Below are 59,472 nucleotides of genomic sequence, written 5' to 3' on the forward strand. Positions count from 1 at the left end.
GGCAGCAGGCAGCAGGCAGCAGGCAGCAGGCAGCAGGCAGCAGGCAGGCAGGCAGACAGCAGGCAGGCAGGCAGGCAGGCAGCAGGCAGGCAGACAGCAGGCAGGCAGCAGGCAGGCAGACAGGCAGACAGCAGGCAGGCAGGCAGGCAGGCAGGCAGCAGGCAGGCAGACAGCAGGCAGGCAGCAGGCAGCAGGCAGGCAGGCACTGAAGCAGCAGCTGAGAGCTTGCATCTGATCTGGAAGATAGAGACAGAGATTGGGCCTGGCATGGGTTTTTTAAACCTCAGACCCCATCGGCTGTGATGCCCCTCCTCCAACAAGGCCACACTTCCTCCAATAAGGCCACCCCTCCTTCAACAAAGCCACACCCCTCCAACAAGGCCACACCTCCTCCAAGACCACACCCACTTCCTATATCCCTTTTAAACAATTTCATTAAGTGCACACCAAACATTTATCAACAAGCCTATGGGGGTCATTCTTATTCAAACCACATTCACATTCAAACCAGTTCACATTTCACCATGCCTGTCCTATAAGCGGACAAAGAATCTTCTAGAGTTTAGCTTTTACATTGTTTTTTTTTTTTAAAGACACAATTTTTCTTTCAGGTTTTATGTATGAAACTCTGTGGAAATCCAAAATACCACCAAGCACTCCATTATGGAACAGTGGCGCCACAGGATGGTAAGGTTGATTTTTTTTGTCCCGTCTTTGGCTTATGGGCTTGTTTGCTGGTTTCCATTCTTCCAAATACAGTGGGAGATGCAGTCTTGAGTGGAACAGACTCTGCCCACCTCACATGCTGGTTGTGTTCTGTTTCTTGCCATTCTCTTAGTATACCATCGCCAGTGATACTTTTTGACAAACTTTATCCAATAACCAGAGAAACTGAAGATAACATCAGTTAAAGATGAGTCAGTTTCTGCCCTAAAGATCTGAACTCTTTGCCTGTGAAGACATTGAACAGATAATTATGATGCAGAGAAGCTAATACAAGCTGCTGTGGGATGGCAGGCCTGCGGCGTATGTAATGGCAAACTATAGCACAGTGCAGATACCATATCACACAAATTTTATAGGAATTCCAGGATTTATGAGTTCCATGTATAAGCATAAACATTCCTTTATGTTACCTCCTAAAGGGGGTGGGAGGGCAATGCTTCTCCCAGACACCATAGGCTATCAATCAAAAAGCCCAGTGCTGGGCATGAGCTACTTTGTTCTGAGTTGTTGGTCAGTAGTGTGCATAGGATACACACCCCTGACACACACACACCTTCTAGAACTTGATGGTGAGACACCCCCACACATACTGCTGGAGGTAACCACACATTCAAGTCACAGAACATAAAGAAATTAACCTGGAATAACCACACTGCAAACTTCATCTCTACTGACTGGCTTTCATAGTGCTAGAAGGTTCTGTTTATAGATAGGAGAGAGCAAAGTTCTCAACACTCTTACTCAGTTGTGAACCCTCCAAACTATAATAACCATCAGCCTGGCAGTCTGTGCCCAGAGGTACAAGTGTAGCAAGACTGTCCTGGGAGTAACTGTCACTTTTGGATTGAATGTAAAGCCCGCTCCGAAGCCTGTGACCTTGCCTGCCATTTTGTTTTATTTTATTTTGGTTTGGTTTGGTTTTTGTTATCACTTTGTTTTGAGACAAGGTCTCATTGTGTAGCCTTGGCTGTCCTGAATCCCACTCTATAGATAGGGCTGGCCTAGAATTCATTACAATCCAACATGCCTCTTCCTCCCCAGGACAAAGATGAAAGGTATGCTCCACCATGCCCAACAATGGCGGGTTTAAAAAAAGGAGGAGGGCAAATTAAATTGGAGGCTGAAGAGTGCATGGTGGGGAGAATGGGGGACAACAGGAGGGAAAGAATGGTGGATGAGTTTGATCCAAACACAATACATGCACACATGAAATGCTCAGTAAAATGCACAAATTACTGCATTTTACTTTATCTCATTTAAAATATTTGTTTTATGTGTATATGTGTTTGCCTGAGTGTATATACATGTACCATGTTCATGAAGGAGCCCACAGAGACCTAAAGAGTCATTGGATCCCCTGGAACTGAGGTTATAGACCATGTGAGCTTTATGAGGGTGCTGGGAACCAAACCTGGGTCCTCTGCAGAAGCAACCAGTATTTTTAACCACTGAGCCATCTCTTCAGCCCTAGTAAATTCTTGTATTTTAATGATTTAGGGCTATATCCTTCATGTTTATATTTTACTGTATTTTTCTTGGTCTTAACAGAAATAACAGTTACTTATAGACATGGTCTTCCCTTGGTAACCCTCACTCTGCCATCCAGAAAAGAGCGCTGCCAGTTTATAGTCAAGCCAATGTTGTCAACAGTAGGCTCATTCCTTCAGGACTTACAGGATGAAGATAAAGGCATCAAAACTGCAGCCATCACCACGGCAGGTGTGTATCTGTGCACCAGAGGACTATACCTTTAGGCTTCTTTCTCTTTGGCTCTTTGCTTTCTTAGAAATAATTTCATTATATAATAAATTATGTCATTCGTTATATTATAAATTATATGATTCATTGTATAATCAGTTATATAGCCATTATGGAGTCCTTCTATTTTATGTCCCAGCACTATTGAAATAACAAGTCAAAGCCAGCACAGTGGTGCATGCTCATGATCCTAGTAGCCGGGAGGCTGAGACGGGAAGGTTGAAAGTTCAAAGCTAGTCTGGGCTATGTAGCAAGACAGTGTCTCAACATAAAATGAAGTAAACTAAAAGAATGTCCCAACTCAAATGAAAGAAAATGAAATAAGCTTAGTGTTAATTTCAGTTATTTATTTTATAAACAGCCAGAGACATTTTCCTATGAGAGAATTTAAGCAGAAGGGCATTAGTGTGTAATTTTCAACAAAATGTGAATAATGGGGAATAAGGTGTATTTTATACAATTAAAGTAGCCAGTAGAAAATCCACACGTAGTGAATTAATCTTTGTTATAGCGCAATTACACTTGTTTCTGTAGAATTAGTCTTTAGGAAAATATACATTTTAGTATCAGGAGAGGGAGCTGATCACTTATGTATTTAAATATATGATATAGACTTTATATTCTCATTGCATGAAATAGTTTAAGACCAACTGCCCCTAAAATTGAAAAAGGAATTATTTATATCAATTCAATATTTAAAGGTCACTGGTACATAAACATCAATAAATTATCATTGTTCTTTTTATGAATTAAAAATTCAATGGAAGCTTATTTAAAAGTTAATGATCACTGTTGTCATTTTGAAAGGAAACAAACACGGGGTGGGGAGGTGAGTCAGCAATGAAAAGTGGGGTTCCAACACCCACTCCTAGAGGCAGTCAGGTCCCTGTAACTCCATCTCCAAGGCATCTACCGCCCTCTCTTGGCCACCATAGGTATTGCATGCATGTGCACAAACCCACACATGAACACATATGCACATAATTAAAAATGAAAAGTCTAAACAAGAAGGAAAAATGAACATTTTTTCCACTAACCAAGTTAAGAACAAATTAAGGGATAGATATAGATGTTGTAAACATAGAGATTAAAAAATTTATTCAGCTGGGCGGTGGTGGTGCATGCCTTTAATCCCAGCACTTGGGAGGCAGAGACAGGCGGATTTCTGAGTTCGAGGCCAGCCTGGTCTACAGAGTGAGTTCCAGGACAGCCAGAGCTATACAGAGAAACCCTGTCTCAAAAAAACAAAACAAAAAAATTTATTCACTCAACAAATATTTGTTGAGCATCTAACATATATCAGGCCTTGTAGATGGTAGGGTCAAAGCTAAGAGCTGCAGAGATAAAAACTCCTGCTCTTAACAGAACTTACATTTTAGGAGGAAAAAGTGAACAAGATAAAGCACTAATTATGCAGAATATTAATTAGTAGACCTTAATGGAGAAAGAGTAAGGAACACAGAATTGTGATGGCTAAGTCTATGGGGTCAGAGCTGAGTAAGTCTAGATAAGAAAAGAAGAACCTGGAGGAGATTAGGAGTACCTGGAAGAGATGAGGGCCACCTGTAGGAGATGAGGGCCACCTGGAGGAGATGAGGGGCACCTGGAGGAGATGAGGGGCACCTGGAGGAGATAAGGGACACCTGGAGGAGATGAGGGCACCTGGAGGAGATGAGGGGCACCTGGAGGAGATAAGGGACACCTGGAGGAGATGAGGGCACCTGGAGGAGATGAGGGCACCTGGAGGAGATAAGGGCCACCTGGAGGAGATGAGGGCACCTGGAGGAGATGAGGGACACGTGGAGGAGATGAGGGATGCCTGGAGGAGATGAGGGGTGCCTGGAGGAGATGAGGGACACCAGGAGGAGATGAGGGGCGCCTGGAGGAGATGACAGGGGCTTGCAGTTCACAGGAACTCTAGATGCAGAGGCCTTGTGCTGGGCATAGACTCCCAAAGGAAGCAGCAAGGGAGGAAATCTCAGAGGTGAGGGGAGCAGGTTGGAAAAGACTAGTAAGTTATTGTAAGGACATGGAGGTGAGCTTTCTTTTTATCTATGGCCACAATGGGTTTCTAAGTACCTCAGACACAGGAGCCATGGGAATCTAGGACTTTCCTGCCTGACCTGGGAATTGGCAACAGATGCATACACAGAGCTCAGATAAGGTCAAAACGAGCAGTGCCTTCGCATAAAAATCCAGTAAATGAGTGAAGAAAAGTGGACAAGATTGATGCATAAACATGGCTGATGTTTCCTCAAATAACTTTGAAAGCACAGCACAAGGAAGACAGAACATCAGCAACTTTTCTCTAAGTTCCATGGGACTCTAAGTTGAGTTGAAAATACTTTATTGAAGCTTTTAGTTGAAGTCATCTAAATGTATTTTTTTTTTAATGACACTTGGGAAGTCAGATAAAAAAATCATTGTGTTGCTGGCTGTTTGTTTGTTTCATGGTTTGTTTGTTGTTTTTAAGAAAACAGGACATGGGTAGAGTTTGCCTGTGTTTAGTTTGCCCTTAAAAAGTGTGTTCTGAACCTGCCGTAGATGTGCCCTTTTTTTCCCCCAATTCCTGGGAACATGATCTCACCCAATTGTTCAGGAGCCCAAACAGCCAGATTCTAGCAACAGCCCCAGCTGCAGATATGACTAACTGCCTCCTGGAACGGTAGAGCCATGGAGCTAGCCAGCCAGGAGGGAGGCAGCCAGGCTCTTCTCCATTGTGAGAACAGCCTTCCCTGGGCACACTGGTTACTGTGATTGAAACAGCTTTGGCTGAATATATGAACAGACACCTGGACAGAAGAAAATACACTTCCAGAATTTTCCTAGAGTATATTTCATGTAATTATGTGTGGGCTGTTCTGGAGAACAGAGAGAACTTCCTGCCCAGCACTAGTTTCCCACACACTGCCCAGTCAGTTTGCTTTCTTAACACCTGGCCTACATTAAAGCTTTGTCGGTTTTGTTTTTTAAATAGGCTGTGTAAGACACAGTGCAAAGCACCTTAAGGCTAAAACTTTCCGGGAGACTTCCTTCTCCCCTGATGATCCACATACACCTGAAACATTCCTAAGTGCTAAATTGAAATGGGGAGGGGGGTGGAAGATATGTATATGTGTATGCATATATGTATATGTGATATATTTGACGTATATGATATCATATATGAAACACATGCAGACACACACATATATATATCAATATATATCTCTATATCTATCTATCTACCTATCTATCTACCTATCTATCTATCTATCTATCTATCTATCTATCTATCTATCTATCTCAAATAGTATAATTGTGAGCTTGAAAAAGCACCAAGTCTTGGGACAAGTTTCTACAAATACTAGCCACAAAGCTAGACGGCAACTGGGAAATGCCTGTTGGACCTAGAACTAATAGCATCGTCATGATGAGAAGCTGGAAAGTGTAACTTTGAGCCTTCGTTGGCTACAGAGGAAGCGGTACCATGGAATGGTGCTGGTAGTGAGCCAAATGGAGTTAAGTCAAGGGTTAGTGAACATGCAAGAATGTGAGCATCGTCTGGTAGCTTTATTACTGGTGGGTTAAGGGTGAGGCGGTCTGAGAGACACAGAGACGAGTTTAAGACCTCTACCCTGTGTTTCTAGAACCTTAATCTTCAGAGTAAGAATTCAGAGATGAGACAAGGTTAGGGATGAGGAAGTTTCGTTTCAAGGAGCCCACACTCAGGAGGGACTTCCCAAGAGAGTTACACCTTATAGCCTTTAGACATCTGGGGAATGTGGTACAAAGGTTTAATCCTTGTGGTGATTTAACAAAGAGCACTTTGTCGTGTCTGGATGCAAGAGAGAAGTTCAGTCATGGTGTCTGCAGTTGAAGCTATTTTTCTTTTAATGATAAAGCCAAGTTTGATGGTTATTGATTTTACATTTAGATACTATGTGATTTATGGCCCTAAAGTTTTTGTTTTAAAACAATTTATTGTTGTTGTCTTACTTACACCCCTTCGTGTATCCTGACCAGTCCCTATTTCAGTTTTACCTACAGCTGTTGACTGACTGACTTTATTTCCTGTCCCCTTGAACAGCTCTTATAATTAAATCTTTTATTTCTGAGACATTTGAAAATGCTATTAAATTCTTTTCTCGGTCTCTATTCATTCTCATAAGTCACAAAAATGCAATTTAATTTTTAGACGTAGTCATGTCTATTTATTTTCCCTTCCACGCAGTTTCCTTGTAGTTTTACCTCTTTTCCATGCTAAAAAGGCTATGAGCCAGTGTGGTGGTTGACACTTTTTGGTGCTGTTGGGATACTAAGGTTTTGTTTCGTTTAAGTGGAGGTCTCACTGTGTGGCCTTTGGATGGCCTGAGACTCACAATATGGACCAGGCTTGCCTTGAACTCACAGATCTGCCTGCTTCTTCCTCCTGACTACTGAGACTAAATATGTGTGCTTCCCTGCCCATTTGTGCTACTAAGTTTTGAACTAAGACCAGTAAGTCACCTCCAATAATTAAAAACAAGTAATTAAAAATGTCACTGCCTGCATCTCTATTTATATCTATCTATGTATCTATGTATCTATGTATCTATCTATCTATCTATCTATCTATCTATCTATCTACCTACCTACCTATCCGTCATGGCCTCGGTTGTAAGCAGCAGTAATGAACTTTAGCTAATCAGAAGAGTGTGTTACTAGGTTCTCTAATTGGAAGTGGCAGAAGTCCAGGCTCAGATACAGGCAGCATCAAGGAGAGGCAAAAGAAGACTAGTCAGCCCAGGTCTGCCTACTGGGCTCCGCTACTAACACCTTGTTCCAAAGGCTGTCTCAGGGTATGAGAGGTGACTCAAGACTAAAGAAGAATAAAGACAGAGTCAGGACTGCACAGGTATGATTTATGGGTGGTGCATTTGTGTGCACACTAATGTTACGGGTAGACTCCCAGTTGGGGATCCCTCCAGATGTAGTGGTGCATCACCTGAAAGCAGGCGGACCAGGAGTTCAAGGTCATCTGCTACATTGTGAATTTGAGGCTAGATCAGGTTGTATGAGACCCTGTGCTGGTTAGAATTTCTTGTTGTTATTTTTTGTTTGTTTGTTTGTTTTTGTTTGTCAATTTGATACATGAATGAGGAACTCTCAACTGAAGAACTGCCTTACTCAAATTGGCCTTTGGGAGTGTGGTTGGAATGAGAATGCCCCCTCTGCCAGGTTCACATATTTGAATGACTGAGCCCTAGTTAATGGAACCCTTTGGGAAGGATTAGGAGGTGTGAATTGTATGTCTTTGGGGGGGTGGGTTTTGAGGTTTCAAAAGTCCATGCTGAGCCCAGTGTGTCTCTGCTTGGAACCTGTGGATCTGATATGAGTTCTCGGCTAGGGCTCCAGAACCCTGCCTGCTTGCAAGCCACCCACTCCCTGCCATGATGATCATGGACTCACACACCCCCACCCCCAAACTGTAAGCAAGTCCCCCAATTCAATGCTTTCTTTTAAAAGTTTCCTTGGTCACAGCATTTCCTCGCAGCAATAGAACAGTAACTAAGACAGAATATCTGTGGACATTTTCTCCATTAATGATTGGTGTGGACGGGCCCAGCCCACTTAGATGGTGCCGTCCCAGCCACATGGTTCTGGATTGTACCAGGAAGTAAAGGGAAGAAGCCATGGAGAACAAGTCAGCAGGCAGTGTTCCTCTGTGATCTCTGCTTCCGTTCCTATCCTGAGGTCACACCTCAGCTTCCTTCAATGATGGACTGTAACCTACAGGCCAAATAAACGCTTTCCTCCAAAAGTTGGTTTTGGTCTGGTGGCTTTTCACAGCAACTGAAACATAACTAGGACATGCCCTATCTCAAAGAAGAAGGAAAAGAAAGAAAAAAAGAAAAGAAAAGAAAAGAAAAGAAAAGGAGAAATTTTTCTTAATAAGTCCAAAGGAAACCAGAGTAGGCCTAGTTTATCTCAGACAAATCTCAAGGATTCCAGGCATAATTCCTGGCTCTGACCACTGCCAGGGCTCAGACTCCAGCAGTCCACCTTACAGGCTCGTGATGGTTTTCTCTGCTTGAAGTACATTGTGCAACAACACAGGGAAGCAGAGCAGGCCTTTTAAGGGCCCTCCTGAAGGCTGCAGGTCAGGATAGTGTAAAGTCAACCTAGATACCGCTGCCTCCACAGGCCTAGCCCTTCTGTGCAGTCCATCTGATGGAGTGGGAGAGGAATGCCTGCCTGTTCCCTGTGATCCAGTGGAATGGAAGGCAATGAAGCCATCGCAGAAGATTCCCTCAGTAAGAAAGGGGAGCTACCTGAAAGGCGAATGCCCACACCTGTATTATAAAATGCAGAGTCTTAGTTTTTACCCATTGGGATGAGGCACCCACTGCTTCAAAGCAGGCTTAGTTCTGTATCGTTTCTTTCAGATGGCAGTGAGATTCCAGCTTCAACGTTGATGGACACTTTGCTAACGAAAGAGTTCAAGCTCATCATCAACAAAGTATCGTATGACATTCGGTGTCACAAGAAAGGTAAACAAAGGCCCTCAGCCACCTTAACTTGGAGCTTTAGTGGGAAGCTTTTACAGAGAGCAAAGCAACCTTGCTGAAAATAGAGTTTTCTGAGGTATTACAGAACGGCCATTTTCCTTCTGCCAGAAGCAAGGGGTAGATTTCCCCCAACTTTTATCATGAAAACTGGGTAGAGTATGGTATGACCCTCCCTCCTGAACTCCCAAGCACAGGTCAATTGCAATTCTCAGCCCCTCTGCTCAACACTGATTGCTGCACTTTGCCCTGTGACCTCAGGTCTTCCATCTGAGTACTAACCAGGACTGACCCTGCTTAGCTTCCAAGATCAGACCAAACTGCCCACGGTCAAGGTAGTGTGGCCTGAGCTCGCCTCTCACAGCTCTCAGGAGAGTGCTGACTGTTGGTTTGTTTCCCTTTTTAGTTGCTGTTAAGGAAGGAAGACTTCCAGGCTCATTTACATGCCAAATATGAAACTAGAAGTCTCAACTCTTTCAAGTCTTCCTTTTAATTTCAAAACTCTATGTTGAACAAGCCTAATCTGAAGATAGGAAAATCTAAAACTTTCTGAATGTTGGTATAACACAAATGGAAAATTCTACTACTTATAAGAGTCCTTGGGATGGACTGCAGTCAGAAGGCAGATACATAGAAGGTAGATTATACCTCAGGGACAGAGTGTTTGCTTAGCATAATATATATGCATGTATTACATATATATAAACAATCACTGTCAATATACATATGGTATTTTAGTTAGGGTTTTACTGCTGTGAACAGACACCATGACCAAGACAGTTCTTAGAAGGACAACTTTTAATTGGGGCTGGCTTACAGGTTCAGAGGTTCAGTCCATTATCATCAAGGCAGGAACATGGCAGCATCCAGGCAGGCATGGTGCAGGCAGAGCTGAGAGTTCTACATCTTCACCTGAAGGCTGCTAGCAGAATACTGGCAGCTAGGATGAAAGGCTGAAAGCCCACACCCACAGTGACACACCTACTCCCACAGGACCACACCTCCTAATAGTGCCACTCCCTGGGCCAAGCATATACAAACCATCACACATGGTATATATAAAATGTAAATGTTGCCGGGCGGTGGTGGCACACGCCTTCAATCCCATCACTTGGGAGGCAGAGGCAGGCAGATTTCTGAGTTTGAAGCTAGCCTGGTCTACAGAGTGAGTTCCAGGACAGCCCGGCCTATACAGAGAAACCCTGTCTCTGTGGCATGTGCCCGGCGTTGCTCTGACATTTCTATTATCACAACTCCACCTACTGCCTCTGCTCTAATCTTTCTTTCCCCATGGTGCGCCCGACATATAGACATTGCCTTTTGTGGCTGCATCCTACAGGATTTAGGTATTCTCTTAGTGTTCCCCTCTCGTCTTTCTCTTTAATTTTCAGCCTTGGGGGTTTCTCTAGATGGATCTTCAAGCTCACTGATCCTTGCCTCCCAGGTGCGTAGTCACCAATGGAGCCCATGGAGAGAGTTGTCATTCTCTGTGGTGGCTTTTATTTTTAGTGCTCCTTTGTTCTTCCGTATCGTTCCCATCTCTCTATTCACTCCATGTTCTTGGATGCTGCATCCATTAGAGGCTTAATGGCATTAATCAGTTGTTTTCATAGTGCACTAGTCGAGTTTTGCCAACATGATGCAAAGAAGAAAAATCAAGGTCATCAATGAAGAGGGAACCTCAACTGTGAAAAATGCCCCTATCAAGTCTGTGGGGCATCTTCTTAACAATGTATGTGGAAGGGTCCACGATACTGTGGGTGGAGCATCCCTGGGTTAGTGGTTCTGGATGGTACAAGAAAGGAAATCGACTCTTCACTGGCTCACACAGAAGCAGGCTCTGGTCACAATGTTATCTGAAAGTTCCATCTTAATTCTGTTAGGCCCTAAACTGGGACAGGCTTCCCTTTTAGTGTCTTCTTCAGTGTTAGTTTTCACTGTAGGGGGCTTTGTTTCCCTTCCTGTTGGATCTTGATACCTCCCTCCTTCATTCTCTCTTCTTCCTTTCTCTCCTTCCCTGTCTCTGGACCATTTTCCTGATTCTTTCTCTGTATGTTCATTACTGCTTTATAGAAAACCTCCTGGTCCCTTGCTGAAAGCGTTCATCAGATCTAAGAGATTTCTTCCTTTCCTATTTGTAGTCTGGATTTCCTTCCCTTGCCAAGAACTCACATACACTATTGATTTAAGACTGGCGGGAATGAAACCCGTTCTCATTTGATCTCCATTATTTTTCTTCAGTATGATGTTAGCGATCTGTCACACAGAGCTATGATGCTCAGACATGAACCCTCTGTCCCTAGTTTGTTCAAGGCTTTTATCATGAAGAGATGTTGAAGTTTTTAAAGTCCTTTCTCTGCAGCTATTGAGAGAGTCACATGATTTTTGTCCTTGATTGGACTTGTGTGCTTTATTATGCTTATTGATTACTGTTTGTTGTTGTATCTTCCTTGTATGTCTGAAATAAAATCAACCTGACTATGATGTATGATCTTCACCATGTATTGTTGAATTTGGCTTCTAACTATTTTATTGATAACTTTGCATTTATATTAGATTTTTTGATTAGATAATTAGATTAGATGTTAGATTTTTTTTGTTAAGTCTTTATCCTGGGTTTTTTTGGTATTAGAACAATATTGGTGATATAGAATAAATTTAGAAACATTACTGCCCTATTTCATGGACTAGTTTAAAAATCGTTGGTGTAATGTCTTTGAAAGTATAGTAGAACTCAGCAGTAGACCCAGCCAGCCCTGACCTTTCCTTTGTTGGAGACTACTGTTGATTCTATCTTACTACTCACTTTAAACCAGTTTATTTGTATCTTCAATAATGGTAGGTCATATATGTCTTGAAAGTTATCAGTTTCTTCTAAACTTTCCAATTTGTTAGTGATGTTTTGAAAGTATTCCTCAATGACTCTCTAGATATCATTTCTATTGTAATATACCTTGTTTTGTGGGTTTTCTTTGTGATTAATTTGGTTGAAGGCTTGTTCAGTCTTGCTTTCTTTTGTGAGGACCAACTTGTCTTTCCAACCCACGGTTGTGTTCGCGTGTCTTGTGAATCCCACCTTAATCCTTATTTCTTCCCATCTAATAATTTTGGGTTTATCTTGCTTCTGTTTTTTCTAAGACCCAATGGATAAATTACAAGACACATATGACCTGCCAATATTGAAACGAGCAGCTATCAGTAACCTAAAAAGCAGGTCTGTAATGAGCAATAAGACTGGGTTGTTTGAGATCTAACTTTTTAAAGTAGTACTCAGTTATGAACTACTCTGGCAGCACTCTAGTCTCAGTGCTGAGAAGCAGTGATCACATTTTCACTTGAGTTGAGGAGATTTCCATTTCCTCCCTGATTTCCAATGACCAGTTCAATTATTCAAACATCTCTAGTTCAGTCTCCAGGTTTGTATAGCGTGTGGTTCTTACTACTGATTTCTAGTCTTATTCTATTATAATCATTTTGATCTGGTAAGCTGTAAGGAACTCTTTCTTTTTCCTTTCTTGTATTTGTAAACTCTTTCTCATTAGAATATGTGGTCTGTTTTAGAGAAAACTCTTTTCTCCATGGGCTGGCAAAAAAATAAAATAAAATAAAATAAAATAAAATAAAAGGTATAGCCCATAGATTTTTGATATAATATTCTATGGTAGAGTTTAACTCTACCATATGGTTGACGTGTCTACTGATTTTTTTAATCTGGATGGATTACATATATTACACATACCCATAAACACTACACTACACACACATACAATGTGTGTGTATGCATGGTGAGGTTGTAAAAATTATATTATATATACATTTTTTGAGGCATGTTCTCATTTTGTGGCCAAGACTGGAGCTATGTAACCTGGCCTGGCCTTGAAGTCATGGTAATGCTCCTGTGTTAATTGTTGTATCTGGACTGATCTGTCCCTTTTTGTCCAATGGTGTTTATGAAACTGGGTGCAATGGTCCGTATATATACTTATATAAATATACAAATGTACTTATACATCTTCTTGAGGAATTGTCCCCTTATTGCTATGTAATGATTTCCTCTGTTCTTCCTAATTTGGTTTGAAGCATGCTTTGTCCTGTCTCACACTGCCATGTCAGATCCCACAGCTCAGAGGCTGCTCTTTTGCGTCTGTTCATGTTCTCTCCATGTATATCGTTGCTGTTGAAGTTTCTTGAAGATGGCACAGATTCTTATTAACCCATTCAGCCAGTCTCTATCCTAAGACCATACCCATTTCTCTCTCTCTCTCTCTCTCTCTCTCTCTCTTTTTTTTTTTTGAGACAGGGTTTCTCTGTATAGCCCTGGCTGTCCTGGAACTCACTCTGTAGACCAGGCTGGCCTTGAACTCAGAAATCCGCCTGCCTCTGCCTCCCAAGTGCTGGGATTAATGACATGCGCCACCACTGCCCGGCCATATGTATCTTTCTTAAAGCAACAGTGAAGTCACATTACAAAAGGATGCAGGAACATCTGGTTTCCCAAAATTGAATCTTAAACCCATTCTCTGGTGATAAGTGATAAGTTTATCACTACAGATTGACTTTGTACGAGACTGGTGATCAACTAAATCCTGGCGTACTAAGGCTCAGACGGCCAGGCCTAGGGACTCAGATTTCATTGCCTGGACTTACCTAAACGAAAACCACATAGTAAACGCCTACTATGTCTCTCTTTTCTCAGAAAAGCCAATTGAAGAGCACATGACTGAGATGGACAACATGAAGTCCTTGGTTCACAGACTATTTACAATCCTGCATTTTGAAGAGTTCCAGAAGAGACGAGAGCGCCATCTGATGGCAAAGATCGACGACCTGAAGGAACAGCTACGGCCCTTGGAGCAGGTGGGAAGGCTTCCCAGCCTGTCGGTGTGGAAGTGATGCCTTTTGTTAATGACTGCCTGTCACAGGAGCATTTGGGTGTTCTGTGTGTGCTTATTTTCTCCTTCAGTCTGAAAAATGGGCTGTGAGCTTCGACCTGTGAGCTGAGTTCTATCTTCCTGGTTTTGAGATGAGGACACTAGGCCACCAAGGTGTACAGTGAATGTGTGGCAGGTGATCTGACCCCAGAGCTGGCATCTTCTGCTTCCTCAGCATCAGCCAGGTGTCTCTGGATAGCAGACAGTTCAATGGGATATTGTAGAGTGCTATATCTCAGGTCTCATTTCCGCCTAAGAGAACTGTCATGTTAGTAATGGCTCATAACCTATGGTTCCTTTCTCCAAACTATGGAGGAAAAAAAAAAACCAAAACAACTGATTGTGTGTGTGTGTGTGTGTGTGTGTGTGTGTGTGTACAGGGATGTGGTAGTCAAGTTTAAAGAGGAAACTTGAATTCTTTAAGCTGTAATTGCCCTTGTAATTTAAAAAGAGATGAAGTGGATGGGGGATGGGGTAGGGGGGACTGTGGAGGGGGAACCAAGAGGGGGACTATGAAATGTAAATAAATAAAATAAATAATAATCATTGTGTATGATTAGAAATTCTAGAAATGTAGTAATTATCTCCAAGGGCATTAGAAGAATGGTAGAGAAGCACTTTCTAAAAAAAAAATTTTTTTTTCTGGATTATTTACCCACATTTTGCTTCAAGAAACAATATTCTGGGTACGGTGGTGCCCGCCTTCACCCAGCAGTTGGGAGGCAGAGGAAGGCAGATCTCTGATTCCCAAACCAGCCTGGTCTGCATAGCAAGTCCAGAGAAGACAGCTCCGTCTCCAGGGAGTCCTGCATCATTTCACAGAACAGAACGCATCTCTGGAGGCACGCATGGGCATAAGGTGCCTGAGAGATGAGTCACAGAGGGGCCTTGGAGAGACAAAGACAACAGGCCTGGGATTTCACACGGGTTTCAGAACAGGCTTGTGGACTTCTAAGTGTAAACCTTCTATAGTGTTCATGGATTTTGCCTTTTTTTTTTGAGACAGGGTCTCTCTGTGGTCCTGGCTGTTCTGGAATTAACTCTATGTTTACCAGGCTGTCCTCAGACTCACAGAGATCCTCCTGCCTCTGACTTCTGAGTGCTGGAATTAAAAGTGTGTGACACTATGCCTGGCTAGTTTGTTTTCACTGAGAAGATATTACCTTTATAACTTGAAAATTATTAATGAACTGATTTGGAAATAAGCAGTTGGTACATACTTCATTTTTTTTGTTTTTTTTTTCATGGTACATACTTCATAATGCCATTTTTCTACATATATGACCTCTTCAAAGTGATGCAAAATGTTCACCAGTTCAACTGTTTTTTTTTTTTTTCCCTCCTTAAGCTAGCAAACTCATAAACCAAATGGTTTTCCTTTCCTCCAGGTCAAAGCTGCAATAGAAGCTCATTCGGAAACCAAAACCAGCGGTCTCCTGTGGGCCGGCTTAGCTCTGCTCTCTGTGCAGGGTGGGGCACTGGCCTGGCTTACTTGGTGGGTGTACTCCTGGGATATCATGGAGCCAGTTACGTTCTTCCTTACGTTTGCGAATTCCATGGTCTTTTTTGCGTACTTCATCATAACTCGGCAGGTGGGTAGCTAGGAAAATGGTAAGTCAGAACATCCATCTAAAACAGTAGTTCTCAACCTGTGGGCCATGACCCCAAAAGACCCTTTCATGGGTCGCAGCATTAGGAAGGTTGAGAACCTATTGGTCTAAAGATTCCTCATCAAGGCAAGCAGTGTCTTGGTTAGAGTTCCTATTTCTGTGATGAAAAACCATGACCAAAAGCACCTAGGGGGAGCAAAGGGTTTGTTTACTTGACTTACATATCCTAAATCCCAGTCCTCTGAGGGAAACCAAGGTAGGATCTCAAACTGGGCAGAGGCCATGAGGGAATGCTGGTTACTGGTTTGCTCAGTCTGCTCTCTTACAGGACCTAGGACCACCAGCCCAGGGATGGTGTTGCCCACAGCTGAGCCTGGCCCTCCCATATCACTAGTTAAGAAAATGCCCTACAGGCTTGCTGATAGCCTGATCTAGTTCTCCAGTAAGGCTCATTTCTCAGATGACCGTAGTTTGTGTCAAGCTGACATAAAACTAGTTTGTACAAGCAGCCAAATTATTTCATTTCCTGAGTCTTTTGAAGTTTTTCACAAGGTTGGATGGAGTCTTCACAGCATCAAAAAAATTTTAATTCCTATAGATGAAGGAGCATAAATACATGAACTCCTCCATGGGGACAAAGGAGTGTTAATTTGTCATTAATCAATGACATCAAACTTGTGCTACAAAAATTAGTTATTCCCAGTAACTAGCTTCGTGTCAAGGTTGCCAAATCTTTCCACTTTTCTTTCTCAAAATGTATATTTTCTCGTCCCAGTTAGCCCACCTGTAAGAGGTACTCTCAACTCCCATCATGCCCTGCTTCTGCGGGCTGTCTGCTCTGACGGCCGCTGCAGATACCTACGCCCCTTCATCTCCCCTTGGTGTTGCTGAGTTAGCATCTTCATTTAAATGATGTTCCGCTGTCTCCTCTCTCCTTCAGAACTACACTTATGTATCCCTCCGGAGCAGGCAGTTTCTTCAGTTCTTCCACAAGAAATCACAGCAGCAGTGTTTTGATGTGGAACAATACAACAAGCTAAAAGAAGACCTTGCTGAGGTATCTTACAGCGAGTACATATCTGAGCTGGTTTTGTTTGGAAGACAGGGAAATACATGCAAGGCTGAGATATTCCATGGATTGTTTAGCAAAACTTTGGAAGGATTTTTTTTGTTAAGAATATGAATTGGTACAGAGTGAGTTCCAGGACAGCCAGGGCTACACAGAGAAACCCTGTCTCAAAAAAAACCAAAAAAAAAAAAAAAGAATATGAATTGGGGCAGAAATCATGAAAGGGATTACCTGGTAGTTTTCTTTTCAGAGTACCTGGAAATGAAGGCATACATTCATCTCTTTAAAAAGGATTCATAAAGCTGGGCATAGTGGCTTATACCTTTGATGCATCCCAGCACCAGGGAGGCAGGTAGTTCTTTGTGAGTTCAAGGCCAACCTGTCTACATATTGAGTTTCAGGACGACCAGAGGTATACAATGAGATCTGTCTCAAAAGAAACAATCAAACAAACAAAAACATCAAAAGATTCCAACAAGGCATTTACCTCAGTAATTTCAATGTTTTCTTGTCCCAAGGAGATACTGAGTTTGTACAACTCCCCTCAAACATCAGTTCTGATATTTATTTTCTCTGATCTCAAGTTTTTTTCCCCCATGACAGGCTACAGCATCCCTGGAAAGCGTGCGTCACTCCCTCCACTTGCGAATTCAAGGACAGGAAGTCAGTGGGAAGAACTAATCTCACGCTTTAAACATCAGCAGGCTGTGCACTGGTTTTATAGCTTACCAACTGGACGTTTTTAAGGTCATGTTCATTTCCACTTGACATTTTCAGATACAATTTGGTTAATAAATTTGTGGGAAACAGAAGTATTCATTGACAATTCCACTCCAGCTGGTCTGTGTGCACTGATGCTTCAAATGGCCTGTGTGCCCTGGCAAAGCTGCCACACTCCTCCTCAGCTGCCTCCACGTGGGGGTAAAATGGTCAGCGTTTGGCCTTCATTCACTTTGGTTCTTGTTGTTAACGTGAGTGAACTTTATCTCTTGTGACAGGGTAGCTCACACTGTGGCTCAAACTTGCACTCCAAACAATCCTCTTGCCTCAGTTTCCTGGGAGCTATAATTACAGGTCTGAGCCATAATGCCCAGTTTCTTTTTGTCTTTTACTGTGCAATAGTTGTATGACCATAACACTGTATCAACAGTACAAATGCCCCACCAGCCATCCTGGTACCTCCTCAACTGCAGCTGAAGCAAGGCACCTGAGGCGATGCCTTTATACCAGCAACTTAGGTGTTTCTATTCTCACAGCCCCAATAGAACACTTAACCAGCAGGTTACTAACAAAACATTAAGATTCAAAAATGTGTATGCTAATAAGAACCTTAAAGGAAAACTAATTATATTGTTAATTCAACAGTCTGCTAAAAATGTCAAGATCTTCAGTCTTAAGTTCCTGTAGCATCCCATCTTGGTAGAGGTTTTGAATCTATAGTGGTCAGCATTGCCTGCATGCTGGACTACAGTGGCTAGGTGTCTCACTTCATGTGTGTCTTTATCAGGTAGGTATTACTGCATGTGTCCCTATAGGGGTTCATGTACCTACAGTGGCTAAGTATTATCACTAAACATGTGCCTATATGTGGTTACATGTCACCACAAACTACATTTCATCCTCAGAGTGCCATAAAACAATTCTGAAAGGTTTATTATTTCTAAAATGGGAATTAAATCCACACATAAAATACCCTGATTACAGGTAAACAAGATAATAAATGAATACATGACCAAGTAAAATAGGCCCACTATAAATTACATAAGCATATGAATTAGAAAATTTAATGAGTTTTAGACATTTTATTAAGTGAAAAAAATCTCATTCTTGAGTTTCAAAACTCTGTAAAAACATTATACAATAAACTTGTATAAATAGTGTCACAAAAGGTAAGGCAAAGTAGTTGGTATTTTTGAGTAATATTGCAGTTTACTAAAAATGTAATAAATGTAGTAGACATTTATGCACAGTAATTTCCTGAGGATTTTTTTTTAGCCCTTTCACCATGTCCAACATGATTGAAAAATAACAAAGATAAAACATTACTTTTCTATGGCATCTAAAAAAATTGAAACAGTTTACATTGATGGGTGAAAATCTTGGACCAGCTGGCCTCTGTATGAAAGGGAAATGTGTGTGAAACATATGTAGCAAGACAGATGGCCCTACTTACTAGGTTTGGGACAGAAATGCAGCTTTTTGGTCAGCATTGAGGCAAAGCAGGGAACCTGTTTCTTGCCGATCGCACTGGGGTCTTTGCAGAAGTCCACACGGCGCTGAGAGACCTTTCTGTTCACCAGCGTGAGCAGCTCCGTGAACTCGAGGGAACTGCCATACCTTGCCAGCAACTCACACAAATCCTGAATGTACCAGGAGCCATTCACAGTTTCTCGGTGAGAGTAATATCCTAAAACATGAGAGGGGGGCGGAGCTTCACGGTCACAGAAAGACACTTATGATAGAGTCAGTTACAGAAATGGAAGCTCCCTAAGTCCCTGGAAAGAATAAGACACGCTGCTCATCACGTGGCTATGATTTTTTTTTTCCATTGCTTAATCTAATGTAGGAAAACATATTAATTCTATGGTTTTTACATACAAAAGATTAATGAAATTTGACAGAAGCCATCTAGGAAAGGCTATGGTCCACTGTTTCCATGGCTGCATTGGGTGCACTCTGGAGAGGCACAGCCCCAGAGACATCATCCCAGGATTGCTTCTCACTGCTGAGAAGCTTTTCCTGTCACTATTACATAGCCTGATGACTCCTGGGTATCAGCTCACTATTGGGCAAATTTCCTGCAGATCAACAGAAGGTGACTGTCATGAATTAATGCTGTTAAGATGAATTAATGACTTTATAGCATTCCTGATTTGGTTCAAATCATTTTAGGAAAAAAGTTTAAGGAGAGAGAGCTACCCTCCCAACACCCAATTCCTACCCTAATGGGCTGCTATCAGCATGACCCCAATTGCCAAAGCCATACTCCTTTTTGCTGTCTGCTTCAGTTTACCCTGAGAAGCCAAAGAAGGCTTTTGACAGAAATTTTCTCTACTTTCTGCAAAAGCAAACTAGAACAAAATAATACCCAATGAATTTGAGGCCAGAGATTTAAACAGTACTAGTTTGAAAGCAAAGAATTTAGCAAAATGTTTTTTAGCAAGGCTTTCCACAAATATATCAGAGGGGTGCTGCCATGCTATCCCCAAATGACAGCAAGCTGCTAACACCCAATACAACTACACAGCTGCTGTTGTTACTGTATTATAATGTAGTTATACAGGAATATTGTTATTGTGTAAGGTATTTCACATTTCATTTATCAATCAGAAAGGACTTCTTCAATGTGATAACGCCTGTGGCTTTTTAATAGAACACAGTGATTTAATTGTGAAGGACCACTCCAATTCAAAGGTGACACAGGCTTAAGCTCAAAGTACAGGTCACTGGCTTCAACCAGCATCTGTTCGCTCACCTTCTGCGACAGAGTAACACATGAGGAAGTCTGCCCCGGCAGGCAGAGTGTACACAGAGGCAGCATCCACCTGGGTCACGTTGTCCAGCTTGTCTGTCTTATGATCCACCACATCCAGAGGAACCACGGGCACGTCATGCTGGTTGCCCCGACAGGCCTACAAAAGAGAGGAAAGAACACTTTCTCTGCCTGGCATTTTGGTACCGATGCTTCATGTGCAGCGAGAATGTAATTCAGCATCCCTCCCATTAGGAACAGAAGCCATGTAAGCAGTTCAAAAACGACACCTTCAGGCTCCGAGAGACAAAAAGCTAACAGAGCTGCTTTCTCAATGTTTCCTTTTAGACAGTGTTTATAAAGCCTGGTCCCAACCCACCCCACAAATAAACACCAAGATATACTGAATGGTACACCCTTCATTTAAAAAACTATCTCCCTTACCTGAATGTTTTTATTCAATCAGGTAGTTACTTCCAAACGACGTTTTGATGGCCTAGTTGAGGTCACAATGTGTCACTAGTTGAAACAGCACTGACTCAAGAGGCCATCTATCCAGGTGCCTTCACTTCTGTTCCCACTGTATTTCTTTAATTATATTTAAAAAGTATGTATCTACGCGTATATCTGTGGATGTGTCTGTGCACACGTGAGTGCAGGTGTCCCCCAGGGTTCAGGAGAGGGTGTGGGGTCCCTTGGAGAAGAGACTGGAAAGCAGATCCTCTGCAAGAGCAGCCTTTCATCACAGCGTGCTCACGTGTGCTCTCGCTCTCCCTCTCCCTCTCTCCCTATATCCCTCTCTCCCTGTCCCTCTCCTCCCCAACCCCTGTTCCCACTTCAAACTGAGTTCTAAATTCATATCTATTCATTTCGATTCAGAAGCTAGCATTGACAGCTTTTGTTTTCTGGTTTGAGGGCCTCACGCTTGCTCGTCCAGTGCTCTGCCACTGAGCTACACTCTGCTCCTCAGTGTTACTGGCTAAACCAGGCTTCCGCTTTAAATTTTCATGGTGGAGCCTCTAATACCAGATTTGTCATGCTCCAAACATTCTTTCTTGGGGAAGTGTAAAGGGATGAGGCAGGTGAAGATAAGCCTGCTTCGTCCCACATCCCCTGCCCTGGCTTGCATGCACATCAGCTCCCACAGACCCAAGCCCAGTGTAGCCAGGCTGCCTTCCAGGGTCCTGAGCAATCAATGTCCAGTGGCTCCTCCTCTAAACCCAGTTTAGCCACACAGCGGCACAGCGGTGACTATCTGTCATACCAAATGTTAATCACTTTTTTTTTTTTCAAGACAAGGTGGCACTGGGTGGCCTAGAACGCACTCTGTAGACCAGGCTATCTGGCCTCCAGCTCATAAGCATGGGGATTAAAGGTGTGCTCCATGCTCGCCCAGCTCCAAACACTCCTCTAATAAAGAAACATCAACAACTCCAAGTACAACTCTGTGTGACAAGGACCCAAAAGGGGCCTTTCTAATCACTGGAGGAACTTACTTTAGAAGTCGACTTTCTAACCTTTTTAATCCACACACTGAGTTGTATAGCGGAGGTGACGGTAAGATCAGTCTTACCTGAATGATAAATATCTTGGGTTTTCCAACCAGGCTCTGACACTTGTCTCCTTTGAACAAGCCAGTCAATGTCTGAATTTCAATTTTGGCGTCGTAGGCATAAATGTGGTTGCCTTCTCCGTGGCTCAGGAAGACACACAGGAAGCAATCGGCATCTACGTGGCTTGAAGTTGACACTACAGATGTCCCCAAAATGCATGCAGAGGTGAAAAATCAGAGTTTGTTATCCACATGTGGAGCTTCTAGTTACAGGAGTTACAGGTACCAGAACGAAAATACACTTACGGAGCGGCAGGAGAGGGCCTGCTTCAAAAAACACAAACTTCCTGTAGTAACATACACCTTTATCTTTTCTTCCTCTTTAATACTGGGTAGCCAGGCTGGCCCTAAAGTGTTTCTTTCCCCTAAACTGTTTTAAATGTTGGTTGTTTCAGACAGGGACTGACACGGTTGCCTATGAATGCTGGCCTGAATATCTGGTAATCCTCCAGCCCCGCCTCCTGATGCTGGGGTTACAGGTGTGTCCTACCATGGCTGGCTTAAAAAACAATTATTAAAGTTTAAAGCAATTTCATTAAAAAAAATATTAGCTTTTCTCAAGTACGGAAAAATGGAGGGAAAAATGGAGACACTCCTTTAAGATCCAAGTTACTTAAAGATACAACAACAAAAACATCATAGCCCAACATAACATCTCCAAGACCATGGATATAGAAATTCTCAGTAAAATGCTTGCAAGCAGAATTCAACAATACATTAAAAAGCCATACACCATGACCAAGTTAGCTTAACTGCAGGATTATAATGGCTCATCATATGCAAATCAGTGACTATAATACAGGATACAGGACTCAAACACGGAAGTACGTTATCATCTTGAGAGATGCAGGAAAAGATGTTGACAAAGTTCAACATCTCCTCGTGGAAGCCCTGAAGAAACCGGGACCAGAAGGAAGACAATTCAATACCACACAAGCTGTACACGACTGACCTATAGCAACTTTACACTAACAGCAAAAGCAAAACATTTCCTCAAAAGACAAGAGCCTCTCCATGTTTACTCAATATGGTGCTTTAAGTATTAGCTAGCACAGTATGGCAAGAGGAAGAGCAAAGAGGAGACACAAACGGGAAAGGCAGAAGTAAATTATCCCCGTTTGTAGATCCTATACTTAAAAAGACACTAACCAGCTGGAGAGACGGCTCAGCAGGTAAGAGCGCAGGTTGCTCTCTCTGTTCAGTTCCCAGTACCCACATGTCAGCTCACAACTATCTGTTACTTTAGACTTTAATGCTCTCAGTTCCCTTCTGAAGGCACCAGGCAGCTAACATACACAAACCATGCAGACAAAACACTCAAACACATAAAGTTTTAAAAATTAAAAATAAAAAGCACTAAATACTCCAATAGAAAATTCAGATCTGATTAACAGTTTCAGCCAAAAAGCAGGACCCAAAATCAAAAGCTTTCTTATATGCTATTCACTGAGAAAGAAAACAAAGACAGAATCCTATTTGCAAAAGCATTAAGAAATAAACAAGCCGGACAGTGGTGGCGCGCGCCTTTAATCCCAGCACTTGGGAGGCAGAGACAGGCGGATTTCCGAGTTCGAGGCCAGCATGGTCTACAGAGTGAGTTCCAGGACAGCCAGGGCTATACAGAGAAACCTTGTGTCAAAAAACCAAAAAAGAAATAAACAGGAATAAACTAAGGCGGTGAAAGGCCTCCAGCTCATGGGTCAACAATATTGGGAAAATGGCTACCATACAAAAGCTACCTATGGGCTCTCATGACAATTCTTCACAGAATTAGAAAACATCTTGAGTTGGACACCGAAGCAGAAGGGACCCCCAACAGCCAGGGCAATCCTGAGCAAATAGAACAAAGCTGGGGTTATCGCCACACTGATTTCAAGTTAAGCAAGGGAGTTAGTAACAAAACCAGAGTGGTGCCAGCACAGACACATCGACCAATGGGATCGAGGATCTGATGTAAACCCACATAGCTCCCGACGCCTAATTTTTGGAAAAGGTATCAAAACATACATGAGAGAAAAGACAAAAGACAATCTCTTTAACAAACTGTGAGGGAAAACTGGACATCCATAGAAGTAACTTTAAGACCTGAAATGACTATAAACATTTCAAGATACAGGCATAAGCAGGATGCTGGGATGGTTGACAGGTAAAGGTGGTTGAGGCCAAGACTGAGGGAGTCCCAGAATCCACACAGTAGAAGACTCCCTCCCAAAGCTGGCCCCTGACATGCTGTGGCACGCGAACAAGCTCACACCCCCGCAGACACAAAATAATACATGGGTAAGAAAAAACAAATGATATAGGCAAAGCCTTTCTGTAAAGGACTCCAATAGCTCAGGAAATACAAGGACTACCAAATGGGATCACATGAAAAATTAAATGAACTTCCCAGCCAAAGAGACAATTCCCAGAGTGGGGATATAGCCTCCAGAATGGAAGGAAATCTGTTTTTGGCTATAAATCTGAAGAGACTGGGTTAGTATCTAGACTATATAAAGAATGATGGGGGAGAGGAAAACCTACTAGAAAGCCAAATATTCCAATCAGAAAATAATAAATGAAACACAGGGATGCTTTTCCAAATATTAAGTACCAAGCCAGGCGGTAGTGGCACATGCCTTTAATCCCAGCATTTCAGAGGGCGAGGCAAGTGGATCTCTGAGAGTTTTAGACCAGCCTTGATCTACACAAAGAGTTTCAGGACAGCCAGGGCTATACATAGAAACTGTGTTTTGGAAAAAAAAAAAAAGAAAAAAGAAAAATATGAAATACCAAATGTCAGTAGTGAGGTGACAGAATGTCCATCAACCTCAGCCATCAGAGAAATACAAATCAGGAAATCAGGAATACCTTGAGATCATTTCCTCTCAGTCAGAATGGCTCTCGTTTAAAAAAAAAAAAAAAACAGCAAAAAAAAAACAGCAAAAAAAAACAAACCAGTGCTGGTGAGGGTGGGAAGTGGGAAGCAGACAGCTGAGTTGGGTTGTGGATTAGGGAGATGGGGAAGTGTGCTGGGGAGGAGGGAAGTGGTTTGGGGAGGAGGGAAGTTGGCAAGTTGGCTGGGGAGGATGGAGCCTTTGTACAGTTCAGGATAGAGTGTAAGCAACCATAGGCACCATGGAAATCAATCCATTGCTTCCTGAAAAAACAAAGCACAGCTCCCAGCTGTAGCACCCCTGGGAACACACCCACGGGGATCCAGGACAGCTCCTGGAGATGCCCGCTCACCCGTGTTTACTGCAGCACTGCTCACAACAGACAAACCATAGCATCAGCTTAGTCCTTCAACTCATAACAAGTAGAGAAATGTGGTACATCCACACAACGGAGTCCTACTCAGCCATAAACAACCAAATATGTCATCTGCAGAAAAATGCGTGGAACTGGAGACCATCACCCTAAGCAAAACAGGGCAGATCCAGGAAGAGAAGATTCACATTCTCTCCCTGAAAGTGCAATCTTCAGCTTCACACAATTCCCTCCCCTGTCATACTCATGTGACATGAACATAGAAGGCAGACTATCTGGGAAGAGGAGGGGGACCAGTTGGAGCGGAGAGGAGAGAACAGAAGATAAAGAGTAAACATGGTCAAAAATGTCCGACGCACTTGGAATATGAATGTTACTGAGAAACCTACTTTACATGGTGACTACTTGGTAATTTAAAAATTATTTTTTAAGACTCACATGACTTTGGTAATAATACACTAAAAGTTTCTTTGAAGGAGCAGACTTTCCCACAGTAGACTGAAAACCTAGAAGCAACCACTCAGCAGCTGCCTCTCAGGCTGCACCCTGTGCCATCCCTAACTCTCAGAGCTTCCGGGAGAGTTGAGACCCCATGAGCTATGAGCAAAGCAGAAAACCTAGTAAGCAGTTAGTTTCAATTATAACTATTTTCAATTGAATTAAAGGAAAGCGCTGGAGAAAGCACAAAATGATAATGCCAATAGCAGTAACAACCCATCAGCAAATGATCCGAAGGCTTGAAGCATGCAGTGAGGACTCACTCTGAGCTGCATCCGAATTAGAGGACCTACTGCACAGTAATGCAACAGTTACAGACACAGGTAATCAGATCTAGAGAGAGCACCCAATCCCAACAGACCTTAAATAACAAAGACTACCTACCCTCGTGAATTTTGAGCAGGACTTCTTCTGCTCTGAGGTCGTTAAAACATTTCACTTCAAATCCTAGTTCTGAAAACCTGGTGACACAATGAACTCAGAATTAGCTTGTGAGTATTTCCAGACCATCCAATACCCTTATTTCCTTGAGGAATTCCATGCCTATTTTTATGACATACTAAAAAAAAAAAAAAAAAAAAAAAAACTGACCATGGCAATTCCCTTGATCATCTGCCCTGTGAAAAGGCTTAACAGTGACAAGAACCAAATTCAATGACAACTATCACCACCTACTGCACAGACGTTAGTGACAAGGCAACCCTAGGGGTTCCTTTGTGGAGCCTCATGCGTGCTAAGCACACGCTGGGTCCCTGAGAGGCTCTCAATCCATCATCAGTGCTAAATTACCATTAGCTATCACTTAGGTGTATCATCCCAGAGAAAACTACCTTCGAGTCAGGTTGTCCCTGTCTGCACTGGTGCCACGTCTCTCTGGGAGGGTCAAGTGCCAAAAGAACCTCTCGTGATTGAAGATTAGGGCAATTCCTCTCCTCTTGTGGTCCATCTTGTACTGCTCTGCTGGATCAAACACCTCCCTACTAATGAAGAGTAAACAAACAAACAATCACTCCAGGCCCTTTAACCCCGAGGTTCTCCACTTGCCTAATGCAATTCCTGCATTGTGGTGACCCCTAATCACCCATAAAATTGTATTTGTTGCTACTTTGTAACTATAATTTTGCTACTGTTATGTAATGCAAATATTTGCCCTTTCCAAAGGCCTTAGGTGACCCCTGTGAAAGTTGACCCACAGGTGAGAACTACTACTTTAACCAAACCCACATCTCAGCTCCCCAAATGCTAACCATCACCGAGCCTAACAACTGCATTCTTCCGTTCCTTCCTGTAAGACGGCTGTGACCAAGAACGGAAAGGCTTTTATAAGACAAGAAGATCTTTACCTTTTGTAGAAGCCATCGATTTCTGTCATGTTTTACTTTCACCTATTTGGAAAACAAAGTTGTTAATTTTTTTTTGAGACAAGATTTTATTATGTAGCCCTGGATGGTCTGGAACACTCTAGGTAAACCTGGATGGCCTCTAACTCACAGAAATCGCCTGTGTTGGTCTTCTGGGGGCTGAGATTAAAGGTGCATGCCATCACACCTTCCTCATTTATTTTACTTTCAGCTAAAGTACAGCAAAGGTGCTCCGCCCCTCAGACCCCGGACCTCTAAGACTCCTGGAAATGAAGGGAAGTTATTCGATGAATAAATCAGTTATAGCCACGCTCTGCTTCTCTGGCCTTCCAAGTAACACATGACACGCAGAAATGGAGAAGACCTTATCCAAACACATGTGCCTTGGCTTAAACAATTCTGTGGTTACAGAGTGCGAAGGAAATACACAGTTGCTTTGGTGTACAGAGCAGAAGCTGAATCATACAGGGGAACTGAGTCCACTCTGTGGTTTACAGTGTTTCCAGTACACCAAATCCACTTAACTGGAGGAGGGCAACGCCTGCATTGCAAGGCTCAGATTTTGGTTTTCTGAGTCACCTATCTCCAGTAAGAACACTGTTAAGGGACCTCACTACTGAGGATACCTCACAGCCCTCCGAGTAACCCTTCACTGCATCCTTCCCTACTCTGGGGAGCTGTGTGACAGGCCTCTCCATGCTGATCCAATCGCTCAATGAATGCAACGAAGTGTGTTGGTCACTAGCCACCTGTGGCTACTGTGCAGCCGAGATGTAGCAAGTACAATAGAGCAGCTCAACTCTACTGTCCCATTCTGTTGTTCAGGGAGGCCTCACAGTCCTGGGCGCAATGCGTTTGTTGCTCCTGGCTCAGCATCTGGAGTAGCTCAGGCAAGACACCACCTGGCCCAGCTTCCAGTGAAGTTAAATGGAAAGAGGCACATTCAGCAGATGGTATCTGTACTGTAATTAGCTCAATCATCTGTTTTCTTTCGGTTAGTTAACAGATTAAAGGGAGGGGAGGGCTATGAGCAAAGAGGAAAGTGAACAGGATGCATCTTTTGGCAGGGGTCTTTGAGGCAGAATTGATTATTTTTCCCTCTGTTCTTAGACAGTCTTCCCCCGGCATCTGATTGTCCCAACATCATGTCAATAAAACAAAACCATGACCACCCTGGCAGTGTGGGTGAGTGGAGTTTACCCAGGCAGCACTATTTCTCAATGAAGACTCCAGTGGGGCATTTCCTTGTCCAATAGGTGCTAAGTAGGTTTCCTCCATCTGCCTCAAAATTGCTGGTGTTAGGAGGCCGACTCCAGGGTCTTGGTGGCACCTGAGACCGACAGAACCAGAATCCAGGAAGGGACTGCCAGTCTGCCTTTGTAACCAGGCACCTGACAGCTGCCATGGCAAAAGTGCTAGTCACAGCTTGACATGTCCCTTGAAAGCCCAGGAGACCAACTCTGCTCTTCCCATCCAATGAGAAGCTTCAGTGTGGGTTGTCACCCAGATCTCCCTCAGCCTAGTCAGGGCCCAGAGACTTTGCCCTAAGTTGTTGCTCAAGAAAGTCTATTAAAATACCATCCACTTTCAAGGCTGTCAAACTCATACCCTCAGGAAGGGTTTGTTTAATGTAAAGTTGGGGTCTATTAATAAAGTTCTGACATGTATTTGTGTATGTATGGGGGCTGGCAGGCACATGCCACAGCTCTGTGGAAGTCTGATGATAACTTTCAGGAGTAGGTTCCTCCTTCCATAATATGGTCCCAGGGCCCAGGCTTAGTGGCAAGTGCCTTTACCTGCTAAGCTAGCTTGCCAGCACCGAACAGTTTTAATATATACTTAAGTACAGGCATTAGGGGAAAGAAGAGGTATGCTTAGGAAAATTAGAATAGATACCCAAGATATCTGTCTTAGTTGGGGTTCTTATTGATGTAATGAAACATCATGATGAAAAAGCATGTTCTTAATTGAGGCTCCTTCCGCTCAGATGACTTCAGTTTGTGTCAAAGTTGACATAAAACTACCCTGCACAACATGGGTGCAGGCTTCTCAAGAGTCTCGCCTTAGCAAGGGTTTAAAGCAGTGTACCCCAGGCTGGCCTCAAATTCACATTCCTTTGCCTTAGCCTTCAGAGACTGGGTTAGAGCAAAGCATATTCAAAGCACATAGCCAAGCATTCTCCCAAGATGTGTTCTATGTTATCTAGGCTGACCTTGAACCTGAGACTTTCCTACCTTAGCCTCTTTTGTCTCTGGGATTCAGATACTCTATATGAGAGTCACCTCTGTTCTGGTTATCACAAATGTCTACAGCATTAAACATAAGTCTAGGCCACGTCTCACGTCTACTTTTCGGTTCCACCCTAAAGTACACATTGCCTCCTAGTTCCTTAATTTGTGTAAAATCACTTTATGGTAATTTCCAGATAAAGCTATCAGCCACTGTAGGTGATTTTGTGGCACTGTAGATACTTTATCTTACTACTTCCAAAGCTCAAGAATACAGAACCTGGGCCAGACCTGCCTAAGGTCAGCCCTGAGAAGTTGGAACTGAAAGCCTGGCGCTGGTGGATTACAACGTCTGTACTCCCAGGCGTTCCACTGGAGGCCACTTTCCAAACGAGCTTTCATGACAATCTACCCATATTCCCTGTCACCCATCTATTTAATAACCTGTAAGAAATAACCTTCCTAGAACATACACTGGAAAGGGCATGAAGAAGAGGACAGGGGAGAAAAGGAATCAAACAAAAAGGGAAGGGGGTTGGTATCCCCCAACCTGGCTTCCCACCCGTCACCACTCATCCTTAAACTGGAAATGGACACTAGACCCTGTGTGTCCAACAAGGCGGCTCCCTGAAGGACCATGGGGACTTTCCCAGTTTTCCTCTGGAGTAAGGACAGAAGCTCTGAAATAAAGGCCCTCTCTGATAGACCTTAAAGACTTTTCAGCCTTGAAGTTTCTAACTTTAACCAGTGCTGGTTTTGATAGGCGACAGGAAGCCTGTTATGAAGCAAGCACTAGCAGTTTATCACTGTGTGAAGAAAAGTTATTTGGGGCTAACCCGTGGACAGCAACAGGTTTGCAGACTGCAGGAGGCACTGTGGCGGAGGTGCCCGCCCAGGTCTGGCCTTGGTCAGGGGTCTTGAGCAGGCCTGTGCCCGGAGCCTGATCCGCCTCTTCTTCCTACTTTTCAGGCAGACGCGAACAACAAACAGGATTCAACTTGCAAAGCCAAGTTCTCTACCACACAGCGCAAGCGCCGCCCTTTAAAGTTTAAACAGCCCGGACGCAGCGGACGTGAGGACAAAAGCGCTCGGCGGGGTTAGCCTGGGCAAATACCACTGCTGTGTCCTCCACTGCACAGCGCCGCAAGCTCACTTCTGCCAGCCCCAGCAGTCGCAGCAGTCCCGGGAAGCCGCCCGCCCTGCTCTGCCCGGGGCTCCAGACTCGGACCCGTACTTACCTGCCCGCGAGCTCTGGCGTCCTAGCCCTGAGGCCTCCGCTCGGCAGGCTCCGTTTCCTGCCAGCCCCGCCCGGCCTCCTGCCCCGCCCCAGGATCCGCCTCTGCCTCCCCCAGCTACTGGGCCCTTCGTCACCCAGGCAACGCCAGGACGCTACTGCGTCTTCCTCCAGCACAGAGCCCGGCTGTGTGTATAAGTGTGTGTATGTGTGAGTGTTGGGGAGAGGGCACTGCCCGGGGGAGCAAGTGAGGCAACTTCACGTCCAGGGTGCAGGGTGGTGAACTCAAGGGTTGGCGTCCCCGCCAGCCATTCGCTCTTAGACACTACATCTAGTGCTCAGTTTAGTGTAGAGAGCTTACTCTTACTGTCAGTTAGAGGGCTTGTTTCTCATGTTTTTTTGTCTAGACAGGAGTTTTGGGCCAAACAAAACGGAGGCAACTAACTCCTGGGCTTTCTTCTCACTTTCTTCTCACCCTCCTCTCTCCTCCTTCCTTCCTTCCCTGAGTCTCCTGTAGCTGAGGACATGACCTTGAAGCCCCTGCCTCCACACTCTGTGCTTGATAACTGTCTTGTGCCACCACACCCAGGATTCTTGCACGCTAGCCCAGCACTCTACCAATTCCTTGATGTTTGAGTCTGGCTTATAAAAGTAGAGGTAATTTGCCAGTGTGTGCAGAAATTCTAAGAACCATGAGGGTGATATAGGCCATGGTTTTTCCTTTGTCAGATTGTGCCTACTGTGTGCCACCTTGTCATTTAAAAAGCAACTACAGATGATAAAAATTATGTTAAGGTGCTACCAGTTGGCTGAGGGTTCTTTTATTATACTACGTAATTATATGTATATATGTAGGAAGTGTGTGTGTGTGTGTCTGTGTGTGTTCTTTAACATGGCAGGCTCACATATGTGTTGTCTCATGTCTGCTGTAGCAGGCTCTGGGCATCCACAGGTATCTTTGCACAGCCTCTGTCATTCACTAGTCTTAAAGTCACTATTTCTATTAAAATAAAATAGCAAAAGTCTTTCAGGACGACAGTCTACTGCATCTTGTTTAATGAATAAACCTTTTTCCTTGACCTGACATTCATTGGCCCTCTTTTGATGGCAAGTAAAGACAGTTGGGCTTAGTATTATTTACTTGTCTTAATAATTTTCTGCCACAACAACACAGCATATCAAACTCTTCCTCCAGTGGTGGTTGTGACGAGTTAAACCTGTGCCCAGAACCACTCAGAACCATTCCTTTCAGGGGGAAGCTCAGGGAAAATAGGTGTGAGTTGTACTCCCTTCTCTTGTTCAGTGAAACAGTGTGGCCTATTTTTATTTTTTACTTATTTAGGTCTCATCATTCCCAGCCCGGCTGCCTAGACCTAGCACAGAGTGAGCTTCAGAGTTTCAACATTTGCACTCAGGACCAAACTTCCCGGTTTGAATGGCTTGTGTGACTCCCAAGACTGCCGATGCTTTGGAAGTGACTTTCATCATTTATCTGAGTCCTGACAAACGCACATATATCTCAGGATCCCAGACTGGCTGGCCTTCCACTTATTTGAAAGGAGCAGATAAAAGGGACTGGTTTTCTGGCTACGCACCTTCTTATCTCAAGACACTATGTTCCCCTTTTGAAACATGATCTTTGTATATAACTCACACTGGTCTTGAACTTGTGATTATCCTGCCTCCCCTTCCAAGTACTAGGATTAAATATAGCCACAATTGTAGCCACCCGAGCTGCCTCACGTTCGGGGACCCACTTTGTAACGGTCCGTTCTGTTGTTCCGGTCCAAGGGTCAGGGCCTAGCAAGAGAGAGAGTGGGGACGGAGATGCGAAGAATGGAGACAAGACAGGGAGTCTGATCAAGTCTCTTCAAGCCTCTTCTTTCAGAGTTACCATGGACCTCAATAGGATGAGTAATCCCATCTTCACTTTTTCCTAATCTTTTCCCTGGAGAAAATCCAGAGTTTATCATTTGAGCCGTGATTACTTCATTAGGGCTGCACATAATCAATCCCAACTGGGATAATAGATCTCTGCCCCAGAGATTAATGGGAAGGCCCAGGATGGCATAGGGTTGTATAGTCCCTGTATTTTCTTCTTTATCTTTCCATGTCAGCACCTTAAGGCTTTGTTGTGGATTTTGGCTTTGGCCAATACCCTTTAAATTGGTTAAGGTTGGGGTCAGAGGCCAGGTGGCAGGCCAATCACTTTGTTTGATAATCGTCACATCAGCTCCTGTATCAACTAAACCTTGGAATGCCTTCCCATCAAGCAATATTGTCATCATAGGTTTTTTGTTTAACGATAGGCTGTACCCAGTATGCATCAGAGGAATCAAAGCCTTGATCCCCTCTCTTAGTACTCTTATATTTGTGATTAGTAGGAATCACTGGAAGTAACAATAGTTGAGCTATCCTCCTTCCTATAGGAATGGTGACTATATTCTGTATTGCCTTGGCCATTACCTTAATCTCACCTTGATAATCACTGTCTATAACTCCAGGAAAAATTTGTAGTCCCTGCATAGTAGCACTGCTTCTTCTCACTATCAGGCCAAACACATTTGGATAGAGTGGTCCAAACACTCCAGTGGGTAAGGCCTGAGGTCCCATTTCTGGGGTTAATACTGTGTGGGTGGCAGAACTGAGGTCCAGTCCTGCGCTTCCTGGTGTTGTTCGACTAAGTTCAGAAAGGGGTTGTTGTTTGCTGGTATGAAACTGACTGTCCCATAAGCCTGTTATGGCTTGTGTTGGTTCGGGGCCTGGGGCTGGCCCCTGTTCCCGTTTCCATGATTATGGGAAAGGGTGTTTCCTTGTCCATCTGTCTTGGACCTATATTCACTAGCCCAATGCCTTCCACGTTTGCAACGTGGGCATAGGCCAGGCTGTTTTCTAGGCTGTCTCTGGGTTAACTCATTTTCTGCCTTGCAATCTTTTCCAAAGTGTCTAGGCTTGCCACATTTAAAACAGGCCTTTTTTTCTCTGCTTGCCAAAAAATCTCTTACTGATTGTCCTTGCATGGCAGCTGTCATAGCTAAGCCCTGTTGGTAAGAGGGCCATATGTCAGAACAGAGTCTGATATACCCAGTAAGGTCTGTCTTTTTCCTACAGGGTCTAATGGCTGCTTGGCAGGCAGGATTGACATTTTCATATGTAAGCTGTTTCACATAATCTACACCTGCCTCTGCATTACCAAAAATCCTTCCTGCTGTTGTCATTAATCGATGAACAAAATCAGAAAATTGTTCGTCAGGCCCTTGTCTGACTGAGGTCAAAGATGCACCAGGGTCTCCCTTTACCGGGAGTTTGCGCCAAGCCTTCATGGCTGCATTTTGAATTTGAGCAAATAAGCCTGGGTCACATTGCATCTGATTATCACTAGAAGCAAATTGCCCTTCTCCTACTAAGGTTTCAAAGGACCAACCATTACCTGCCTGAATATTTCTCCTAGCTGTCTCTTTACAATTCTCATGATACTTTGATTTCCAAATAAGATAGTCACCACTGCTAAGAACTGCTCTCACTAGAGTATTCCAATCACCAGGAGTCAGCCACTCCTCTGCAATAGATTCTAAGATTGCAAGAGTAAAGGGAGCAGTGGCACTGTATTGTGCCACCAAATTTTTTTAATTCTTTAATAATTTGAAAATTAAACCCTGTGTGATGTCTCCACGCAACCCCTTGAGGGTCTCTAGTCTCTGATACAGGGAAAGCCTCAGCCTTTCCCTCCTCTGGCTGATCTGTGGCTGAACTAAAAACCAGAGGACAGGGGCTGCCTTTGGACACCAGGTTGAGGAACTCGAGGACCTGGGGGATTTCCCTTGCCCTCTCGAGACCTCTTCCCTGTCTTTAATTTTGGTAGCTGATTAATTAAGTCCTGATACTCTTTTTCTAGCTCTATTTGTTTTTTAAGAAGAGAAATTTGTTGTTTAAGAAGAGAAATTTTATCCTGTAACTCCTTTAGGTGATCTACAACCACCATCCTCAGAGAGGGAGCATCTGGAGGTAGAGGATCATAGGGAGGGGGTCTTCAGGAAGAGGGCCATTCAGGGTCGTAATATTTGGCTGCCTCTTCCTCTAGGTCAGCACAATCTGGCTCTGACAAATCGATTACTTCAACCTTTGGTCGTATTTTGGATTCTATGCTTTTCTTTTTCTTTTGAACATGAAAGACAGCATTTAAACAGCGAAACAAAAGCAGACAATTGACACACGTAAACAGCAAACAACAAAACAAAAACAGAGAGTTGAGTTCATGCTGACTTATTTCTTGCCCCATTATCATTACTATGACCTACTGGTCTCCACCTGGCAGTTTCTTGCTGCAATCACCTCTGTTTCACTTCTGAATTTTCAGTCAACCCTTCTTCTGGTAACGTCCCTCACTGGGCCTCTCGTTCTTGTTGCCCCACATTGGGCGCCACTTTGTAGCCGCCCGAGCTGTCTCACATTGGGGGGGCCACTTTGTAACGGCCCGTTCTGCTGTTCCGGTCCACAGGTCAGGGCCTAGCAAGAGAGAGAGACTTGAACGAGACTTGATCAGACTCCCTGTCTTGTCTCCATTCTTCGCGTCTCCGTCCCCTCTGTCTCTCTTGCTAGGCCCTGACCCGTGGACCGGAGCAGCAGAACAGGCCGTTACAAAGTGGCCCCCTTAACATGAGACAGCTCGGGCAGCTACACACAATCACACCTGCTGTACTGTTACACACACGCGCATGTACACACCTGTATGAGTATTTGTGCACATGTTTATGTGTGCCCCATAGCATCCTGAAGAATAGGATCCTAAAACAGGAGTTAGAGGTGGCTGTGAGCTGTCTAATCACACCCTCTGAAAGAACAGCATGCATATTTAACTTCTGAGCCATCTCTCCAGTCTCCATTACTTTTATATTGTATGTAATTAAAGGGATTTCATCATTTTGTGGTGTTCTAATTATTTTGAGATAGGTTCTCCCTTTGTAGCCCAGACTGGCCTCAAACCCATTATTTTGCCTCAGCCTCCAGAGAGGGGGAGGTATAGTGTACACATCTAAGTGTAATTATGGATTTTGAAGTAACGCTTCATCTAACTTGACATTCAATAAATTTTGTATTGGTTTGCAGCCTATTCCTATAACAAATGCCTGAGAGAAATCAACCTGAAGGAGAAAAATGTTTACAATAAAGTTCGGCTTCAGAGGCTTCAGTCTGTGGTGGTTTGAATAGGCATGAATGAGGCATGGCCTCATGAGGTTTGAATGGCCTCATGAGGTTTGAATGAGGCATGGCCTCATGAGGTTTGAATGCTTGAAGGAGATGCACCATTGGGAGGTGCAAGGCAGTCCCAACTAAATGTTTTTCTTTATAACAGTTGCCCTGATAGTGGGGTGTGGTAGCCCACACCTTTAATCCAGCAGAGGCAGGCAGATCTCTGTGAGTTCAAGGCCAGCCTGGTTTACAAAGCAAGCCCAGAATAGCACAAGAAACCTAGAGAAACCCTGTCTTGAAAAACAAACAAACAAGAAGCGTTGCCATGGTCATGGTGTCTCTTCACAGCAATGAAACCCAAACTAAGTCCAATTGGGTGGCGCAGCACTCTGAGGGCTGAGGCAAAGCAGCACGGCATGGTATGGGTACATGACAGAGGAGGCTCACGTCACAGCAAGCCCCGGTGTCCTCTTCAAGTCCAAGACCTTCGATAGTGGCCTGGAGTGGGGGACCAATCCCTGAATACCTGGGCCTTTGGGGACATTACAGATCCAAAGCAGAAGCAGGCCTGGGGTATAGTGCTAAAGGCTCAGCCTCCGGTCAGTGACTCACTTCCTCCAGTTCTAGCCCCACCCTCTAAAGATCCCACAACCCCAGACAGCACCTCTAGCTGCCGACCAAGTTCTCAAATATAGCCGTGTTTTCTACCCAAGCTGCAATAACTTATTTACACATGAAAGATGCATCATTTTAGATTTTTAAAGTAAGCACTGTCAACTCTAAGTGGCTGAGGTCCACTTCTGTGAGTCTGATGCACATTCCTACCAGACAGCCACTAGTTGGAACCCTAGCAAACTCCCTCCCCTGTAGCTGGAAGGAAGAAGACAAAAAAGCAAAAAACAGTAAGCCACGCCAGATCCAACAGAGACCAAAAGTTGGCTGACAGGAGGGACTGGCCCCATACCTGACTACTACTCACTTTTATGGAATTCTCTATCCCAAGAGCTTTGTCTGTCACCTATGCTAGGAATGAAACGCAGGGAATATATTCTAAATAACTGGGAAACCATACTTTGCTCAATTTCCAGTGCTAACTCTGCCAACTCTCTAATTTGTTTTCCGCATAGAAATCACATAAACACTAAATTTCTAGGATTCTGACTCTTCCACTTAAGAAAGTGTGTGCTACAGTTGGAACCAGTCTGTTCCTCACCTGCTGGTACAGCTAAGGGGTATCACTGAATCATGAGGGTGCCAATGGCATGAATACATCAAAACAGTGGACAGTTCACAGCTGGATAAATTGCTGGGATTTGATGGAAAACTGTCCAAGGTGGAGTACCCCCCCGGGGGTGTGTCTTGTCCTCAGCCCTTCCCTGTCTCTCCTCTGTGATCGATAAACCCTCTACCTTCGTCTCACCAAGCCCAGTAACAGTGGGTAGTGACCAGGGATAAAATCTTTTCCTCTTTTGGATTTTCTCAGAACTCTGGCACAGGGAGAGAAGCCTGAGAGTCAATGAAGTAAAGTTATCAACAAGGTTTTGAAAGACACTACAGATATGAAATAAAAAAAAAAATCTAGAGGCTGGAGAGATGGCTCAGTGGTTAAGAGCAGCAGATAATCTTCCAGAAGATCCCAGGATCAATTCCCAACACCCATATTGCCACCCACCATCAGCTATACTCCAGTTCCAGGAATACTGCCGCCCTCTTCTGTCCTCTACAGACACCAGGCATACACATGATGTGAACATCCATGGAGACCAAACACCCATACATATAAATGAATGAATGAATTTTAGGAAAGAAAAGAAGAAAGAAGTAATGCAAAATCATTAAGAACAGTACCACTGGGCTGGAGAGATGGCTCAGTGGTTAAGAGCACTGACTGCCTTTCCAGAGGTCCTGAGTTCAATTCACAGCAACCACATGGTGGTTCACAACCATCTGTAATGGGATCTGACGCCCTCTTCTGGCATGTCTGAAGGTTGAACAGTGTACTCATAGACATTAAACACATAAATTTGTTTAAAAAAAAAAAAAGAGTATCACTGTAGCTGGCACACGAAAGTGAGGCAGACTGTTACATCTCACATTCGGCACAAATGACCAAACATATATAACATGTCAAAGTGGACTTGGCCACCAGGTTCTCCCAGCATCCTCTAGTCCGTACCTATTACAGAGCATGGCTGGCATCCCCCAACCCATACCCTAAACTTCTCCAGCCCAGGGGTTGGGCTGCCCTTCCCTATATAATCCAGCCAGTTTGGCTGCCTGATCCTTTCACCACCCTTGACTCCTGGCTCTCCCCTCTCCTGCTTCTCACTTGGCCTGGCTGGGAGTTATGCTTACTCTGGACTCTCCCAGATGTTCCGGCCTCTGGCTCTATTCTCTCTGTTATCTACAGTAACCCTCTTTCTCCCCCACACTTTGACACCAGCATGTCCCTCATTATTTTCATTCACTGATAGTTTTACTGTTAGAATCTATTACTTCTAAATTTTTATTTAAGACAAACATTCAGATTTATTTTATGTGTATGAGAGTGTTGTACCACTTGCATTGCCTAGTGCTTACAGAAGTCAGAAGGGCTGATTACCTGGAATTGGAGTTTACAGATGCCTGTGGGTAGTGAAAACAACCTGGATCTTCTGCAAGATTAGTGAGTGCTCTTAACTGCTGAGCCACCTATCCAACCATATATATATTTCTGCATCTTTTATACAACGTAATGCAGTATGTTAGGAAGATATGTTTTGCCTGTTTCATTCCCCTCCAGAAAGTATCAGTTAAGGGTCCCATGCATTTTTAGGTAGCCACCAGGCACATCCTTGTTCTTGACTAATGGAGACACGTATGTTATTAAGGTGGCTGCCTTCATCTCAGCTTTGAAAGAAGAGATTCAGTTGGACCTAGCGATTCATATTAAAGACCAAAAACACAAACCCTTTCCTCAGAATGTGCTTCCTTCTGCCCGGTGCCACCTGTAATGACTTACAAAGAGCCACTTACCTTTGTCTTCTTTTCTGACATTCCAGGCAGCGGCTTACCTTGTATTTCTAGCTACGTGTTACTGCAAGGATAAACCTAGTTTAGTGTCTGGGATAGGGAAATCAGCAGTCAGTGGCCAGTATAGCCGAACATCCTGAGGCCATTAAAACATTTCCAATATTCATTGACATTTTAAGAGACTTCCTCAGCTTTCTGGGATTTGTTTTGACACCGGATAATTCTCACTGTAAGCGAGAGATCCACAAAAGATGGGTTTTTCTACTTTACCTTTCGCATCTTCTTTGATTCCACATAGTCTTGAAAACACTCTCAGGAGATAATCAAGAAGAAAATATTATTATCAAGAATAGCTTTTATTAAGACCTCCATTAGAAAACGTCAGACTTTTAACAATACTCCAGAACATTAGATGAGGAACAGGGATAACTCGGCAGCATATAGTGCATGGATTTGGCTCATTAAACCCGTCATTCCTAGAATTCATAGCAAAAGATGACGTTTGCTATAAGCACTTAGTGAAACAGGAGTGCTGGGATTCTAAATGTTGTACACATCACAATACTCGGATGTCCTGGGTATCTCAGATGTCTCTCGGGAGACGTACCAACCAGTGACTCCAACTGTATAAGAGATTCACACTTAGAAACCTTGTGACTGTGAGTAACATATTTATATCCACCTTAGTAAGCTCCAGAGAAACAATACATTGTGTATAATTAAAATGGAGAAATAATAGTTTCTCCAGGTATAAATGTATATTTGAAATTTCAAAATAAGTAATACTTCTAAGGGAAGACTGTCCTCTATCCCAAAATAAAATAATGCTGAAAAGTCCTTACAATGAATTTTACAGTTGCTTTCATTTTTATTGTTAAGTACAGCTATGAAAACCAAGTCACATGAGCTTGAGGCTTTTCTTCCCAGTTTGGGGGAGCCACTGAGACAGTGAGGCCCAGGAAGGCGTGCTCTTAGATGTCCTGCTCGATCCCAAGCATGCTCTCCCCTCTGCTTCCTCCTGGCCCCCACCCTTTTCACTTTGAGGTTTTAAAATCAAGAGACAGCCTAGTAAGGTCTCAAAATGACCCATCACAAAAAACAAAAGAAACAAAAACAAAAAACTAAGGCAGCGTTAGGCTGTGGAAGCATCAGATCTTTGGCAAGGATTGTCCTCCGTTCTCGCCTGCTCGCCAGCTGTCAGGGGCTTCTTTATAGATCTGTTTTCTCCTCATAACGACACCAGCATGCAGCCCGCTGGCTGTCCAGGTATGGCTTGCAGCCTAAATGGATGACGCTGTCAAACAGGAGCTCCACCGTTGTCTCACAAGCTGCAGAGTACAGATGTGTTGTCACCGCTGGGCAGGTGTCAGGCATCACTCATCCCCAGCTCAGTCCCCTTCTCTATAACCTGCTGAGCACACGGCCACACATGGCAGCAGGCACACAAACATGTAGCAGGCCAAAGTCAGCCCAGCCCTCACATCAGCAGTATACCCTGCAGATTCCATTTTAGTTTCTTTTCCATGAGATGTGCGGGTGTGTGTGTGTGTGTGTGGGTGGGTGCGTGCATGTGTGTTGTGCATACTTGGTTTCGAATGTTCAGATAATTTTTGTAGACAAATCTTTATGAAACACAAAACAGGTTGTCAGTGTTAGTTTCCTTTTAGCTGAAAGATGTAACCATAATAAAGATGTCTGACAACCAGACACACGCTAGTGGTCTAAGTGGTGAATTCAGGCTCGTCTGAGGCAGAGAGCTCCTTTCTGGACTTCCTGGGACTTCAGAGTCAGAGCTCCAGCATGAGACTGACTAGCTGGAGCAGTCAACAGACACAGCACAGGCTTCACAGTGAGAGAGTCAACTTGACACAAGTTCCTGTCCCCACTTTCCTTCCCTGAAAGATACTGGAATCCCACCTTTTGTGAGCACCAAAAGAAAACTACATTATCTAGCACAATATTTTAAGGAAAATGCATAAAAAATGTTACTTTTCTTTCCTGGCTTTATCTTTGCCACTTATCTTCTGACTTTAGTGTATATTCTTTGCTTCATAGAAGGAAAAGTCTTATAAATACTTGTACTGAAATATTTCCACAGAGATTTCAGTTCACCTTATGACAAGGTTGACTGGCAGTTGGGACTCCAGCGACTTAGCTTTCGGGAGTCATCACCTACTCTAGGGTGGGACTTTCAATAGAACTGGTGCTTTACATCCATCCTCCATGTCCCTGTGAGATGCACCTATAAACTTACAGGTTCACCAAGTTGGCCCTGGATGGAACCATTTCTATTGCTGTTGCTCTTGTCACATGCCATAACCGGATAGTGAGTCCCTATTGCTGGGGTTATAGGACATGATGAAATCAGGCTGACAGCAATCTAGAAGCTTCTTCCCCATTCGCTGACATTTGTAGTGCCAGAAGATGATAGCTTGCTGGGGAACTATTGTCACTGACTTTTCCGCTTGGCTATGGCCCTTGGTGTTAATGCCATCAACATGACATGCAAGGTGTGCCCATGGTGCACTATGGTATGCACTTGTTATGGGTAAAGCCCACTACTTTCTGATCAGACTTAAAGCCTGTCACATACGAGGGAACTAATGCATGGTATTTAAGACAGGCAAAGCCCTGGGGAAACTGCAGGCTGTACTTGGGAGAGTATTGCTACTGTTTTGTTACATTGCCAATTAAATGTTCATTCTTGTTTATGTCCACATATTTTTGCTGTTGTCTGCTTCAGTCATGGAGAAAGGCTTATTTTTACAGTGAGTACTGCTTACTGTTGAGTCTCATAACTGGCCAAATATGGAGGGTAAGTCTCTACTGTCATGGCAAAGAGATTCATTGCTCAGAAAACAATCAGGTGTGTGTACATACACCTGCAAACACACTCACATTCACCTCTCCAAGGCTCAGGAGATATCACAATACATACATACATACGTATATCACAATATATACATACACACATACAATACACATATACATACATATATCACAATACATACATACGTACGTACATACATACATACATACATACATTCATACATGGGAGAAAGAACAGAAAGAATGTGAAAGGCTGAAGTCCTCTGGACCTGACCTGACCGTCATCATGGAGAGAGGCCACTGTGGTGACCCACAGAATGCCTTGGCATTAAAGTCATGACTGTAAATAATCAAAACAATATAGTGTTAGCCAGGTAACAGGAGAGAAGTTGTTAGTATTCCCTCCCTGAGGCTCCAGCCACCTTTCCCACATACATCCCAGCTCTTCTTGCCCTTAAGGATATAAGTGTACACAGGTGGGTGGGAGGTTGGGGCTTGGCCCAGAGAGTGGCAGGATACGGAGGTGTGGCCTTCTTGGAGAAAGTGTGTCACTGTGGGGTGGGCGTTGGGACCCTCCTCCTGGCTGCCTGGTAGTCAATCTTCTCTTGTTTACCTTCAGAATAAGATGTAGAAGAACTCGTCTCCTCTAGCACCATGTTGGCCTGGACACTACCATGCTTCCTGCTAAGATGACAATGGACTGAATCTCTGAACCTGTAAGCTGGCCCCTATTAAATGTTGTCTGTTTTAAGAGTTTCCTTGGTCATGGAGTCTCTTCACAGCAGTGGAAACCCTAACTAAGTCAGGGCTCTAATGAAGCAACCTTCCCAAGTCCTCGTCACCCATGCTAGAGTGCAACTTGAGGTGATGTAGCTGTTTCTGAGTTACTTGAGCTCCCGTAGGTACTATCGGTGAACTCACTGCTTTAGAAGCTGGACTCTGATGTGATTGTTTCTTTGGTCTGCTATTGGTGCTCTATCTAGTATAAACATCGCTCTTTACACATCCCCAGGAAAAGCCAAGCCACATGCAGCCTCCTGATCTGGGGTCACAGGCACATGAGCCATCAATCTAAGAGCTGTACTACACGCGAAACTTCACTGGTGCTGTGCCTGTCTGTCTATATGAATATCTATGTTCCTCTAAGAATTATCTGTTGAAGATAACCTAACCTCTGAGGTAAAGAAATTAGGGTAGGAAGGACTCTGGGAAGTGACTGGGTCATCGGGGTAGTACCCTCATGAACGGGATAAGTCACATTAAAAATGATTAACTTTCAGACATAGCTCAGCAGTGGGGGGCTTGCCTAACACTCAAGACACTCAGTGTAATCCCCAGTACTGCAACAGAGCAGAAGTGCAGACAAACAAAATGGAATCCCAGAGAGCCGCCTAGTCCTTTCCCCATGTCTCATGAGACAACTCGAAGGTGTGGTCTACAAACCAAGCAGAGAAACTTGCAGATGCTGACACTCGTGCCTTCATCATGTAATCCCTAGCCTCCTGCATGATTTCTGTTGTGTATAACCAACCTCAGCTTATTACACCTTATTACAGCATCCCAAGTGGACTATGGCAACTTGCTTCAGGCTTCAGCATTTAGTTTCTGAATGATTAGATCTACGAATCTAAGAGAGATGAATTCTTCCCTTCTCTGCCTCCGATATTCCTTCAGAACACTTTGCTTTTGTGGCTGTGTGTAATTTTAGATTACAAAAATGATCAGCTAGCTCCTCACTGCAGGCAAACGGGGCAGCTGTACCATGTGAGCCAACGCATATGAGAAGGCTCCATCGGCACGCTTCTCTTGTGATCATGTGTTTGCTGCACTATGAGGAACTCTCCAAGCCCAGCCAGCAGGCCACCCTTACCCTGGACGTTCTGAGCTAGTCCGAGTGTCTTCTGCACATCTCTGCAGATCTTAGAAAGGCAGTATTGGAACTCCTCGTCACAGTCGTTCTTGCCTTTCCCACACGTCTCATAGCACCTGTCGTGCTGGTTGCAGCACTTGGTCAGGGAAGGGATGCCGATGTTCAGCTGTGAGATGCATTGGATAGACTGTTGTCAGGAAGATGCGAAGCTCCCGGCAAAAGTGACACGTTCAAATGGACTCCATAGAAGTAAAGGACAACTGCTATAGACAATCCCCAAACCCACATCTGCCTATAAATGTTTCCTGTGTTGGAATCTCCCCGCTCTCCTTACCCGTTCCCAGCCATGTAACTGTGTCAGCCACACCCACTCCTCTAGTCTGCAGTTAGCTAACTGTCAGTAATTTTCACAACTTTTAACTATCTGAAACACAATGCTCAACTGACTGACTTTCTTTTTAGCTTTATTTATTTATTCATTTGGGGGAGTTGGCGGGGCACAGGAGGGTAGCCAGAGGAGGGTGTCTTCTTCTATTGCTGCCTGCCTCACTACCCTGAGACAATTTCTCACTGAGCTACTGAAGACCACTGTTTTGACTACACCGATTATCCAGAGAGAGCTCTGAGGCTCTGCCTGTCTCCATCCCCCCACACTAGACACATGCAGCCATGCCTGGCATGTATGTGGACGTCGGGGACTCACTCAAGGGCTCATGCCTGCACAAAAGCACCTTACCACTGAGCCATCCCTTTAGCCCCCAAAGCATAGCTTTACAAATAACAAGTCTAAGAACATTCAAAGAAATCTCGAGGGCTTTTATGATCTTCGGATTTTCAAAGTATTTTGTGACCCTTCCTCCAAATAAATGTACTTTCTGTGAAATGTTGCAGGAAACTCTTAAACGCCTATAATTCAAATGGTGGTTTGTTTGTTTTTTTAACTGTAGGTATTTTTTCATTTTCAAGAGATAGCATTACTTTGAATCTGTAACTTAGCTCTAGTTATTTTAATTGACTGACACAGCCCTGGTGGGCAGGAACTGTTGTTATGAACCTCCCTCCACTATCCATTGGTGACTCCTGGCTTGTGGAGTCTCCCCAAGAACAACTGCTGCACTCACTATGCTGTGCCTCACTTGGCCTTGTTCTATACAGAAAACAAGCCTCATCCGCTTTCCCCTCCCTAACCAATATTACTTTGCACTTTACAATTTCATGTTATGTTTGTGATAATTAGAAACTATCATTTATGTGATACTTATACAAAATAAAAATTAAATCATTATTTTAAATACATTTGATATTGTTTAGCTGTTAAATGTGTTTTATCAGAAAACAATAATACATGCAATCGTTCCATAAACAATGTTATTAGAGCCTGAGGAAACACTTATGTCTCGGATTACTAAAAATATTAGACTAACAGTCACAAAGCTTATCAAAGGGAAAAAAAAAAAAACTACTTACATGAACACCAAACAATGGAGAGCCACACCCATTTGGTGGTGATGGTTTATATCCGTAGCGTGGAACAGGCTTTGATCCTATATAAAATACAAATGATGTCATATTTAGTTTAAAATATGAAAGAAGTAAAATACATATTTGTAAAGGCATACAACGTGCTTGACTAGCCGTGAAGATGTCTAGTACTCACTTTGACCAAACATGAAGAATGATGTATTTATTCCGATGAGTTCTAGAATGCTTGATCATGGGAATATTTTTAGTTCGTGAAGAACACAGAACCTATGCAAATGTGCAGGACATCCACAGATGTGAAGCATTCATGAAGGTCATTACTATTTATAAGTACACACTGTCAAAGCATGCCAAAGCTTATGCTGGACCACAGGAGACTTCAAAGGTGCGCACGATACTGCATCACACAAATCAAAGATCTACACTGTCTTCCTGCACATCTAATGCTTGAGTTTCATGGATGAAACCTGCTAGGCATGCACTGTATGCTTTTATTCGATAATGTTCCATCCCACAAAAAGCTCAATACCCATCAACTGGAAGGTGTTTAACTAAAGCCTAATCTAAGATAGACAAGGCTATGCAATGGCAATCTAATACTTTTAGTATTAGTATGGGCATGATAGAACCATAGATTCGGCCTCCACTCCCTGCAGCCAACTCTTTCATGAATGCAGCTAATAAAGTCTATTCATAGCGCACCTAGATCATGGCATTCTGTGAGAGTGACCCACGCAGGAAAACATTCATATTCCAGCAAGGCTTTTCCTGGTGATACTTCTGACTGGTATGGTTTCTAACACACCATGCCATTAATCTGCCTACTTCCTTTACTATTTGGTTCTCCATACTGAAATGTAAAATGAGATAGGCCTCTCTCTGTTGTACATGCCTCGTGCCTAGCATAGCTTCTACATGTAGTTAAGTTTCCAATGAATGCCGCTGACAGATGGTCAGATCAATGGGCACTGGGCAGATGAAGGCTAATCCCTATGACATCTGTCACATTTGTTACATGTAAGCACTATCGCTGTTTACTCTTCAGTCTTTTGAGTTTCCTGGGCCTTCATTTACTGGCCTACAAACACTGACTGCTTCTAGCTTGTTACATTGCTTTAAAATGTGGCAGTCAGGGGCCCTCACGATGGCTTAGCTGGTAAAGTATCTGTTACCAAGCTTAACTACCTGAGTTCAACCCCACCCCCAACCCACATGATAAAGAGAATCGGTTCCCACTAGTTGTCCTCTTGACTTCCACACGCACACTGTGGGATGCATATACCCATACACCTACATCATACATACATGAAATAAATAAACTGTAAAACTTAATCATTACATATGATGATTGAGGTAACAGAATATTCATTTTAACACAGCTCATGGAAGCTGTATCTCAGGGCTAAACTATCAAATGGCAGCAATAAAAAAAAAAGTACTTCCTAAAACTGAGCTTTTAAAATATCTACTCCTAGCTGGGCGTGGTGGTGCAGGCCTTTAATCTCAGCACTCAGGAGCCAGAGGCAGACAGATCTGAGCTCAAGGCCAGCCTGCCTCATCTACATAGTACATTCCAGGACATCAGGGCTACATACAAAGACCCTGTCTCAAAAAAAAAAAAACTCAAAATATAAATAAATAAATACCTACTTGTAGAATTTCAGCATTCCTGTTATTAAGTTTTTAGACCTGTTACAGGATTGTTGAACTCTATTTCGTTGGATTTACTTCACTATCTGCCATTGTTTGATAAGCTTTACATCTACAGCCATCTGCCCAGTATGACCTGGAGTTGTAAACTTGAGCCATAGATATTAATCTGAACTGAGGCAAGCATCATCTTACTGAGATGAGTCCTCTCTAGCAACAGTTATGATGTTAATCCAGCCCTCTGAGGGACCACTCAGCCAGTTGTGACTCTGCTCCCACGGGACTATCATGAGAGACCACACATTTTTATCTATGATTTAAAGCCCTGTGCAAGAAGGCAGATACCTTATTTATTTATTTATTTATTTATTTATTTATTTATTTATTTATTTATGGTGCTGGGGACTGACTGAATTGAACTCGGGGCCTTGCAAATGTGAGGCCAGAACTCTAGCACTAAGCTACATCTCCAGCCCAGGCTATTTCCTGTTGCTAGTATCACAAAGGCCAAGGTAACTTTTTTTAAAGGAGGTTTATTTTGGCTCATACTTCAAATCCAAAGTCCAGGAGTTGCATCTAACTATGGCTTTCTCGCTGGCTTCATCCTCTCAAAGATCAAAGCATCACGTGAGTAGAGACCAGAGTGAGAGAAAGCAGCCAAACAGGCTTTACTGCATACTCAGTCACAAGATAACCCTATTGATCCATTAAGTAGACACAGATCAGACATGATCAATTCATGAGGGCAGAGTCCTCTGCACCTCTTAGTACTGCATCTTTCAGTGGAGGAACAAGCCATACTCAAGCCATAGCAGGAAGAAAGACTGAACTGGCAAAGCGTTCCTGGGAAACACACTCCAGTTCCTTACGCATTTGTATAAAGCTTTCTCTTGAGCAGGTTTTAACAGTGAGTGGTTTCAAATGCTTACAAACCTCTGATGCAGTGGTTCTCACCCTGTGAGGCTCCACTCCTTTGGGGTTGACTGGCTTTGTCACAGGGGTCACACATCAGATATTCTTCATATCAGATATTTATGAGTCATAACAGTGGCAAAATTACAAAAACATGGTTGGGGTCATCGCAACATGAACTGTATTAAAGGATCATAGCATTGCGAAGGTCAAGAACCATGGCGCTAGAGATATACATAAATCAAGGAGCCAGACTATTAATACTCTTTTTAAAAAGCACTACAAATACACTATAGTGTGTTCAAATTCTGAAAGAGGATATATACTATATATTGTTTTTCAGGTTAACAACTGTTTTCAATTCAGAAGCACATCACCTAAAAATCCATCAGGAAGCTGATGGAAGTCAGGCTTATTATTTTAAAATGACAGCTTGCCCTATGTTTCTGCTTGCTCGGATAACAGGTACATTCCCCTTCCCACCTATAAGTCTGCAGATTTCTGTCGCCACTCACGTCCAGACGTTATCACTCTCAGACAGCAGATACAAAGCAAGGAGGTGTGTGCACTTCTGATACCTGCTTATCTGTCTGGTTTTTTTTTCTTTTAAAACTAGGAATGTATTTCCTTTCCTGTTCATACAACAATTCTTCCATCTTTCCTTCCCTTTATACCTGATCTAAATTGTCTTCATTTCCAAGCTGTATAAATTCTCCCGGACCCTTGATGACTGCAGTGACAAAACATAGGGATGCTAGCATCCACCAACACGCACAGACACTTTCTTCATACGGAGATACTGTCAAGCAAGAGAATGACCAGATGCAAATGAAGTTAGAAAAAGATACCAAGTAACTATGCTCACCATGGAGAAGCAGAGGACTGGGGACAGAGACAGTGGAGAGACTCCACGGGTAAAAGGAGAGAGTGAAGGTGTAGAGCAGCCGTGTCAGACATGCAAGTGCTTCCTGCAGAGGAAGGGTAGCAACACTGAGTAAGATCCATCCGGAACTGGGCTGTCTAGTCTGGCCTCAGTGGGAGAGGATGTGCCTAGATCTGCAGTGAGTTGAGGTATCAGGCTGGGTTGGCACCCAGGGGTAATCTTACCCTTCTTAAAGATGAAGCGGAGAGAGGGATGGGGGAAGGACCGTGTGATGAGGATACTGGGAGGAGGGACTGTGACTGGAATGTGAAACAAATAAATTAATGAATGGGAAAAATACCCATCCATACCTACTTTTTATGAAACATTGAAAAGAATGCTAAAATACATGCTGGGAACTGACTCTCTAACATCTGCACTGACAGGGACATGCGCTTGTATGTTTTGTCAGTTGGGGGTTTCTTTAGAACAACCAACTGATGTCTCCTCTCTCAAACAGCCTCCAAGGTCACCTCACCTAGAAGGAGCATCTTCTGTATCTGACACCAAGGTTGGTTGTTTTTCTAATGTTTATGAGCAAATGAGCGTAACTCTAGGAGTTTGTCTTCCCTCCCTAGATGATGCCTAGCACACAATGAGCGCCCAAGAAATTACGAGATATGAGAAATACTCTGCCAAAATTAAGATGTTCTCTTTCTATAGAATGAGCAAATAAAACCACCACAAACAGAAGTAACTACTTTGCTGAAACAGTTCAGGGGTTTAAAGTTCTAAATTCACCTTTATACTGAAATATTACTTCAAGGCTGGCTCAGCAGGCAAAAGCTCTTGCCCTACACACCTGAAAACCTGAGTTTGAGCCCCAGATCCCACAGTGAAAGAAGAGAATGACTTCCCAAAAGCTGTGATCTGACCAATCACACGTTCATGTCACGGCATGAGCATGCGTACTTCCTCCCTCTCCCTCTCTCTGCCCCCAACTCAAAGAAAATTAAATACGTGGACACACACTCAACAAATAAGGTTAAATTTAAAACATAATTATTTAGAACAAATCATATATAAAGCTGCTTACTAAAAAAATATTAAAGTTTTAATGTTCAGCGTCTCTTAACATCACTTATAACAATATTTTAAATAATGTTAATATTTTGCTTCTCTTGCAGAGGGCCCAGATTGGGTTCCCAGTCCCCATAGAGAGGTTCACAACAGTCTGTGACCCCAGCTCCAAGGCTGATGCCCCCTTCTGCTCCCTGCCTCCATGATGAATGTATCGAACATCCGTATGTGCAGGCAAAACTCTCACACACATAAAAAATAAATACTTAGCTGATTCGGGCGCCAAATTATGTACTAACGTTATTTAAAATACTGTTGTACGTGGTATTAAGAGACGCTAAACATTAAAACTTTTAACATTTCCACTATTAGTTGACTTTTACAAAGCAAACAGAAGCTCATTTGGAAGAAACACAATTAGGCGTCAAACCTCAATATCAATACTAACGTCAATACTGACGAAAGTGGCTGCCTTCTTAGTGTTTTCTCCTCCCTCTATGCAATCAAAACCTAAGTATTTGCAGGAAGTGAGACACAGATTAGTATTCTCTTCCCCCTCCCTCGCGACCTTAGTTTTTCTGAATTTGATATAAACACTTTGAAACAGATTCAGTCGTTTCACCTGGAAGAAAACCCAGCAGGTGAGAATCTCAGAGGGTGGTGACGGTGTCACACAAAGATCTTACCACTGTGTATGTGGGGCATAAACTAGTGGTGATCCCAACTGGTATCACTAACTCAACACTTGAGACTTAACCCGTTCATCTCCATGGCTCTGAGAATAACTGTTTTCCTAAAGCCAGCGGTTCTCAGCCTTCCTAATGTGACACTTTAAGACAGTTCCTCATATTGTGGTGACCTCAACCATAAAATTATTTTTGTTGTTACTTCATAACTAATTTTGCTACTGTTGTAAACCATAATGTAAATATCTGATATGTGGGATATCTGATATGTGACCCCCTGTGGGGGGTCGAGATCCACAGGTTGAGAACCACTGCTCTGGGTCATTCATTTCCTGTTTTCCTCAGATGTCCCAACATCTTCATTCTTAGGATTTCTAGAAGCTGATGGCTTCTTTCCCTTTCCTCTTCATTGAAAGATAGTCAATCAAACCCACCCACCTAACATCGGTGCCCACATCCTACCTCCACCCTCCTAACAGGGGTGTGCTACCTGCTCTTGGCCAGCCTCTCCCTTTGCACACTTAGAAATTACACTTCTCAGGTATGACAGGACATGACTTCAGTATCCTCTCCAATCACCTCCTCTACCTTTTCTGCCTTAGTCACAAATAATGACAATTCTTTAGGTTCTTCATTCATGTTACACCTCAAATACAAACCCTCTCTCATCACCCCAACTCCTGCTAACTCAAGACAAAACCAGTGCCTTTTGTCTGGACTCTTAAGATTTATTTATTTTTTTTATATGAGTACACTGTAGCTGTCTTCAGACCCACCAGAAGAGGGCATCCCATTACAGATAGGATTACAGTTTCCATTATAGATGGTTGTGAGCTACCATGTGGTGCTGGGAATTGAACTCAGGACTTCTGGAAGAGCAGACAGTGCTTTTAACCACTAAGCCATCTCTCTGGCCCTTGTCTGGGCTCTTGCACACAGCAGCCTGGCTCCATTTTGGCTTCCCTACCTCCACTACCGCTTAATTCTCAATACAGCATATGCTCCTGCTAACACATATGTCACTAGAGGAAAGAACAACTTATTCAAAATTCTGTAAACACTTTAGAAGCTGCTTCTATTTTTTAACAGAAATAGAAAACGTTTCTCACATAATTTCCTTTGATGTCAGGGAGGAACAAAGTGAAGGGCTGGGAAGCTGATCCAGGCAGGTAATGGTGATTATTATGCCACGTTAAGCCGAGTTTAAGGCAGACGAGTGTGTGCGTATAACCCCAGTGTTGGGAGACCACAGAGACAGGCAGATCCCAGGAGCTCACTGACCAGCGGTATCAGGGAGATCCAGGAGTTCTTGCCTTACCCAGGAGCCTGGTGGCAATAAAAGTAAGTGAAGGGAAGTTTAAAGCAACCTTTTCATCGGAACAGTATTAGTTTGAGATGTTCTCAGCGTTAACAACGCTACAGCTGGGACTCAAGCTGTTTCTAAAGACTGCACCTTTCAAGTCATCCTTGTCTCTGTAAATAACAGCTGCATCTTCCCGCTGCCACAGGCAGAAATCCTCAGTCACACTGACTGGCTTCCTGTGAGCCGGTGCCCTCTGGACTGTGTCCTCACTGTCCCTTCCTGAAACATTCTTTCCCTGATCATCACAGAGTTCTCCTACTTTCCAATCCTGAGACTTTCTTCTTCTTCTGTCCTGGAACAGCCTATATGAAAGGCAAATGGCTCCCAGTCCTTCCCAGGGCCACTGCAGTCATCTTTCATTTCTCGTTCTCGAGGCACTGGTCACAGCAGACCTGTGGACAGCGAGTACACAGCTCTCCAGACTCACTGGCTGCTTCTCCGCACCAGAACACAAGCTCCGGTAGGGCGATCTCATTGGCCACTGCTGAATCCTCCCCTTGCCAACAGCTGACACGTGCTCAAGACTAAAGTCTGCATAACCGTAAGGAATTAAGCTAGAACTTGTGCCTTAGCAAAGTTATTATTTACTCCTTGTTACCCACGACACCCCGCTAATACAGTTTACAAAAACAAAATACTGTACAGGAAGAAAATATTCTTCTTGGTGCGTACTGGTGGAAGCTCTTAGGCATAAGCTTTGGAGGCAAAGTGGGATCTCTAGAATCTATTCAATGGAATGGTCTTTATATTATCATAAAGGCGGAGGCTAGCTGGACGCTCATAAGCTGCAGGTGGCATCAGTTTTACAGGAAAGATTTTTTTTTTATCAAGTTTGCTAACTAGGCAATCAGGGTTTCTCACTAAAGTCAAGGATTTCCCTATTATTTTCAGCCGGTAGACTTGGCTAGTCTCATAAGAAACTTGGTTTTCACAAGTTCTATCCTAACATTTTGAATTGCCAAACAGAAGCCTCATCCCACCCACCCCCTCAAACACACAAATCAAATGCTCTAAAACAAAACAAAACAAAACAAAATCAACAAAAAACCCACAAACACTCAAATTGCGGCCTTAAGTGTTGATTTTATTATCATCCACACTGCCAGGAAGCAAGTTCTCAGATTCAAATAGAATGTTTAAAAACAGTAAAAGGAGTGAGCACAAAAACTCTAATACAGTGATACCCAATGAAAGCTACAACGCGGACAAGGTGGCTTGTGTCTGTCATCCAAGCACCCGGAAGGCCAAGGAACAGGAGTTCAAGGCCAGCCTCAACTATATCCCAAGTTCGATACCAGTGTGGACTACTTGAGACCCTGTCTCAAAAATCAAAGCAAAACAAAACTGCAAGTCTTAACAGACTGTTTCCTAGAAGTTAGGGGAACTCTTTCAATGCAGTATACCTCTCTCAAAAACCAAGTACAGCAGAAATCGACACAAAAGTCACAATTTATTTTACTACCTAGCTTTGCAGATAAGCAAACAAAACAGCATTTAATATCAACTGGTGGCTTTTAAATTGTCGTTCGGCTTTATATGTTTAACTGAATCAATTATATGATGTGTGTGTGTGTCTGTGTGCGCGTGTGTGTCCACACGCGCTAAAAATCAGTCCCACTTCCCTCCCAGCTTTCGTACATCAATAAGTTCTTAGGCAACTTTGTGCAATGGCGGGGAAAGAGGGCGGAAAAACTCAGAAGCAAAGGAGAGCAGAGTGCAGAGCGCGCACTCAGGTGACCTCTCACATTTGTTCCCAGCTTGCTCAATCCCAAGGACAGCACGCTCCAAGCGCTGCTCATTCTTTCCACACCCGCAGTCAATGTCTGCCTGGCACCTGTTCCCCTAGCTCCCTGTCCCGCCACCGCTTCCCTGTACCTGTCCCCGCCCCCTGCTCCGCAAGTGTCCCTCCATCTTCTCGCACCTTACCTGTCCCCCATCCCCCTGCTCCCCACACTTATCCCTCCAACTCCGGCTCCACACTTGTCCCTCCATCCCCCTTCCCTGTACCTGTCCCCGCCCCCTGCTCCGCAAGTGTCCCTCCATCTTCTCGCACCTTACCTGTCCCCCATTCCCCTGCTCCGCAAGTGTCCCCCCACCCCATCCCCGTCAACCTGCCCCACATTTATCCCCCCCCCCCATCTACCTGCTGCACACTTATCGCTCCATCCCCCTGCCCCGCACCAGTCCCTTCATTTCCTCGCTCCATACCGGTCCCCCCATTCACTTGCCCCGCACAGATTCTCCCAGTCCCCCGCCCCCGCCCTCCCTCCTCCATCCCCCCTCTCTCCCCGCGCCCCGGCGGCTCACCGTCGCTGCACTTGTACTGGCAGAGCCCGTCCTCCCCGCCCAGCAGATCCAGCGCGGCGTTGAGGTACGTGTCTATCTTATGGATGCCGTTGCGGATGGTCTTGAGGGTGGCCCTCCAGTCGGTGGTCTGGTCCTGCTCCTGGCCGCGCACGGTGATCAGGAGGAGCAGGAGCAGGAGCGCAGGGCCCCGGGCGGGCGCGGGCCGCAGAGCCACCATCTGCAGGGCCGGGGCGGCCGGGCTGGGCAGCGGCGCGCGCTCCGGCTCAGGCCCCCGCCTCCTCCGCGCTCGCGCGCCCGCGCCCCGTCACTGAGCCGCGCCAAACGGAGGGCCTGCCCGGGCACGCGCGCCGCTCGCTCCCCGCGGCCGCGGCCTGCACAGTGCGCATGCGCCGGAGCGTGGGAGCCTGGAGAGTGCGGTGGCGACCTCCTCGCCCACGTGGTCTCCCGAGCGCTTCCCGTAGCTTTGCGTCATGACTCTGTGGAGTCGTAAAAACGCCCTTGTCCGTGCCCTCGACATAGTCATTGCTTTGTTTTAGCACCGTAATGAGTTTGTTTTGTTTGTTTTTTGTTTTGTTTTTCAAGACTGGGTCTCTGTGTAGCCCTGACTGTCCTGGAACTCACTCTGTAGACCAGGCTGGTCTCGAACTCAGAGATCCGTCTACTAGGATTAAAAGCATACACCAGCCAGCACCTCCCGGCTTCTAGTGAGGTTTGTTTGCTTGCTTGGTTTTTCAAAGCTCTCGGGTTTACCGAGGCACCATAGTTTAGAACGACTCTAGTAGCACAGCCTCACTTGGGCTCAGCAGTCCCAGCCTTTTCTGGGCATGGCCTGGAGTCCAGCCCAGGGAATTGTTTGAACACGTGATTGCCCGCTTGGCCTTGCACCCTACCAAGCCTGGATTTGCCTCCTGGGTCCTTCTGGGAACCTTGTAATCGGTTGCAATCCTAGCAGTGCAGTGTCTGAGGGTCATTGAGGATGGAATTCTCAAACAGAGCACTTCCCCCATAGCTTCTAATTTTAAGGAAGGACAAGTTCAGTTATCCCTCCTTAAAATTCTAAATACTGTAGAGAAAAGGCTAATCACCGATTAGGCAGAGGAGAGGGAGGCAGGAGTATGTCTTCCAAAATGGGACAAATGCCGTAAGGTTACCTGAGACCAGCCCTCAGTTGATTTTTTCCGAGACAGGCAGGGTCTTGGCCTATGGCCCAGGCTGCCCTCCAACTTGCCTTGAACACACCATCCTCCTAAGTGCTAGGATCCTGGCTCCAAGCCTCTCTCTTTTCTATTCTTTACACATTTACATCTTGGCGAACTAATGTCTTTTACCTTAACAATAATCTGTGCTCTGAAGACTTGGTTTGTGCCCGTGCCCCACCCCCACCCCCGGGGCGGGGGGATTACATTCTCAAATGCCAGGTTCTGGTGGCACCTTTTCTCATTTTTTACACACTGCACAAGAACACGGCTGGTTAAACCGGATTCAGTTCCTCCCTTCTGTTTATTGTCTGCCATCCATGGCCATACCAGTCACCTCATATTTAAGATAAAATCTCACCATAGACCACCCCTCCCTGGTACTGTGTCATCGGTTTTGTCCCCAGACACTGTATTTTCCCTCCTTCGCCTATCTAGAACCAGGGCCACTCTCTCCTTCCCCAAGGTGGCTTCTGTCTTCTTCAGTTTCCCTTGGAGTAGTCTGGGGATCTCCAGTCTTCCATATCTCATGTCAGTCATCCACCCTCCCCTGTACCCGTTCCTCCCTGCCTCCCGTTTGGACTTTATACAATTCTTCAGTGGCTTCAACTCTTGGGCTCAAGGCCACACCCAGCTTGTCCTTTTCTCTGATGCACCCTGGGTACCAGGGACACTGAGCTGCTATCCATCCTGTGTGTGGCTGGCTCCTCAAGCTGTGAGGCCTTTGGGAAGCTGCTTGGGAAGCTCTTCCATGCCTTTGTTTTCTCTCCTGTTGCAGTGAGAAAATACTCTGACAAAAGCAACATTAAGAACCAATGAGAAAGCTAAGTGTTTGCTATGTGAGCCTAATAATCTCTTTATATGTGGGATGCACAGTAGAAGGAGAGAAGAGAGTTCCCCAACCTCAGACCTCCACATGCACACACAAACACATAATAATAATATTAATACTTACTGAAAAAGGCTTGCTTGTTTTTCTAGCTCAATTCCAGGATCCACTTGACCACAGGAAGAAGTTAAAATGACAGGAGCTTCAAGCAGCAGGTTGCATCGCAATTGGAAAGCAGAGAGTAACAAGTGCCTCACTTTCTAAACTTTATACTATAGTCTAGAGTCCCTTGCCTAGGGAATAGTCCCACCTCCAATTGAGATAGGTCTTCTCACATCAGATAACGTATGCAAGATAATTCTGCACAGACATGACCAGAGGCTCATTTCCTAAATTATTCTGGATTCTGTCAAGTTGACAATTAACAATAATTATGACAATTCATAAATCAGATTAAGTTCCCCTCTGAGGATGTCCCCTGGTGACTCAGGCTGATCTCCAGTGAGTTTCCTTACTACTGGTTGTGCAAAGTACAGCTTCATATTTTATTTTCCATCTAACCCCATATGATGTAGGAATCTTGATTATGACAAGACTATTCACAACCCAGTTATATATGACCCAAGGGTACCAGACATGGTCATCTAGGATTGACCTGGAACAGTGACTAGAGTTTACTGTCTTGTGCCAATGACGATTAAAGATAAGGACAGTAGCCCGGTGGTGGCGGTACATGTTTTTAATCTTTTAACTCGGGAGGCAGAGGCAGGAGGACCTCTTGAGTTTGAGGCTAGCTAGGTCTACAGAGTGAATTTCAGGACAGCTTAGGCTACAGAGAGAAACCTTGTCATAAAAAAAAAATAATACCAACAACAAAAAAAGATATGAACAGTTGTGGGCTATGCTTTATTAAGAATTACAGGGGAAAAAGGAATCGAGAAAAGGAGACGCCCAGGATGGGAGGGGCTCTAAGAGAGGAAAAGCCAGTGAAGGTCGTTGTCTAGAGGTTTTATAAGACTATGATGGGAACTAGACAAAGGCTGCCGCTGCCGTGAGATGTATTAGTTCTCTGAGCTCTGCTGCACCCTGACAATGGAGGGGCCACATGCTCGACGTGTGTCCCTCTGTCCCAACCAGAGACGATTGTGTATCCTGTGCTGCTCACCCAGGAGTGGGTGGTGGAAGTGCTGCTCTGTCCATCTCTGACTCTAGCTTTGGTAGCATTGACAGTGACTGTCTGCAGGCTGTTAGTCAAGTTGGTGTGGAGGCTGGTAATTATTTTAACTCTCTGTTCTCTTAACTCACCAATAAGCAGCTGCATTGTCCTTAGTTAACTCTTTGACTTCAGGATGGCCTGGGGTCTCTTTCCTGAGGTAGGTGAGGGCTTTCCTGCCATCTTTACTTTCAACTTGGTTTATTATAAAAGCAAGACTATACTAACAGCTCCTGTTAGTATAACAGTTTTGTCTCTGTTGCTGTGATGAAAGATCATGATCAGTGGCAACTTAAGGATGGGAAGGTTTATGTCCTCTGACAATTCTGGGGGAGTAAGGGCAAGAAGTCAGGGCGTGAACCTGGACATGGGAACCGAAGCAGAGACCATGGACACTACTTACTGGCTTGCTCCACTTGATTTGCTCCTCCTGACTTGCTCAGATCACCTGCCTAAGGGTGGCACTGTCCCCAGTTACACGGCTCTCCCGTATCAGTCATTAATCAAGAAAATGCCCCACCGACTTGTCTATAGGCCAATCTGATGGAGGCACTGAATCTATATTTGTACTAAGCTGACCATATTGGATTCTGTGATTTGGAGTCCTGAGAGACACCCCTGACCTGCTAAAACCCTGGAGTCAGAACATCTGTTCCCACTGTACACGGTCTTTTTCTGTGTGGAGCCACCTTGGAAAGCTGAGTCACTGCCCTTGAGAACCTCAGCCCAGTCCATTCTGGGGTTTGTTTTGTTGATGCAGGTTTCAGTGTGCAGAATGGGGTTCTGAGCTTTCAGCCTTTCCCACTTCTGAGTTTCTACACACAGGTGTCTTCTAAAATATCTTCCACACATTGTCCTGGAGCTTTAACACTTCTCAGAGCTGTAGCTGCTCTCCCCTGGCTTCCAGTGGCTACTGTGAGTTCATGGGAAATTGTTTGAAGTTGTCAACCCCAAACTGACAATAAAGGCTCTCCTTTTTGTGCTCCTCATTATCTGACCGCAGCAGTTCTTGGAGGGGGTGGAGCACAAACCCAGTTGGAGATAGACGTCTCCACTCTCTGCTTCACAATAGCAGCGTTGGTTTTAAAACAAATCGTAAAGTTAATGCTGATTCACTGAACATCTCTGAATTAAGAGCAAGAGGTACGGCCAAGAGGAGGACAGGTAAGGACTCTCATCTGTCTCATATTGTCCCTGGGGCGACAGTTGGAGAAGAGGCAGGAAAGCAATGAAAACGATACCTCGATACCTCGAGAATGATCAACGCTGCTCTGAGATTAAAGCGGGCTGTTGTGGTGGAGGAGGCGGAGCACTTGCTGTATCCCTGACAAAATGGTGATGCCTCGTGCAGAGATGGAGGGGAAGGGGCACAGTTAGGAAATACAGGGTTGACCACAGTACTCCCTAAGTGGCAAGTACTTAATGTTTCTAGGAAAGGTTGAGAATGGAGATATGAATTCATGAGTCCTTGGACTGTGAGTCGAACTGACAACTGAGTCAAGATGAAGAACCCCAAAGAGAGAACAAAGTAGAAGAAGCAACCAGAAGGACGTGGCTGGCAAGGAGGCTTAGAACAAGGAACCGGACAGACAGTCAAGCGCTGCTGGCAGGAGAGCAGTCTAGTGTCTGTGACAGCATGGAGGGCTGTGGAGAGGGTTCCAGGAAGGGTCAAGGGGAGCCTGTGACAGGAGGAAAATGTGTTACTACTTAAAGAAGCAGAGGAATGGGGCAAGAGCTGGGAGGTGTCACTGTCCCATCAAAGATATGATGCCAGGCTTTTTACGTAAACAGGGATCCATTTTCACACCTTCCTTTGTTGTGGAATGCCCTGTAGCTTTTTTTCCTTCTTAAAGAGGGAGAGGGGTTCATAAAGGCCAGAAAACTAAAGAGACTCACTAGACTCAGGGAGCTCAGAAAGGTACAAGAGACAATAGGTGTTGTTTTATAAAAAGATAAAGAGAGAAGAAATATATTTTGGTGAATGTGTAGTTAGGTGTGGGGGAAGGGGGTGTCTCCGCAGGCCCATGCTGAGGTATCCCTTCCTCCTGAGGGACCAGCCACAAGATGATGCTATAGTACAGAATAGAGTCTATTCAGGGCATGGGGAGGGGAGTTGAGAGGGTAAGAGAAACAGAGAGAGAGAGAGAGAGAGAGAGGGAGAGAGAGAGAGAGAGAGAGAGAGCGCAGGGGAGTAGGTCCCCGATGAGCATGTGGAAAGAAGTGGGGGAGGGAGGAGAGAATGGGGGGAGGAGAATGGAGAGAGAGGTAAGGAGCAACAGGACAGAGAGCAAGAAGGCAAAAGGGAGAGGAAGGATGAGCAGCCCTTTTATAGTGAGTCAGGCACACCTGGCTGTTGCCAGGTAACTGTGGGGCGGAGCCTAGACAAAATGCTAACACTAGGTCCTTCTCCAGTGTAGTGTTAGCAGTAAGCAGCAGCTGGGCAAGGAGGCTTTCTTCTGTGGAATTGTCTACGAAGTGGGTAGTAAGCCCTGGAGGGAGATGCAACTCCTCTGAGTTATCATCTATACTTGGGTGAGCTTACTGGTGATCTAGCTACCTTAAGTAACTACTCCTCCATGTTCCTGAAGGAGCCCCAGTATGCTCATTGCTTTATCAAGCTAGACTTGGGTGTGATCATTTCTTTGGTCTGCAGTTGGTGCCCCTTTTAGGATGAATAGATGCTTGTTCATGTCTCCCCAGGGGAAACCACAAGATG

The 59,472-nt window shown here is 44.2% G+C and overlaps 3 protein-coding genes across 4 annotated transcripts; 1 reads left to right on the plus strand and 2 right to left on the minus strand.

Annotated features, from left to right (window-relative positions):
- Window positions 1–611: 611 nt before the first annotated feature.
- Window positions 612–17,452, plus strand: LOC114616501 (calcium uniporter regulatory subunit MCUb, mitochondrial-like; the record flags this gene model as incomplete). Its single annotated transcript, XM_028761948.1, has 7 exons — window positions 612–687; window positions 2,275–2,445; window positions 8,892–8,996; window positions 13,708–13,868; window positions 15,331–15,534; window positions 16,493–16,609; window positions 17,225–17,452. Coding segments are annotated over 7 exons (912 nt in total), but the record flags the coding sequence as incomplete, so codon positions are not given.
- Window positions 17,453–18,408: 956 nt separating this feature from the next.
- LOC114616499 (caspase-6) lies at window positions 18,409–30,339 on the minus strand. 2 transcript variants are annotated; one of them, XM_028761944.1, is made up of 7 exons: window positions 30,280–30,339; window positions 26,796–26,837; window positions 26,283–26,432; window positions 25,837–25,913; window positions 21,667–21,842; window positions 20,097–20,253; window positions 18,409–19,028 (listed from the first exon to the last, which is right to left on the minus strand). In XM_028761944.1, the coding sequence occupies exons 2-7, from the start codon at window positions 26,822–26,824 to the stop codon at window positions 18,787–18,789; spliced, it is 831 nt and encodes a 276-aa protein (XP_028617777.1). In that variant the 5' UTR covers window positions 26,825–26,837; window positions 30,280–30,339; the 3' UTR covers window positions 18,409–18,786. The 2 variants fall into 2 exon arrangements, with proteins under 2 accessions (XP_028617777.1, XP_028617778.1); XM_028761945.1 differs by lacking the exon at window positions 30,280–30,339 and adding an exon at window positions 28,014–28,161.
- An 8,475-nt stretch (window positions 30,340–38,814) lies between these two features.
- LOC114616497 (group XIIA secretory phospholipase A2) lies at window positions 38,815–53,749 on the minus strand. Its single transcript, XM_028761943.1, has 4 exons — window positions 53,519–53,749; window positions 44,644–44,720; window positions 43,177–43,342; window positions 38,815–39,805 (listed from the first exon to the last, which is right to left on the minus strand). Exons 1-4 carry the CDS (start codon window positions 53,733–53,735, stop codon window positions 39,687–39,689), a joined length of 579 nt encoding a protein of 192 aa, XP_028617776.1. The 5' UTR covers window positions 53,736–53,749; the 3' UTR covers window positions 38,815–39,686.
- Between the last annotated feature and the right edge of the window lie 5,723 nt (window positions 53,750–59,472).

Source organism: Grammomys surdaster, unplaced genomic scaffold, assembly GCF_004785775.1.
Source record: "Grammomys surdaster isolate TR1022 unplaced genomic scaffold, NIH_TR_1.0 332325, whole genome shotgun sequence".
Lineage (NCBI taxonomy): Eukaryota > Metazoa > Chordata > Mammalia > Rodentia > Muridae > Grammomys > Grammomys surdaster.

Excerpts from the sequence above, each read along its gene's own strand:
- LOC114616497 (XM_028761943.1), bottom strand. The coding sequence starts at position 53,735 with ATGGTGGCTCTGCGGCCCGCGCCCGCCCGGGGCCCTGCGCTCCTGCTC. Across the intron at positions 44,721-53,518 it reads CCAGTACAAGTGCAGCGACG|GATCAAAGCCTGTTCCACGC; the intron begins GTGAGCCGCCGG and ends TATTTTATATAG. Across the intron at positions 43,343-44,643 it reads CTCCATTGTTTGGTGTTCAT|CTGAACATCGGCATCCCTTC; the intron begins GTAAGTAGTTTT and ends TGCATCTCACAG.
- LOC114616499 (XM_028761944.1), bottom strand. The coding sequence starts at position 26,824 with ATGACAGAAATCGATGGCTTCTACAAAAG. Across the intron at positions 21,843-25,836 it reads CCTGCTCAAAATTCACGAGG|TGTCAACTTCAAGCCACGTA; the intron begins GTAGGTAGTCTT and ends GGACATCTGTAG. Across the intron at positions 20,254-21,666 it reads CCAAGATATTTATCATTCAG|GCCTGTCGGGGCAACCAGCA; the intron begins GTAAGACTGATC and ends TCTCTTTTGTAG.